This window comes from Pinus tabuliformis, chromosome 1_2 (genome assembly GCF_031772625.1).
Source record: "Pinus tabuliformis cultivar Carrire ecotype Pingquan chromosome 1_2, CPIR1, whole genome shotgun sequence".
In the NCBI taxonomy this organism is placed as follows: domain Eukaryota; kingdom Viridiplantae; phylum Streptophyta; class Pinopsida; order Pinales; family Pinaceae; genus Pinus; species Pinus tabuliformis.
This window is the reverse complement of record NC_142298.1, coordinates 531,717,886-531,780,126: the sequence shown is the minus strand read 5'-3', so window position 1 is coordinate 531,780,126 and position 62,241 is coordinate 531,717,886. Positions and strand designations below refer to the sequence as shown.

The 62,241-nt window shown below is 38.6% G+C and overlaps 1 protein-coding gene across 1 annotated transcript; it reads left to right on the top strand.

Moving 5' to 3' along the window:
• The first annotated feature begins 20,895 nt into the window (after positions 1 to 20,895).
• On the top strand, positions 20,896 to 22,097 carry LOC149206680 (dehydration-responsive element-binding protein 1D-like). The gene has a single exon (XM_089393771.1). It carries the CDS (start codon positions 20,941 to 20,943, stop codon positions 21,718 to 21,720), a length of 780 nt encoding a protein of 259 aa, XP_089249897.1. The 5' UTR covers positions 20,896 to 20,940; the 3' UTR covers positions 21,721 to 22,097.
• The last annotated feature ends 40,144 nt before the right edge of the window (positions 22,098 to 62,241 follow it).

Here is a 62,241-nt window from a genome sequence, read left to right as displayed (position 1 = left end):
GAATATAGCAACATATCCATGTAATGTGAGACAAAATCAAGGTTAAGAAGACTTCCTGTATTCATGTAAAGCACTCATTTGTTAGGCACTGTGGTTTCCAAACATTGTCAAAGGAATTCTCACCCAATTCATTTCTTTTACATTTTACCTTACTGTAATTGAGTCTTATTATATACTATCACATCACCTAGCTATTAGTTATATAAACAAATCAACTATCACCTTGTCCTGCTAATACCAAGCATATTGCTCTGGAATTGTTCACACATGTCAGTCACATGTTCCAAAGATCAAGACAACATATCTATTAATTTGAAATCAACATTTTGATGACTAATAGCCATGCCATAATCAACTAACAATCATAAGATATAATGCTACAACTATCAGCTACTTACACTCAAGTACATATTAGTTGTCTCAACACATAATGTGTTAGTACAACTGTCTTAAAACAAGATCATTCCTTCAAGAAATCTTATAGACACATACTCATATCATGCAATTAATTAAACATTCAAACAACAGATGGATGACATAATAGAGACCAAACACTCAAACACCCAATAGATGACATAATCAAGCATTCAAACACCAAATAGATGACATAAGAAAACTCATACCTTAATGTATCTCAGGGGAGGCTATCTTGTCTGCACAATCAATCTAGATTATCATGATATAACTTCACAACACATCAAATCAACATAATAAGGTCATGATATGAATATAGTAACTAGATAACATTTTCAGATCATAAACTCATAAACAATTTTCATTCATGCACAATAATCACATATACACAACCAGTCTATATTAGTACAACACAATATTACAGATATGTCGGCTCATACCTAAATATTGTAACCATAACCATCTGCATAGACCAATCCAAGTTCGCACATTACATATAACATCAACATCTTCACTGCAATGAACATAATCATCATGCATACTCCCATAATGCATATAATAACAAGTAATACCATTCATGACATTTTGACGCATGTGCATATTAACCACACTTATCAAATATTATCTATCATGCATGTAACCACAACAACAATAGAATGAAAAGAATGTACATGACCATAATGTATATAACCCTAATGCCTATAACAACCATTAATCAACATACTTGCATGCCTAGCATAATATCTTGTATGACGAGTTGTTCTTACCCCGAGGTCTAATGTTGCAACCTCACTTGATAATTTTATTCTCCTCCTTTATCTCAACTAACATATCAGCCTCATAACATACCAACAACATCATGATGACACAAACTACATACAATGACCTAACAACGCATGTTTGATCAATTATACATGCATAACTATAACTATGACAGTGCATGCATAACAACATATAGACACTGACATGCATAACAAATTCATATACAACTAACATGCATTCATGAAAAATGCATCCGAACAACAACACCATCAACTTCTACATGAAAACACAACTGCAACAATGACCATCACCAAGCATACACTTCAAACACATATAAAACCTACATGCATGCATGACAAACACATTCGTCATCTAGTCCAAGTGTTGAACCATCCTCTGATACCACTCTGTAATGCCCACCTCCCACACTTACCCAAGTTTATCAGTCCACCGGGGTAAATATGTGACAAATAGTTACTATGATATGATTCAACCTCCTAGATCACCTTAAGGAAGTGGAATCAAAAAAATAAAACCTTATTGACACTCTGCAGGTGCTACAGGACCCCCAAGGGCTAAACCACCCTTCTAGGTGGTCAAACCCTGAGTTAACTTTCCTTTTCACCGATATGGACTCCCATCCACATGTATAATCTTGAATCCATGTGACTGTAGGATTCCAGTGGCATACATAACCACTGCAAGGGTACGACTGCAGTCTTTTTCAGCCAGTTATGTGCCTGAGACCCCGAAATCGGTGCCACCTTTTTAGGGCTATACTCCTGGTCACTGCCAAAAATTAATGAAAATTTCCAAAACAATAAATGACACAAAGACAAAGCTTCTAACGCAAGACTTGATTAAGGACTTGGCCTAACAAATCATAGCCATGTAAGAAAATTCGTCAAACACGTCATGAACATGTAATGTATAGGTCATAAATCCACATCTAAACATAGGGGTCTCATACTTATTTGAGAATCATCAAGAAGTTTTGATGCCCTCTCATAATAGTTGCAATATCATCTATTAGGTCATACATTCATTATTTATTCATTTACTAATTGAAACATGATGAGATCCATAACTAAAGTATGTCATGAACCATGCTTATAACCAACGTATAACCAATAGAATAATAAGAGTAGAATGACCATAAAAAACACATATTAACAAATACATATACGCATGAAATACCAAAGGAAAAGGAATTCTTATTAATGTATGCATAAGCCAACCATGTCAGGGGCTTCCATGAACTACTCGACTATAGATTGGGCCGAACTAAATCTTTCTTTCATCTAATCACCTCCATGCCATATTCCAAGCATGAACGTGGAACTCACAACATAACCAAACAAGCTTTCCTCGGCCTTTACCATATATCCCATCAAGGGATTCCTAGGCCTGAAACCCTTATCTATACAACCAAGAAACATACACTACCAAGCTTTACTGGAACCCCACCGTCTAAGGATCACTAGGTCTATACAAGCATGGATTCCTTTGAATCTCTCCACCTAAACCGTGAGAAACTTGCTTGTATCCACCTCTAGGATTTACCGTATATCCCGCCATTCACCGGTCAAGGATTCCTAGGCCTAAAGAGGATCCACCCTCTAAGATTTATTGTATATCCTGCCATTCATTGGTCAAGCATTCCTAGGATGAATAAGGGCATAAAATATCAGGATTCACTGCAATCCCACCTTCACCGGTTCAGAGATTCCTAGGCCTTGTGTTTAGACCACCCCAGTCAGATTCAAAACCATTCGACAATCTAGCTCAACCAAGTAGAAAACCCCATCACACCATGGCTATCTATAAATGGCAAGGCAAGGCTAAAAAGCACTGTCAAACCTGAAAAAACCATGCCAATGACAACAATAAAACTAAAAACACAAATGCATGTACCATGCATACCAAAACTAGCAAGGAAATCATACATACAACTCGATACCTGCAAGTAATCCTGTTGTAGCCACTTGATCCTGCACTTCCTTGCTTGATCCTTTCTTCCCTTTTCTTTTTTGTCCTTCCTTTGAATTTCTTCCTCCAATGCTAGAGTTCTCTAAGAATGTTCTTAGTGTGTTAGAGTGGAGCTAAAAAACTGTGAAAAGTCCATGAACTGATCCTCAAAAGCCTTTTTATCAATGAGGCCTCTATTTTCTTCAATTTCCATTGTTTTCCTTCAGTTTCCTTCTCATGCAACCTGTGACCTTTTACCTTCCTTTTCTCCTAATTTCCATTATTTTCATAAATAAAATGTCAATTAATTCCTCTTTCCCTTTTCAATGTCTTTTCCATTGCCTTTGTCAATTTCCCTTAGCCATAATAAACCAAATGAACACCCACACTAGGATGTTTTACCCAACATTCAACTTTGAATATGTGTCCCATGACCTTGGTTATTATTTTTCCCTTATTAACTTTATTGCATGGAATTTTGACTACGATGGTTACAAAGATTAAGGTAAGACACCTGGAACGTGTATCGTAGGACAAAAATTAGGTGTTCTCCCTCTCTCTGGCCTCCCATGGTTAAATCATATTGTATGAGTCTGCCATTTTCTCCTGCTCCTATTGTTGCTCCCTCTACTAATGTCTTTGCTACATGATTGACACATAAAATACACCAGGCTCATACATAACATACAATTTTTTTTATTAAATGAAAAATGTATTTATTAATATGGAAACATAAATTCCATTTAAAAAAAAATCATTGGTGTGCCAAAAAGATAGTCATGCACAATCTCCGGTGTGCTATTAAACCTAACCGAACCGAAATCAGTGTGCACATATGTATGATGCACCATTGTTGGTTCAAAAATTTAAATTTCATAGTGGTGTGTCACATTTATGCACCGGTGTGCACGGATAACCTTTTTGCATCTTCTCATGTTATCAAGCACATCGAGCTATAACTATATTTTTAAATATTATTTTTGCGGTGTGTTTGGTAAATATGATCACTCTGGTGCGTGTAGAACATATCAAGAGCACCGCATTTTTGATAGTAATTAAGAGGCATTTGTTTGGCTTTCAAATAGACTTGGTGATGCAAATTTTTGTCCTATTTAGATTATGTAAAATAAATATCTATTTTCATGTATTTATAACTATATAAGTTAAAGTAGACATGTTGTTATCATTGTGAACATGATGTAATATTAGATAGGAGAAATGTGAAAACATGAATTTTAGTGACTATCTTGTAATAAGTATGTGGAAAAAGTAATATTTTTTGAGTTGTTCATTAAGAAATAATCAAATATAGTATTTTTCAAAAGCTTAAATAATATAGTATTATTTTTGTATTATTTAATTCATATTTATTATTAAAAAGAGTTAAATTTAAACCAGTGCAATAGCAAATAAAGAACCAAAATAGCACCAAAAATGTTATATATTTATTACTAGAAAAAAATTCACTTGCCTCTTTAAGGGATTATTTCCAATAGAGCAAATCCCCAACTACAAGTAACTTCTGAGCCTTATTTTACATTTCTTGATCCTCCTCTTTAGAGAGAGAAATTTCTAATTTAAATTGGTAAGAGTTGCTATAAATATTAAATTTAAATTGCTTGACAATCTCATAACTTTAGTAATAAATTAATTTTTATAAAAATAGAATTTTTTAAGTTATATTAAATCTAAATTGATTGCACCAAGAGAGGCTCTACAACTCAGCATGGGAGAGATGTTGTCACATAACGTTACATTTATAAATAGTAAAATAATAATTTAAATTAAAAAATTAAAAATAGTAATAACAAAAGAAATTAATGGCCGCCATAATTACAATACTTCAATTTACACTTTAATTTTATATAACTTTATATAGAGATATAAAGTAACGGAAAGTAAAAAAAAAAAAAACCTCTTATTATGATGAAAAATGTAATGAGTAAAAAAATATAGTAATTCATTCTACGTTCCTTTATATGTGATATTTAATATATATATATTATATATATATACATATAACAAAAAATGTTTTATTGTCAACCATAAGTAAAATATTCAATGTCCGTATTAAATAACATAATTTTATAGATACTTTATATAGAGAAAAATAAAGTAATTTAAATTGAAAAATTTCTTATATTTTCACTTTAGTGAGAAAGATTGAAATAATTCTTATTCTATTAATAGTTGCTTTCTATTCAATGTATGAGGGATATTTGTAATTTTTTAATGTTTGATATGGATTTGATATGTAATATTTTAGAAATATTAATAATAAAAATGATTAAATGTATACATACAGGGAAAATATGAGGGGGAATATTTTAACATTTTAATGTGGAGAATGAGAATTATAAATAAAATATTAGAATGTCAACTACATATATATATATATATAATATATATATATATATATATATAATACCAACCTAGATACATCTTAGCTCCGAATTTACCAAGCGCCTAGAGGGATCAAATTTCTTTTCACTCTAAAAGATTGTTGCATCTCAAGATAATCACTCTCTATGCTTGGCTATAAAAAAATCTAACTTTATTTTCCTAAGTTTAACAATAGATTGAATTTTATAAACCAATATTGAATTAGTTAAATTTTATTTTTGAATAATTTATTATTAATAATATTTTATATTACAAATTGAATGTGTTGCACATTTTCATCTTATTAAGAACTAACTAAATTATTTTACCTTTAATTATTTTTTTCTTTTGAGCATTGAAATGTTTTACTAATTAGTTAGATTGAATATGAATGAACTATTTAAGCAATAGAAAAATATTTATCATAATTTTTCAATCATAGTTTCAGCCATAATAAAATTTGTAATTCATAAAAATATCTTTGCATTTTTTTAAAAGTAAGTCGATTTACATGCAATTTCGTATATAAAAGTTTGATATAAGTTCACCAATACATAATCTATAATAAATATTATTTCATAAAAATAAACACCATGATGATAACCATCTAACAAACATAAACATCATCTAAGATACACATTGAATTCACTACCATCATCTAGTTATACACACCTCTAACAAATATAAACATCATTAGCTAGCACACAAATCTAATAATCTAACAGGTCATCATCATCGTGATCACATCTAACAAAACAAAAACATTGTAATGTAACATCATCACCACACACATCCTCAAATTAATATAAATCTCATGTCAAATAATTGTTATCACATACACATCTGTCTGCAAGCACATTAAATGAACATATCTAACATGACCTAACAATATACACATCAACACCAACACAATAAATTAAGTACATAAACATGAACTAAAAAATGCATTATACACACGCACACACACACACACACACACACAAGTCAAATAAATACAATCAAATATGTCGATACAATAGACACAGTAGTGCCAGCCTAGTTTGTAGTAGAAGACGATGGATGACCAACTACTCCCTCAATATTTGTCAAACTTAGCTGAGGTGGAGGAGGAGGTGGTTGGTCTGGAGTAGAAGACAATGGATGGTCAACTACTATCTCAACATGATCTATCGAACTCTTAGGTGGCAGAGGAGGTAGCTACTCTTCTCTGTCAAGAGAAACATAAGGAACATCCTTTAGCTCTAACATCTCATCATCAGGGGACTGGAAAGGAGGTGTACTACCAGAATGATCACTGACACCCTGACGACCATGATCCGATGGGGTGGTACTACCATAAGCATCATGATCACTAACCTCATCATCATGATCATTATCACCACCCTCATCATCATCATCACCACCCTCATCTGATGTATCCATTGTTGCATGCCATGCATCCCTCATCACTGCTAATACCCTACTAAATCTGATGATATGATGCATAAGACATCATCTCACGTAAGTAGTCCCTGTAGAGATCCATGAACCTAGGATATGTGTTGATATCTCGAGCCCTCATAGGAAGGACTCCCTCATCAATCAAAACTATGGCTAATTGGTCATAGTAGTCCATCTGAAATCGCAGACCAACCCTATGGCCCTGGATGCCCACGCACCCCTAAGGATGTGCCTCACCCTCTTGGGCCTTGCCCATCTCCTTATCTCCTCCATCCGGTGGGGGAGGAGGCATGTCCCCATCGACTGTGTGGATGTCTAAAAAATATATATTACATAATAATAATTAGAAATTTTCAATATTAAACTATTTAATAAAATAAGTTAAAGAACATGCTAGAATAAATTGTATTGTAATTTATTAAAATAATAAAGTGAAACTAGATTAATTCAAAGAAAACATTAGTATTACCTCTATCATCTAGAGTCTCACCATTATGAAGAGGATGTTGGGAAATTGTCTCCAATCAATCCCCATGTACGGAAATGTTAACACAACAAATGCATGGTTATCTTCACTGTCCAATAGTGTTAGTGCCTCAGAGAAAATCTTGGCCGGATACTCCAAAAAGCCCCTCTTGTGCATCATCTACCCCCACATGTGCATTCATACCTAAATGATCATCCTAGGAGGGTGATGGTCAAATGTAGGCATTGCCTCTGGAGACCTCTCAAAAAATAAACAAAATAACTCTGAAGCGCAAGGGAAGATCGCCCTCCCCTGCCTCAATGCATGACATCTATCTAAGGCCGTGCAAAAATTCCTAAAAAAAATGGCGAACCATCTGATACAACGTGGCACCTAAATCAAATAATCAACATAATACAAAATAGGGCAACTAATGCGCTTCCCATCACTACTAGAGTGTACAATGGTGGTGACTAATAAAGAGAATCACCTAACCTCCTATGTGGAAAAAGAAGAAATATGTAGTTTCCACCACATACCTAAAAATGTGTTGGATGAACCACATGAGGCTCGACATATCTCTGGGTGTAGGCAAGTTGACTCTCAGTTGCAACCCCATGGGGAAAATCAGAGAACTAGGGAAAATCCTCCCCTCTCCTTAATAGGTCAGTGATAAAGTATATGTCCTCCTTAGTAGTCCTATACCACACCCCAAGACCGACATGGAAAGCCTTCTCCTAGGCACTCCATTGATGGATCATATGTGTCAATAAGACAGATTGTGCCTTCAAATATGTAGCCTCCTCATAGTACTTGAGGAGGCCTACATTCCTTAAGAGCGCTTAGGTCGTTGCAATAATAGGGTGAGGGTATAAATCCATTTCCCTCTCTATTGGCTCCCATGTCCACACCATATTGTATGGGTCTGCTTGTTGCTCCTACTCCTGATATTTCTCCCTCTATTGACGTCTTTGCTACATTATTAACATATAAAATACATCAGCCTCATACATAAAATACAATTTTTATTATTAAATGAAACATGTATTTATAAATATGGAAACATAACTTTCAATTAAAAAAACCATCGATGTGCTCAAAACACAGTCATGCATCGGCTTTGGTGCACTGCCAAACATAACTGTACCGACATTGGTGCGCACATAAGTATGATGCACTATTGTTGGTTCACAAATTTATTTTTCATAGTGGTGTGTCACATTTGTGCACCCGTGTGCATGTATAACCTTTTCGCACTAGCACAGAACGTTCAGGTTTTCGAACGCACTGAGCTATAACTATGATTTTAAATATTATTTTTGCGGTGCATTTGGTAAATATAAACACACTCGGAGTAAGGCATCCACATACAATTTATGGTATTCCCAGTGCATTTTTATTTACGAAGCATACCGCAACAATCACGGTGCGTTATGTTCACACACCAAAATGCGGTGCACCCTGTAAATTTATAGGGAGCACTGCTATCGATGTGAGCCAAATATGTTGAATGCACTGTGTAAGGAGATTTTTTTTTGTCAAAAACAATGGAAAATTTAACCTAGTTTGTAATTCTAATCTGCTAAAAATTTAAATTATAGAGAAACATAGACATTACCTTGACATTTGGTCATCAGGGAGGCATTATGGACATGTAATGTAGAAAAAACAAATTTTAGCACGGTTTGAAAAAATTGGAATGTCAAGAAGTGAGCATAGTCCAGAAGGAAGGTGAACAAGAGAAGCACCCACGTTAGGGCACTTGTATGAGCCAAGAGTGGCACTGGTGCTCATCTCTCTAGCAATGTAGATGGTAAAAATGAAATTTATAGCTCAGAGGGTTTTTTTATTTAACCCTCCTTTGGTGCATTACTCTAATCACACCTGTGTCAAATAGATCCAAGAGCACCTCCTTTTTTTTAAATAAAAAAAAATTGTCGTGGTTCTTTTCTTAACACACCCCTGGGAATTCTAATATAGGTACCACACCAGTGCTTTGTCTAACTATAACACCGCTTGATTTTTAAAAATTAAAAATCGCCTCACGGTTCTCTTTCATAGATGCCCTGGGGCGTTTTAATACCTTGATCGCATCGGTGCATCGTTGGAAAATAACACTGCATTTTTCTTAAATTTAAAAATAATGGTGGTGCTACTTAGTGGTATGCACTAGGACGTTCTACTACATGAAGGGCACTAGTGCTATTGATTATTCAATCACCGATGTGTTGTGTTATTTAGCTCACCGTGTTTTTATTATAAAATAAATTTTCCATGGTGCACCATTTTATATACAACACTGGTACTTTTATGGAGAGTAAAGCACCAGTGTGTTTGTATATTGTAGACATACCATCTAAAAAGCATCTACTTGCCCACCTCCGCTACAAACATATTTCTGGGCTATTTTTATAAGGTCTTCAACAAAAACCTCCACTAGATGGTCTTTTCGTTGTAGTGCATCCATCTCAATACTTTCATAGTGGAAAAAGTGGAGGAATAAACTCATAAGACCATTTTTACCAGTGGGACCTAGTCTAGCAGATTGGGGTCTAAAACCTTTCAGGAAAATTTTTAGGCATCAAATGGCATCTTTTAGGGGATTTTTTATTTTTATTTTTTTCTTTGGCATAGCACCTTTGTTTCCTATTCTACACATAGATACCCTTCCAATGGTGTAAGAATCACCTCAATCAGATTGCATATGCAAAAGTTATGTCAATTAGAAGTTGACATTCCTGACCACCATAATTCGAGGGGATGCCATGTCAGCCCCTATTATTCATGGAAATGGGCTAGTCACATGATCACGATGAAAAAGACTCTAGAAGTGTTAATATTGTAACCTTATTTAAGAGTTGATGGAGTCAAAATTGAGCACTAGTAGGCTATCGTGCTATGTCATAACCAGAACAATAGGAGGAAAAAAGGTTCCATTCTTTTCGAATGCATTATATTACATAAATGAGTGTAATATCCAAGAGGAATATGGAGAGGGCACCCAGAGACAATTTGTGCACTGTAGTAGCCGATGGGCCATATGCCTTACATTTTTCTACTTTCATCCATTTTCTATTTAGGGAAAGAGCACTGAGTGGCCTCACCTTATTGTTGGGTTTTCTCCCAAAAGATTTTCACAGGAAATATTTTGTGTCAATTATGGTTTGTGAGTTTTTATTGTGTTGTTCTCTATTTTTTTCATATTTACCTTCATGTCACGCACTGATAAGCCACCTTTTAATTCCAAGGATATAAAGAACTTTCATCATATTATAAAAATATAAAAATAAGATTATAAATTTTGAAAAAATAGCCATGTGAAAATTGTATTCTCTGTCATTTTATAATTTTTAAAAAGAAATATAGCCATTTAGATGTTAAAACCTTACAACCACTAACTAGAATATATGCATTATATTTTACATGAAAATTAGCATATCATTATTAGAAAAACTTAAATTTCACATAGTCATTGTAGAAATTCTCGCTGTAGATTAAACTGATTATGCAATGTACTAAAGCAAAATACTTAATCTACTTCGACAATCAAACTTGAAAAAGCTTAATCGATTTTGAGCAAGATAAAAAAAAACACATCTAACAGAGAAGAAGATTCAATCAGACATGAAACAGAGAAGAATACTCTAGGGAAATCCTAAGCTAAAAACCCCGCTATTTGTATTATCATACAAGTGGAAATATCTCAGGATTACACAAAGCTTTAGCTCACAAGCTATCCAGCGCTCAGTACAATCCCTCACTGTTGCTCATAGACAGAATAGACAATACATATGCCTTCCTTTAGTCCTCCAAGCCTCCTATTTCCTTGCGCAGTTTCTCCTAGGTCCTCCAGCTGCCACCTGTGTGATTCTCACCTCACTCACTGCTCTGACCTTTGTAGTAACTGTACAATCCTCAAGGAATGAATTCCTTCTGCATGCAAGAGATATTCTCATAGGAATATTCTAGTAATTGATAGTACATTGTCCCTGCCTTTAATCTCAACTAGGCCTTTTTTTGAACTGACATGCAATGATTATTTATGAGAGAATATTCACTTATTTGGAGAAAACTAATTGCATGCATGCATGCATTAACTGACTGAACTCACAATTAGTTCCACAAAATATTTGGAACTAATTTAACTGGACTTAACTTAGTTAATTGAGCTAACTAATTACAACTCATCCTTATCTCCTTAATTAAGGGATAACTTCCTCAATCAAAGGGATAACTGTTGCATGTCTTCACAAAGATTTCATGTTTAATTTTCACCAACTAATTAACTCAAGATGAATTAATTAATTATTTTTCAAACAGTTGGTGAGACTAAATTCGAATTTTAATTCTCAATTTTAATTCAAGGACAAATTAAAATTGAAATATATCTTAAAATGTTATATCTATAGCAATGTTATTTATAACATTTCCATTTTTAGCATTTCTTGTTGCTATTTTCAATGCTCCCTCTCAACAAGAAAGGGATTATCTGCCACCCCGATCCTATCTCTGTGGAACTCAAATTTACACTTTGACAATGCTTTAGTCAAAATGTCAGCATCTTGCTCCTCAGTCGAAATATGCTGCAACAACATGATCCTCCTCACCAGACAGTCTCTGAGATTATGATACTGAATGTCGATATGCTTGGACCTATCATGAAATAGTGGATTCTCAAAGAGTTTGATACAACTCTGATTATCACAATAGATCACAGTTGGATCCATCCTCTGATCAAGCAAACCAACTAGAATTTTCCGCATCCAAATGGCCTCACATGGTGCCTGACTTGCAGCCATGTATTCAGCCTCTACTGAGCTAAGTGCAACTGACCTCTATTTCCCACTGTACCAAGAAGCTGCAGCTAAACTAAGGTTGAAAATTCCTCCTGATGTGCTCTTCTGATCTGATGGACTCCTTGCCCAATCTGCATCTATGAATCCCTGTAGCTTCACTCCATCTAACCGTCTGCACCATAATCCATACTGAGATGTGCCTCTGAGGTATCTCAAAACATGCTTAGCTGCCTTCCAAAACAGCTTGGTAGATTGAACCATAGCTTGACTCAGCTGGTTCACCGCAAAGCACAAACCTGGTCATGTGTTCACTAAATACATCAATGAACCCACAAGCTGCCGATATACAATAGCCTCTACTACCTCACCTGAAGTAGCATCCTCCTTCCTCCAGTTACCTGCTAGAGGAGTTTGCATGGGCTTGCACTTCTCCATGTGGAATCTCCTGAGTATCTCATTGGCATACTTGCCTTGAGACACAAACACTTCCCCATCCTTCTGCCACACTTCCATGCCTAGAAAGTAGTGCATGAGACCCATGTCTTTCATCTCAAACTCTCTTGCAAGGTCCTCCTTGCAAGACATGATCAACTAATCATCACCTGTCAATATCATATCATCAACATAAAGAACAATGATCAACTGCTTACCTTCCACCATGATGTGGTACAAGTTCGCATCCACTTCACTCTTTGTGAAGCCCAACCCAGTGAAGTAGTTTTCGATCCTCGTGTACCAAGCACGAGGTGCTTGCTTCAGGCCATACAAAGCTCTCTTGAGTGGGCACATAGCGACTCACGATCGAAGGTCTCAAAACCTTCCGGCTACTCTATGTACACCTCTTCCTTAATCTTGTCATTGAGGAATGCAGTCTTCACATCCATCTGATGGACCTTCCAACTCATTTGTGTTGATAGTGCCAACATCGATCTAATAGATGAGTACTTTGCTATAGGAGCAAAAGTCTCATCATAGTCGATCCCCTCAACCTGTGAGAAACCACGGGCAACAAACCTTGCCTTATGTTTCTCCACACTACCATCAATAGCATGCTTTACCTTGTAAAGCCAACGGGAACTCACAACTGACTTGTTCTTCGGTCTTGGAACCGCATCTCAAACTATGGAGTCATACTCCTCCACCATAGCATCAACCCAAACTGGCTGCTACACTACTTCCTCAAAGGAAGATGGTTCGGTCTCTACACATTCCCCAACAAGGGCCATGTAACCAGTGTATCGCTCAGGTGACCTCCTCTGTCTGCGTTGAGAATATGGCTCTCCCACATTCTCTCTCGCATCCATCAGCAATCTGTCAGCCTCCCTTGTGCGTTTCCGCCCCTCTCTCAAAGACTTTGCATGAGTAGATGTCTCCACTCCTGAAACCTTTGCATGCGGCTGCTCCGCATCAGTCTGAGGCTCCTCCTCTGCCTGCACCTTGAGCTCCCTCTCAAGGGAAACTCGCATGGCCTTCAGCTCATTGAACTTAAGATCTCTATGAACAACTGTCCTCTGACTGGTAGGCAAATACACCCGATAGTTGTGGGGAGTATCAGTGTACCCCACAAGTATCCCTAACTCTGTTGTTGGCTCTAGCTTCTTCTAGGCATCCTTGGTCACATGGTAATAAACCGATGAGCCAAAGATCCTGAAGTGACCCACATCTAGTCTCTTCGTGGAGAAAGCTTGCTCTAGTGTCTTCATCCCAAGTATGCGATGTGGGCTTCTATTCTGCAAGTAAACCGATGTGCTACATGCCTCAACCCACAAATGAAGTAGTAGGCCTTGGTCATGCAGCATCACCCGAGCTTCTCCCACAATCGTTTTGTTCTTCCTTTCGGCCACCCCATTCTGCTGTGGGTTATGGGGTGTCGTCAACTCCTGTTTAATTCCTTCTGCAACATAGAAGTCCTTAAACTCTTAAGAGACATGTTCTCCACCATTGTCGCTTCGCAAGGCCCTGATCTTCTTTCCTGATTCTTTCGCAACCAAGGATTTGAACTCACAAAACCTTGAGAAGGTTTGATCCTTCTTCTACATGAAATAGATCCAGCATCTATAAGAAAAATCATCAATGAAAATCACATAGTACCTTTGTTTAGCGATGGAGGCTGTCGAGAATGGTCCACACACATCTGTATGAACTCGCTCCAAGATTGCTTTAACTCGACTGTCTCTATCCTGAAGAAAGATTTTGCATACTTACCCAAGGTACAACCTTTGCATGTGTCCACTTGCTCAAGTTTACCTTTGGGAAGTACGTAGAAATCTGCTACATTATCTTCAAGGACCCATGATGTAAGTGGCCCAACCTTCTATGCCATAACTCGCCAATATCTTGGCTTTGCACCAATTCTGCTTTGGAACTCAATGCAGCACAGTCATATACCTCCAGCTTGTAGAGATTCTTCACTCGAATCCCAATCCTCTTGGTTTGACCCATGGCTATGTGTCTTAGGAACGCCTTTCCTTTATTGAAGACTACATCATAGCCTTTGTCTTCCAAAATCGGGACCGATACTAAGTTTTTCTTCAGTCCAGGCATGTACTTTACATCAATCAAGGTGAGAGGAGCTCCATGCTCCCTCCAAAAGACAATCGTACCTTCACTTGAAACACGGTACTTTCCATCATCGCCCATCTCGATGCACATCTAGAGGTCTTTCTCCTCTAAGGTACTAAATAAACTCTTGTCGCGAGTCATGTGGAATGAGGCTCCACTGTCCAAGTACCAAACACAAACCACCATTGATGACATGCATGCTATGAGGGTAAAATCCAATTCGAACTGTGAGGCCAATCCCTCATCATCTAATCCTTTCGAGGATCCCTTCTTGGATTTCTTCAATGGACAATTAGTTTCATAATGGCCCACCTCATGACAATTAAAGCATCTCACTTTAGATTTGTCAATCTTCTTCCCTCCATGGGAAGAACTCGATTTGGAATGAGAAGCCTTACCTTTCCCTTTCCTCTCCTTACTTGCTAAGGCTAGATTTTCTTCATCGTCATGCTTAGATGAAGAACCATCTCTGGTGCTTCTCCCGATCTCCTCCTGCAACAGATCCAACCACAGTGATTCCCAATTTGGCAGTTTCTCTCTTCCATTCACTGAGACTTGGTAGCTATGCCAGCTCTCAGGAAGACCGAGGAGAGAAAGACTCGGCATATCATCATCAACGGTCATGATTCCTACACGTCCAAGCTCATCTCTGCAAGTGGTGGGCTTTTTCAGATATGTAGAGATCCTGTCGCCCTTTTCACACTTGATTTTCTGAAGCTTGTCCTTCAGCACCAGCTTCCTTTGGTTGCTACTGTTCTAATATAGATCCTTCAATGTCTTCCACATTGATAATGGAGTCTCCTTCCCATGGAGACTCAAGACAATATGGTCTCAAACTCCCTCCAGAAGAATCCTCCTCACTCTTGCCACACATTTCTTCCATTCCGCCAATTCTTAGGCATTAGCTAGTGTTGGCTTGGGGACTTCTTGATCAATGAAGTCCTTCAAACCATTGTCTTCTAATACCGCTTCTATGCGATCCTTCCATGCTATGTAATTCGAGCTGCCATCCAGGGCATACTCGAGTCTCACGCCATTGAACACCATTGGTGAACTTTGAGATGTGATAATAAATTGATTTTGTACCTACAATCAAGAACTTCAAACTTCAAACTTCTCCCTTCTTTGTATATTGTTCTCCGCTTTGATCACCTTTGCTCTAATACCATGTAGAAATTCTCACTATAGATTAAACTGATTATGCAATGTATTAAAGCAAAATACTTAATCTGCTTCGACAATCAAACTTGCGGAAGCTTAATCGATTTCGAGCAAGATTAAAAAAACACATATAACAGAGAAGAAGATCCAATCACACATGAAACACAGAAGAATACTATGGGGAAAGCCTCAGCGAAAAACCTCACTATCTGTATTATCATACAAGTGGAAATATCTCAGGATTACACAAAGCTTTAGCTCACAAGCTATCCAGCTCTCAGTACAATCCATCGCTGCTGCTCATAGACAGAATAGACAACACATATGCCTTCCTTCAGTCCTCCAAGCCTCCTATTTCCTTGCGTAGTTTCTCCTGGGTCCTCCAGCTGCCACCAGTGTGATTCTCACCTCACTCACTACATTGACCTCTGTAGTAACTACACAATCCTCAAGGAATGAATTCCTTCTGTATGCAAGAGATATTCTCATAGGAATATTCTAGCAACTGATAATACACTGCCCCTGCCTTTAATCTCAACTAGGCCTTTGTCTTAACTGACATGCAATGGTTATTTATGAGAAAATATTCAGTTATCTGGAGAAAACTAGTTGCATGCATACATGCATTAACTGACTAAACTGACAATTAGTTCCACAAACTGTTTGGAACTAATTTAACTGGACTTAACTCAGTTAACTAATTACAACTCAAATACAACTCATCCTTATCTCCTTAATTAAGGGATAACTTCCTCAATCAAAGGGATAAGTGTTGCATGTCTTCACAAACACTTCATGTTTGATTTTCACCAACTAATTAACTCAAGATGATTTAATTAATTATTTTTCAAACAACTAGTGAAACTAAATTGGAATTTTAATTCAAGAACAAATTAAAATTGTAATATATCTTGAAATGCTATCTATAGCAATACTATTTTTAGCATTTCTTGTTGCTATTTTCAACAACTATACACAAATTTTATAAATAATTTAGTATATTAAAAAAAAAAATCAATTTCATATATTTTATTTCTTTTATATCTTATTCAAATTCATTGAAAAAATATCTTAGAACCATCTATTCAAATTAACAAATTGTTATTTTTAAATGTTTTCATTTTAATTAACATATTATAAAAAATCATTATTAATTTATACCATCCATAATCATTTATGTCAAGTAAAATGATGACTTAAATCTCAAAATTTCATAATAATAACATGAAACAAGGTAATTAATTAATTCGTCAAATTACTATGATTTACAATATCATATGATATTAATATTTGATTCTTGACGAGGATAACCCTTTAATGCATAGTTCCCATTTACATGAACGAGAAATAGCTTATATTCAAATGAATTTGACTCGTATATCCTATCTTGAAGAGAGAGATAATCCTTCTATCAATAATCACTATTTACAAACTCATGATATTAGTAACATTCAAATATCATCAGGTTTGGAATATTTATCAACTGATAGTCACTATTTACAGACAGCATGATATGGGGTAAATTCAAATATTGTACGAGAGCAGTGTTTTGGATCTTTATCCAACTAAATTTCAGTGATCTATGATTTTGATGTGCACAAGTTGAATTTTGGTTTTCAAATGCCACGTAAAGGATATTTACAGGGGTAGTTCAACCCTGGTTAAGTAGTATTTACACAGCTCAGCATCGGTAAGTGGTCAATTACATTACATCATAAATATGGGTTATAAATATAATTATTTATTAAATTAATTTTATATTTATATTGATAGATGTGTTTAATTTAGAATAAAGTTTTTGGAATTTTAATTTAATTTAATTATCAATAATTATTAGGTAGATGATATTGGCCCATGGTATTGTAACAAAGCTTATTTACATATAAAAAATCTCAAAAGTAAAAGTAAGTAAAGTTCTATAGTTAAGAATCTTATTCCATGTTTTTTAAAAGGTATATATATTTAAGGTATATATTAATTTTTTTTATTAATTATAATAATTTAAAATAAAGCTATAATTAATTAAGTTTTATGATTTTTTTTAAGTTTAGTCACGTGAGATGTCTAATACTTATTATGGATAGATGGTTATGGACCTTTTATCAACCATTTAATTTATATGGTTGCCATGTATATATGTGTGTGTGTGTTTTGTAAACTCTTCATTATGTCTAATATATCCCCAGATATAAGTAGTGGAGATTGAACCAATGACTTCAAATCAAGGAGTGACTTCACATCAAAAAATGCCCTAACTTATATATATTTTAAAATAAATTGACATGTTAATAAAAATGTACAAGACTAAAAATTCCTTGAAATTGTGTAACTTTTACAATTTTCTCTATATCCCATTTGAATATCAAATATAAAACTTGATAAATTACATAAGATCCGAAAATTTTACATTATATTATATTAAAAACAACATAATCTAAACATTATATATTTTTATTTTTATTTTCAACTTAAAAGGTAAGAAAAAGAAAATGTGAAATGATAAAATTAAGTTGTTAAATCCATCTAAGCCAATGGAGTGAATGTGATGATAAAACCGAATGGGTAGTTTGAACTTTATTTATTATAAAAATCAGTAATATCTATTGGGCGAAATTTAGAGGTCAATTAAGAACACTAATTGCGACATAAATGAATAGCATTCACAAAACTATAAGAGTTAATGTCACTGTAAAAGTGAGTTGGTATTTATCAAGGGGAAATTATTCTTCATTTAAGAACGACATTCTAATAATGTTTTTTCGCATCTAAGGGCAATGGCAAATTTAATCTTGCAGACCAACCCCATAAATTGCCATGAAACTCTATCCATAAATTTAGAGAGAATCCAAAGTCGATTATATCGTGATTTATTACTATGACAACCCATAAATTCCGAAGGATGCCCAAACCATAAATTTAAAGGGAATCCAAAGTCGACCGATTAAGAAAATTAAATTTATGTCTACAATAAAATAACATAAAAATAATTTTACCAATTTATGAAAATTAAATTTATGTCTACCATTAAAGAATATAAAAATTAACTTTACCAAATTTCAGAATATTTCTTCAATTTGACAGAGAGCCATTCAAAACTTTCAGAATATTTCTCGAATTTGACAGCGAGTTATGTTATAAAAATAATTGAGATTGATCAAGATTTCAAAAAATAATTGAACTGGCAATTTCAAAATGTGACATAATACTTTTTACAGCTTCCATTACGACTGGTTAAATATCAAATTCGCCTCCATACCCCACACCTAACTCCGTACGGATAACGGAACAGTCGGGATTGGACGGTGCTCGGCCGAGATTAGGCGTGGTGGGTGCTCAACAGAATTCTACCGTTTGAGTTTGACCAGTAATATAAAATTATCAGAGTAGATAAAGAGTAGATGGAGTATTAGAAGTTAGAACTGTCACGACAATTTCGTGGAAATGGAAATAGGCAGGCCAGGCTGTTTTAGCGCGTGGTGTGTCTGTAATTAGAGCACGAGGGTAAATTATTTACTGTACTTGTCCATGAATTTTAAAATAAAAATAGTACTTTATTTTAAAGAATTTACAAAGTAGTTTGGAAAATAATAAAAATTTTGGCAAAATTATGACAAAATAAGGCATAAATTTTTTAAAATCTAGGTTAAGGGTTAAACTTTATTATATTGGATACCCAAGGAGTTTTTGATGACGCTGAATGCGTTTTTACCATTAAAAAAATGATTCAAACACTTCATGATATTGGATACCCTCAGAGTTCTTGATGGTGCTGAATTCATTTATACCATAAAAAAACTGATTCAAACACTCGAGCACTCTGAATTTTTTGAAAAAAAATTACACGGCCCGTTTGTTTCACTACATGTGTTTCAAGACATGTGCCGTCTCTTGTTGATCCGACACCTGCGGATTTTGGTGTAATGGCAATCGTGATTCCAACAAGTAGTGTCAGAGCCAAAGGTCTCGAATTTGAATCATATTTGGCTCAGGCTGGGGGAGATTGTTGGACATTGGATAAACTAGTGCTACATGTGCTTAACAACTTCTCCATCAATTTACTAACACCTGTTGCGGCAATCGTGATTCCAACAAGTATTAGAAGTTAGAACTGTTAAGACAATTTGGTGGAAATGGAGAAGGTATGCAGGGGAGGGTGCTTAGTGTGTTTGTAATTAGGGCATGAGGGTAAAATATTTATTGTACTTGTCTATGAATACCTTTAAAATAAAATAGGGAGTAGTCTAAAGAATTGACAAATTACTAGGAAAATAATGGAAATTCTGGTAAGATTATGACAAAATCTGGTAGAATTTTTTGAAAATCTAGGTTATACCCGTCAAAATTCAATATATTGGGTGCCCCAAGGTTTTTGATGGCGCTGAATCCATTTCCAAGATAAAAAAAAATGATCCAAACACTAGAGCATTCTGATTTTTTGAAAAAAAAATTACCAACAAGAAATCTACTGTCCTAGTGAATTTGTGGTCTCATTACACAAGGTGTTAAAATAGGAGTAATCTTTAAAGACTTTTTGGAGTTTCCTGATTTAACCCTGGAATTGGGTGAAAAAAATTGTGGTCAAATCTTGATTTCTATTGTTTCAGCTCATTTTTTTACTATATTTATGAATTCAGCACCCCTCAAAAATCACTAAACACTTAGATTGTGAGAAAATCACTTATAAAATTTGTAATTTCAGTGTCAAATTCTACACAAATTAAATGGGAAAATAAACCCAAAAAAAACTTCAAAACTTCAAAACACTTTAATAACTCCTCCTTAATCGTCAGCATTTGATTTATCGAGTCAGGCGAGTTTGAGCGGAGGTTCCCAAGTAGCAATCACGACCTTTGTATTCCAGCTGTAATGGATGTCTCAAACCCGCGTTCAATTCCATTTTTAAACCCCCAATTGCTCGACACGACACTAACAGCGTATATTTGTGTGCAAAAATCTATAGATAAGGAAGCTTCTCTCCTGGCCGAGACGATGCTCACTTCATCACCGGAGACTGAAGCAACCAGCAAATCTGCATCAACATCTGACACCGGGATGAAGAGAATTCGAACTCAAGATGAGTTTGCCCCTTCGCTGCAACAGAAGAGCGCGTTGCAGCTGCAATATCCAGAGTACAGAGGCGTGCGCCGTCGTAGTTGGGGGAAATGGGTGTCTGAAATTCGGGAACCCAAAAAGAAAACCCGAATCTGGCTCGGCTCCTTCGGTACGCCGGAAATGGCTGCTCGAGCTTACGACGTCGCCGCATTCTGCTTGAAAGGCGGGAAGCATGCGGTGCTGAATTTCCCAGAGCTCATTGATTACCTTCCGCGACCCATTTCTTCGTCTCCGCGCCACATTCAGGAGGCCGCTGCTGCAGCAGCTGTTGCGTTTTCTTCTTCACCGGCAAGTGCGAGGAACTCTAGATTTTCGATGGAGAGCCACAAACGAGCAAGGAAAAGCCCAGGAAAATCTCCAGTAACTAATGAGCATGCAGCCACCGCCTCTTCAGATCAACTGTTTACCCCAGTTAGCTCAGACATTGAGTCAGAGTCCGGTAGTGAGTTATCGGAGCAAACGAATTCTACTAATTTGTCGCCATTTTTTGCCCCCACAAAAGGTCTGGGTGGGTGTGTAATAGAAGAGGACTTGTTCGAATATTTAAACTTATTTTCGGATTTGGCAGAAGCCCTTCTGCTTTCTCCCCCTCCTCTGTTCAATATTCATGAAGAGGAGCACAATTTGGAGGAAGGGTTTCTTTGGTCTGATTTTTAAAATAGCAGAGCCTCTATAAAATTAGAGACTCTGGTAATATTTTAATCCGCTTAGACATCTTGTAAATTTATAAAAAGTTACATCCCTACATCTTGTTAAAAAGTTACATCCCTACATCTTGTTTCTGAGAGTACATGACAATCATGTAACTGGTTGAATTGAGACTTCTGTGATTCATATCAAGTTTAAGAGAAATTCTTTGGCGTAAATCACAGGATAAATCATTTGTCGACGCGTTTCGAACCAGCTAGTGTGATTCATGGTCAAGACAAGATGATTTAGAAATCATGTAACTTTGCAAATCAACAGTCGACCACCGGATCGTTTGGAAAATTTCCGGATTGTTTGGAATTTTCGAAGTTTGGAAAATTTCCGGATTGTTTGGAATTTTCGAATTTTCATTTTTCTCAGAAGGATTTTTAATTATGTTGGAAAACTCTGAAATATGAATTTCATTGGCGAAACCTTAGTTTTCAATTTAATAAATACATATCTCAGCATAAATCACTATTACTATTTCAGATCTCTGCATAGGGCACTGTTGATGGTAATAAGTTTCAACTTTCAACAACGTTGTGAAATTTTTTAACAATGATGCCTGCGTAGGTCACTGTGATGATAATAAGTTTTCAACAACGTTGTGAAGTTTTTAACAATGAAGTCAAAAATATGAGATTTATGTCGATATTGGGAAAAGCAACTTACTCGGTAAATTTGGATTTTTTTTGGGAAAAAAAATATATTCCTATTTAAAATGGAATGTTACTTATTTTCCCCGGATTGGGTGGCAACTGTAGGAGATAGGACCTCTCCCATGTAGCTGCGAGAGGCCATGATCAATGGCACTCCCTAAGCTAAGTTATGGAGATCTTATGTGAAGGTACGGAAAGTATTTTGGTTCAGAAAGGAATTCTGGATGGTTATGGTTGGTCATAAAAGTTTTATAATAAAAATGTGGATGAGAGATAAGTAAATTAATTTGTAGTCGTTGCCGCTTTGATTTCTGAATTAGGAATTTGAAGTGTCTGACTATTTTTCGTTAGTAAATCTGGTCATGCTTCGCTGGTTTGGGCTTTGTTTTGTTTGCAGGTTTTCTATGCATTCACGTTGGTTTTTCTATCAATTTCAATTGATATGATGAGGTGAGATATGTTTTTTTTGTGAAAGGTAGCTGTGCTTCTTTTTCTTATCAGAGACATGTCTATTTACACTTCGTTGTATGGGAAATATTTTTTTGTCCAAATTGGTTTTGTCAGTTGTCTTTGGCACCATCTTATATGTTGGTTTTGTTGGTGGTCTTTAGCGCCATCCTATATGTTGGTTTAACTTGGGCACATTTTAAGTTGAGTGAACCTTCGGTTTAGATAATGGTGCTTCTTTGTTAAACTATACATTTTAGGTTAACCAAGTTATGATATGTGTATAGTAGAAGAAACTCATGCAAAATTATGCTTTTAACTATTAAACCCTCCTATCTTAGCAAGAATATATGTCTTTACGCTCTCTTAACAAGACACATTAAGGGTAGCCTTAAGCTTCTAGCACTCATTTTTTATGGACATAAAAATGGAGATGGATTATGTGAAGAAAAAAATTAAATGGAAAAGGAAACAATTTCCTAAGGAGAATATGGAGATATAATTCAAGAATGGGATTCATGATCCTAGTTATTCTTAACTTAGGACACCAAAACATGAAAAGGGAAATTGAGTATATGAGAAAAGATCAAATGGAAATGGAAGCAATTCCCTAAGGAGAAAATAGAGGTAGAATTCAAGAATGAGATTCATTGTCCCAATTATTCTTGAACCAAAGACACTAAAATTTCTTTTAGTGGTTACTCTAACGGAATTTCCCTATCTCTTCAATGGAGAATAGTGACCTCTCATCTTACCTTAGTTGGGGCGAGTGGGTGGTTAGAATTCAAGAATTTCCATGGCTCTTCAATGGAGAATAGTGACTTCCAATATTTTAGTTGGGCTGGAGAGGGGGAGGAGGGGTGTGAGGACCTTGAGCTGCAATGCATTTGGGTGAGGTCGCACGACGGAGAGCGCGGGCGAGCCGGGCAGGACAAACGCGACCGCAGATGGAAACACGAGGCTATTACATTAAAATGGCTAAGTGTTGGACTGGGCGACGGTATATATGGTGAGGCGGTCCCGGGTGGGGGCGCCCAACTGAAGGGCCGACATGCAGGAAAGTTAAAACGAAGGCCGAATGGGTGGGTCGACTGGGCGAGTTGACGTGCTAACCATGGCGGTGAAGGCATATATAAACATGGCGATGGTGGAGAGGAGATTCATCATTCGAACATCGAACAATTCGAGCAAGCAAACGAGCCAAGGGAAAAGTGCGAGTTTGGGTATGAAATCCAAGGCGGAGGTGCAAGCAAACATGGGGCCGAAGCACCCAAGTCGCAAGTCGAGATATGGGTGCCGCAGAGGTGCATGCAGGGCGCAGGGAAAATGGTGGATAGTTCGGCAGGCGTGGGTCGGGCAACACAAGGGCGGCTGCACACGGTGGGCATTCGGCTGAACGATTGAGCGGTTCAGCGAGTGCGACACATGGTGAAGGGCAAGTCAGGCGAGACGAGCTCATGTGCGAGTGCCCGATGGAAGGAACGTCGGGTGAGGCTGAACGGAGAGCCAACAAACGTTGGACGTGCGGAGGTGTGCTGACGGGCGAGTTGTGCGGGCGCGCCCGGCACAACGACACGGTCGACGATTAGGAGGTGAACGCAGTTGGAGGACGAGCTGGGTGAGCACGCCCAGGCGTGGTGAAACGAAACGAAGGAAACGTGCAACGGCGGGCAAGTTGGTGAACGAGATTAGGCATGAGAAAATGGTGAATGGTTTGGGCGGTCACGGTGGGCGCGCCCGAAAGAAAGTCGAGTTGTGCAATGGGTGAAGGCGTTGGTGAACGGGTGGACCGTGCACTAGTGAATGACGATGGGCGGCAAAACGAAATGACGAATGGGTGACTTTGCCCAGTGGTTGGGCAAGGCTACACGATGAGTGCAGGAAGGTGAATTTGTATAAGTGTGAAGGTGAAACTTGGGGTTTCCCTCCGTTGTAAGCTTATATATGAATTCTAAATATTATCATTATTAATACGGGCAGACTCATAATTACAGGGAGTTGCCCCTCCCATGATATTCCATTGTGCACTTGAATGTTAATGGTGATAATATGTTAATGATGAAAGTTTCCGCTGTGTATGTTTAATGAAAGATTATGCTTAGTTGTTGAAAAATATTCTAAGTATAGAAGTAAGGCATAGTCCACGATCGTTAGTATTGTTAAAAAGAAAAGGGTCGGTGGTGTTGCACCTCCTATAGTGCGGTTGGAAGATTACCGCCAGTGTAGGGGCGTGAAAGGTGGTATTAGAGCTCCGTATTCCACGGGCTTTGGTCGTTCAGAATTGAAGAAGCTGATACAACCTACACTAACGTGACATGTGGTATCAGAGGTTTGAAGAGTTCACAACGAGGAGTTGATCCCACTACACTTCGTGGAAGGTGGTTTCAAAATACCATGACTTGCGAGCTTTAGTGATTCAGAGAAGTTGATGATAGTTGGTGTCGAGGCATGATTCAGTTGAAGTTTTAGGTTTGAAGACCGATGACTGTTGAAGGTGAAGCAGGTAACGAATACTTTCCGAACAAGATGAGGGCGGTCAAAGGAGCACTTCAATGGCTGAAAAGCATGGGTGATTATTGGAAAGATGAATCACAAAAACGCTATGAACCTATAATTCAAGTGTGTGAACCCTTGATGCAGATAGGGAGTAGCATGGCAGATTTGCAGGAAGACTTGAATAATCTTCATGTGGAAGCTGATGAGCTCAAGGGACTTGATGAGGAAATCCAACGGAATGGTCTTAGTCTTCAAGAACTCTTGGATGAGAGAGTTTGACTAAGGGAGAAAAGTGCCATGGCAGAGATTGAAGTCAAGCAGCTTGAGGATGCGATGAAGAGGGACTTTCTTGATAGAAAGACCGTTGTGATAGAGCAGGATGAGCTCGACTACATTGACAGACTTGGGGACTACCACCGAGACAATCAGACAGATGTTCGGAGGCTTAGTTCACTGCGGATAAAAGGAGTCAATGGACACTTGGTTGGTGCACTTGAGCAGAATGCGATGGAGGGTGAGCTTGAAGGAAATCAAGTCGGACCAGGATCAAGTTGCTTAGAGGAGCTAAGCAAGGAAGTGAAGTACCTTAAGAAGGAAGTCAGGTCGAAGCACAAGACAATAGACTCTTCTAAGGTCGAATTGCTGAAAAAGGTTGCTGATGTAAGACACAAGATCAAGCCAAAGGAAGATGGTGATTCCTTGAAGTTGAGTTTTGTGTAGGTGACCGTATATGGCAAGAGATTTGCAGCTTTGGTGGACATGGGAGCTACTCATAGTTTCCTGAGTAGGAAAGCAGCAAAGTCTTTTGGGAAGAAAGCTAAAATGGGAAGAGAGTGGAGTGCTTTCAAAGCAGTCAACTCTACCATGAAGGCTGTTACTGGTGTGATGGAGAACACTCAGGTGAGAGTGGGCTCGTGGTTTGGAAAGTTGGACTTGAGGATCGTGGACTTGGATGATCATTCTATGGTGCTGGGGTAGGATTTTCTGAAGCTTGCACAAGCCATACCGATGGTGGACCAAGACATTCTCTTGATCACAGCTGAAGGAAGAACCATGATGGTTCCGATGAATAGAAGGAGTTGCTTGGGGTATAGACCAAGGATGGATTCTATGACTTTGTATCCCAAAGATCTGAATGTGAAGCATGAGGATGTGGAGCAAAGAGGACTTGGGAGTATGACTCAAACAACGAAGGAAGAGAAGTTAGTTGACTTTGTTGCAAGAGCGAAGAAGAAAGAAGGAAGTGGGAGATCAATCTCACGAATCTTGGAGCACTTGGCAGGAGCATCTTCTACCAAAGATCTTCACGATGGAGTTGCAGATGAAGGGAGTTTGAATACTTCTTCAGTTGCAGTGGTTGGGGAGGATTATGCAGGTAGGGATCCGACTGGCATAGTGGAGTTTTGCAGGTATGCCATGGGCATATATGACTTTCAGTTGACGAAAGACAAGCTTGAGAAGCTTGGGTGTACATGTGAGGAGGTTGAGGCTGTGCACAGATACTTGAGGACATAGCATCAATTTGATACATGGGTGGATGAGAGTCAGGGAGGAAACTTCCTGGCCCTCCTTTCTCGGTAGACAACCTTGGAGATAGGTTGGTGCAAGGACCTTATTTGGAAGAGGATGCACCACCTTGACAATGGGCCTTGGAGGAGGCTTCTTTATATTGACAGGTGAATGATGCAAGAATGAATGCGACTGTGTGGCAGCACATTGGCATTAGCATCATGGACAACATGTTGCAGATGGGATGGACATACCATGGACCTGAACATGGCTTTTGGACGGATTCTTGATTGAGTTTGAGATTGTGACAGGATGTTGAAGAAACAACCGACGGTGGCATGGAGAAGGTACATTCTCATGGGTTGAGCGTTATGGTTGGATTAGCTACCCAACTAGTTCGATGACATGGGGGCATGCAGTGCGTCGAGTTTGTGTCAGTTAGATGTCTTGGTTTCGACTAAGATGTTGTGTTGGCTGGAGTATTATGCAGAAGTTCACATGATGAAACGACACATGATGGAGACTGTCGTATTATATATGTTGCAGGGATGTTTGCAATATATAGACTAGTTGAAGTCATGGATCAAGGAGGTTGTTGTTCATGGAGGACACATACCGGTGGATTATGTGGCATTGGTATGGATATCTTGGTGATAGGTGGTCGCTGGGATGAAAGATTGTCGAGGGCGACAATGACTTCCAGTGGAGGAGGATGTGAGGACCTTGAGCTGCGATGCGTTTGGGTGAGGTCGCACGATGGAGAGCGCGGGTGAGCCGGGTAGGACAAACGCGACCGCAGATGGAAACGCGAGGCTATTACATTAAAATGGCTAAGTGTTGGATTGGGCGACGGTATATAGGGTGAGGCGGTCCCGGGTGGGGGCACCCAACCGAAGGGCCGACATGCAGGGAAGTTAAAACGAAGGCCGAATGGGTGGGTCGGCTGGGCGAGCCAACGTGCTAACCATGGTGGTGAAGGCATATAAACATGGCGATGGTGGAGAGGAGATTCATCATTTGAACAGCGAACAGTTCGAGCAAGCAAACGAGCCAAGGGAAAAGTGTGAGTTTGGGTCTGAAATCTAAGGCGGAGGTGCAGGCGGACACGGGGCCGAAGCACCCGAGCCGCAGGTCGAGCTGTGGGTGTCGCAGAGGTGCGTGCAGGCTGCAGGGCGAACAGTGGACGGTTCGGCGGGCGTGGGTCGGGTAGCACAAGGGCGGGCGCACACGGTGGGTGTTCCGCTGAACGATTGAGCAGTTTGGTGGGTGCGACGCACAGTGAAGGGTGAGTCAGGTGAGACGAGCTCGTGTGCGGGTGCTCGGTGGAAGGAACGCCGGGTGAGGCTGAATGGAGAGCCAGCAAACATTGGGCGTGCAGAGGTGTGCCGATGGGCGAATCATGTGGGCGTGCCCAGCACGACAACAGGGTCGATGGTTGGGTGGTGAACGCGGTTGGAGGGCGAGCTAGGTGAGCGCGCTCGAGCGCGGTGAAAAGAAACGAAGGAAACATGTGACGGCGGGTAAGTTGGTGAACGAGCTCAGGCACGGGTAAACGGTGAACGGTTTGGGCGGTCGCGGTGGGCGTGCCCGAACGAAAATCGAGTTGTGCAACGGGTGAAGGCATTGGTGAACGGGTGGACCGTGCATGGGTGAACAAAGATGGGTGGCACGACGAAACGACGAATGGGTGACTTTGCTCAGTGGTTGGGCAAGGTTGCACGACAAGTGCAGGAAGGTGAATTTGTATAAGTGCGAAGGTGAAACTTGGGGTTTCCCTCCGTTGTAAGCTTATATGTGAATTCTGAATATTATCATTATTAATACGGGTAGACTCATAATTACAGGGAGTTGCCCCTCCCATGATATTTCGCTGTGCACTTGAATGTTAATGGTGATAATATGTTAATGATGAAAGTTTCCGCTGTGTATGTTTAATGAAAGATTATGCTTAGCTGTTGAAAAATATTCTAAGTATAGAAGTAAGGCATAGTCCATGATCGTTAGTATTGTTAAAAAGAAAAGGGTTAGTGGTGCCGCACCTCCTATAGTGCGGTCGGAAGATTACCGCCACTGTAGGGGTGTGACAGGGGGGGTTGGGGGAGCTATGGAGTAGAATTGCAAAGGAGGAACATCCCTAGCTCTTCAATGGAGAATAGTGACTTCCAATATTTTAGTTGGGGGCGGGGAAGGGGGGGGGTGCATTTAGGTCTCTAGAGAGGGAGAATTCCTTACTCTTTCCATCACTTTCTCCATAAGTGTTGTTATATGTGTTTTTATGTTAATAGTAAAATAGGGAGGCAATTATTTTAATTTTCACCTAGTAAAAAAACATTACTATTGCTATTTGTGATGATAAACACAATAATATCCTATAGTCCTTATGGTCCTAATTTCCTAAATAGTAGGTTATAAGAAGGGTTGCTTATACTCCATTTTGTATCATATTAATACTAGAGTCAATTAATTTACTAATAATACAATGATAATTTTTAAAATAGAAATATATATAATTTGAAAAGCTTATTACAATCAAATAAATATAAAAATATCGATTTTAACACTTAATTTTATATAGCAATAAAATGTAGGTTTACAAACTCTCTTATACAAAACAAAAATTAAAATTTTGTATAAATCCAAACTTATATTATTTTGTATTTTAAAATTAAAACCAAAATAATAATAATAATAAGTTCCATAAATAATTAAATAAATAAACTCTATAATATATATATTTATTCAAATCTGAGTTTAAAATCTTAAAATAATAATGAAAATCATTAATAAAAAATATATTTATCAATTAAAAAGATCTTAGTTCCAATTGTTTGGTGAATCCAAAAATATGTTGTATTAGACACATTAGTAAAATTTACAAAAAAAAAAATGTATCTTTCACAATTATTGATTCTCCAAAAATATAAAATTAAAAATTTAAATCTTAAAATAACACTAAAATTATTAATAAATAATTTTAAAAAATTAAAATATTTTATTAATTTCATTACAAAATTTAAATTGATATATTTATTTTTTAAATAATTTATTCAATTTTAAAAAATCAAAATTTTAAAGAGAAAACCCATGATCTCTTGGAGCAAAAGAAAAATAGTATACAAAAATGGGATCTTTAACTTAACTGTTTTTTTAAATATTATAAATTTTAAATATAAAATAAATAATATTTTTATATTTTTATTATATAAAAGAAAATAAAAATTAACTCACTTCCTTTTAAATTACCTTACTTTAATAATATAAAATAAGTTTTTACATAATTTTATATTTTTTTTATTATTAAATTATAAAATTTAATTTTTAATTTTTATAATAAACTTATTACCCTATATATTTTAATTAAAAATATTGATGAAATGAATTCAGAAGATAAACACGTTTGCAAATATGAGATTTGCGTTGAAAATATTAATTTTAGTTTTTTTTTTTTACAATTGAATTATAACTCTATATATACAATTTAATTTAAAATAATAATTAACACATTATTTTTTTAAATTAACTTAAATTTTTGAATAATATTAATATTATAATTAAAATTGAATAAATTAAATTTAAATGATTTATTAAAAAATAAAACGTATCTTTTATTATGGATCTGCTTTCTCGTGTTGAGCTTCATCTTGCAAAGAAGGATTTATAACTTATGACGTAGTCACTTGTATTTTTGTTTTATTATGAGCTTTAAGAAGCATGACATTTAATAACTAATTGTTTTAATTTCCACTCTTTCTAACTGTACGAAGGTTGCCACCTAGTGTAGTGTAATGAGGCGGAGGAGTTGTCCAGAAAGTTATGGAAATTTCTAGAGAAAATTTAGAATCTAAATTATAGTTATTAAACTTTAAAATTTAGATGTGTTAGATGTTTTTGATGGTGTTGAATCTATTCTTAGCATCAAAAACACGATTCAAACACTGCTTTTACAAGATTTTTTTTTTTAAAAAATTAATCGGATTCAAGCCACTTTTGACCTTCCAGAAAATCCCTCCACCTCGTTAGAAGACTCTTTAACACGTTGCACGATCCTTTTCCACGAGATTTACCGAGACAACGAAGGATTATGTTTAACCCAATCCCTTTGCAACCCATGGACTACCAGCCTAGCGCTCTTGTCATATGATGTCATCAATAACAGAGAGGATCAACCACGTACATTTGCTTTGGTTACGTAAGATATTGGCCCACGTAGAACTTACACTTTCAATGATGATTTGAAAGACTAAATAGTAACCTTAAAAGTAGACACGATAACATGAAAAATACAACTTATGAGTTTGTAGAAATTAAATGAATTTACAAGGATATTATTTATAAATGTGGGAGTAGAGTAATCTTTCACTTTATGAATATGCTTGATATATATAAAATAAATGATTTAAAGTATATTGCAGTTGATTTTTATAATAACATATTAAAAATTAAGGTTTTGCAAAAAAATTAATTGAAAATTTTAAAATAAGTTAATCAATTTTTAATGAAATATTTCAAAGAAAAAATTTCTTGTAAAGTTCTAAATTTTAATGCCACTCCCAATTACTAACTATTATTTTAATTCATCACTGATGTACCTCACATTTAAATATTAAGAGGAAAAGAAATAAAACACAATATTTTAATTAAGGAAGAAGTATCCCACAATATTTTAGCTCCTCTGTCTGAGTATAGTATCGTGCAAGTGGGAGCGAATATTAGTTGGTTCACGAAATTACTGATATACAGTATGGCTGTGAACCCCGACAGCGGTGATGGAAGGCGAACGCGCAGCCAGGGGGCGAGTAGGGATATGAAAGGGAAGAATGTGGCTGCTGACGAACCACTGCATAGCATTTACCTGGACATACCGGAAGATTCGGAAGAATTTGATATTCGGGATTATCTCGCTGAGGAGGAACAGCGGCCGACCTCGGGCGGAAAAGTTGGGATTTGCAAGCGGAGTAAGGCTTCATTGGGCGCCAGGGGGGATACAGAAGAGGAGTCGGAAGAATCAGACGAGGATGAGGGTAACAGGCGTGGCAGGAGTCGCGGTCGAGGCCGAGGGAACGTCAGGAGCAGAGGGAGGCCTGCAGGTAGTGGCGGGAGCCGAACCAATAAAGCAGCGTATGAGGAAGGCCCAGCCAGTGGAGTCCGAGGTAGGAAGAGAGGCAAAAAAGACATGAGGAGGAAGCTGCAGGAGGCAGAGGAGGCCTATATTAATGAGACTAATCCTAACATTCGGAGAATTATAGATCATCTGGAAGAAGAGGCAATGCAGGAACAATCTGAACCTGAAATGGAAGATTGGGAGAGTCTTCTCCCTGATCCGGGACACACTAGAGGGAGAATGTCCCTTTATAAGCAATCCTTACATGTATACTGGGGTATGAAGAGACTACTCGCTAAGGCTATGGAACAAGTGGCAGTTGAAATGGTGGAGCTGGCTCAAGGAATGCCCACCCTTAAAAGAGAACTGAAGAATATACAAATGACTCTTCTCATGCAGGATAGGAAGATGGACAAGCTGGTCCAGCTGTTTAAAGCAAGTGGTATAGAGGTTAAAGCAGAAACTGAGGGCAAGCCTGATGCCATGAAGCAGTAGAAAATGCAGATGTCGATAGGAGGTTTTACTTGAATCTTTTTGTTTTTTGATATAGTAAATGGTCTGCTTTCAAGTTATGAATAGTATGTATTTAGGACGAATAGAAGGATTGCTGGCATGGTTAGATAGACTGAACATCTACTTTTTTTGGATGGCTGTTATATACTATCAAAGGCCACCCGGTTTCCCTTCAGGGCGGGTGGCGTCATGCTTATGTATGTACATTTTATTTCAGTAATAGAATCTTACCTTAGTTTACAAAAAAAAAAAAGGAAGAAGTATCCCACATCTAAATATTAAGGAAAAGAAATAAAACACAATATTTCAATTGAGGAGGGAAATTATAAGCATTTTAAATTAAATTAGGATTATTATTCATAATTATTTCAAGCAAAAATAATTATAAAATTATTATTGTGATTTTTAAAACATGAACTAAACTCCACACAAACCAAGTGGTCTACACCTGATGGGTTCTTAATTAATATAATTTGTTGTAACATATTTTTGGTTTTGATAAGTTAGAATAAATTAGTTCAAAAAATGGAAATATTTTTCAAAAAATGTTAAGCTAGGATATGAACAAAAAGAAAACTGAATAAAAATATTGGGAAATATTTTGATAAATATGTCCATACCCATGAAAATGTTAGAATAGATGCCCTAAAAAATGAAGGAAAAAATAAAATGTTAAGTTAGAGAGAAAAGAAAAAAGCAATAAACTATGAAAGTGTACAAGTCCAAGTGCCACTACTTTTTACTTTATTGTGCAAAATAATGGTTGTGTGCAGCTTGTTATAAATGCCACAACCCATGATAGTCAAATAGTTTAATCTTGACTAGTTCATGCTTTAAATTTCATGTTTATAGTTAGAGAATAAAGATCTAGCCAAACTGTTTAATCTTGGCAGATCAGTGGTTAGGTAGAGAATAATAAGGAGCTCATCAGTTTAATCTGAGCCCTTGGATGTTATAAGGTTAGAATTAGATAGTTTTCTTTTCAAAAGAAAAAGGAAATAAAGGGTCTGCTAGCTTAAATGCACCCAATTAAGTGAAGAAAAAATGTTAGGGTAAGTAAAGGGTAGGTAGAATAAAGGTTGCAGAAGTACAAAGTTGATTGAAGCATAAGCACATTTATCATGCTTAATCCAATGTTTCAGTGTGCAGGAGTAGTTATGAAAGTGAAAATATGTTCACAAGTTGATTTGGTTAACTTCCCCTCATTTCATTTCATCCCCCACTATATACTTACTAATTTCCTCATTATCCCATCATTTCTTGTTAAAATATCATTTTTCCCTTCATTTTCACCTTTGCCCCTTGGTTTCACACATTTTCCTAGCAATTTACCCTCCAAACTCATTCTCCTACCCAAAAATCCCTTTTCCCTTGTGTGAAACCCTTTCCCCTTGAAAAAGTCAATTTCCCCTAGTAATTTCCCTAAAAGCCCATAAAACCCTCCTTATCCTACCTTTTATTCCCCCCTCCGCTTTATTTAATTTTAACTTTCCCATACGCCTAAAAATCCCTTTTAACCTATAAATACCCCTATAGCCTAAGTTTTGTTTTACCCCCCATTACTTAACAAAACTCTGCAAATTCACGTTTTCCCGACAAAACCTTTTAACCCACCCTTGGTGTGGTTAACAAACCCCCATCATATAAAACCCTGGTCCCACTTTATTAAACCCATCACAATACTTTTAACCCGTGCTAGATTCATTAAATAATTACGATTATTTGTAATTAATCTCCTTGGGCCCCGCTAGTCTCCGCTAATTCACCTCCATGCAACTTCACCGCATGATAGTCATTAGATCTTTCACCCCCAGATCTAACGATGCACATCCATATCGCGCGCTCCCGATCTCCGACCTTTACCCACCTGAGAGCACACGAGATTCGTGGTTTTGCTCTTGCCCCTTGCGGTTACATGGCAACTCTACGTTAACTCGCATGCCCTTAAGAAAATACCACCTCATGGCCAAAAGCAGTGCGATGAGCAATGAAACCACCTCCCCGCGTACGCCGAAACCACTCACTATTCACAGTTATGAATTTTTGTGCCAAAGTTAAAGTTTCCCGTTTAAACGCCAAAGACCCTCATTTTCGTTCTTTCGCCCATTTACACAGTGAAACCTGTTTAACCCTACCTGCACCACCTTGAGCCTCTGCAACCAAATTGGGCCTCCGATTACTGTCCAAACACTGCTAGGACTTTGTCCACAAACCTCTCAGCTCGAATAAAACCATTATCACCTCCCTGTCCGCCTGTGTTTTTCTTAACAATTGTTGTATTTTGTAGGCGATCATATAAAACCTGTATGTTCCAGATTCAGAAGGAAATCCATTCAAAAACCTTTATTCAGAAGAAAAAGACATCTATTACAGAGTAGAAGGAAACAATTTACAAAGGCAATAAATAATAAAACAAAGAAGAAATCCTTCACACAGAGACAGTAAATGTTAAACAGAGGAGGCAGATAAAGACATACAGTTAAAAGACAAACAGATGAAATATATAAAAAGATGATCAATATCCAACTACCTGATACTGAGACATGTAAAAACTAAATGATTTACTGTTGAAATACATAGTAAAAACTTGAAATGTACAGTAAAAGTAAAAAGCACAGTAAAGGTTATTGACAAATCACCAAGGTCAAAGAGTATCATATGAAAGTCTATCAGATGAAAGGTCATAAGTTAAATGACATCCAACATGAAAATCAAACAACATTCAACTTTTGGAGGAACAGTAAGTCAGCTCCAACAATTTTCATTTTTTCAGTGATAGTCATCAACAACACAACATCAAAATAGTGCCAGATCAACTAGCAGTCTTTATTTTGATTTCATAATAATCTACTTTTGTAAAAATAATTTATGATATTTTTTTAGTTCTACTGTTGTATAAATAACTCTCCTTATGAGTTATTATGGGTTCACCATTGAACTAGGTTGGCCATTGAAGAAGGGTTGCACTCTTGAACAAAGGTTGCACTTTGATGAAGCATTTATAAACATCTGATGTACTTAGCTTTTCTGAACCCTTAATACAAAGAAAATTATTCTGAATTCAATTTTACACAGTTTGTGTTTCCTGTAAGTTTTTCTAGTAACACTCATTATGTTTTTCTTCATATTCTTATGTCTTATAGAGATAACTAGGTAGGAATAATTATATTTCAGTCTATTCCTATAAGCTTCTAAAGTGATAATCTATAAAGAGAATGGATTAATGGATTGTCTGTTTAATTAATTCCCTCTGAATCAATAAATCATCAGCATCTTGTTGTAAGCATAAGCATATTCTCTTAAACCTTCTAAACATTGGTCAGAGGTTTTCATACTTATGATTATTTAATTTTCAGTCTGAAAACTGTGATAATCATATTATTTTTTGTTTCTGCTCACCACTATTCAATTTTTATCACTGTGTGAAATTTTATAGCAGCCCTCTACTTTGGGATTAATATTATTCAAAAGGTTAGGCATTACAGTGTTATATCTGTTTCATTCATTGGTCCTCCAAATTAAAAAAAAAACCCCAAAACAATTATCTTAGATGCTCTGGCTTGATAGCTGACCATTATCAACTCAGAGGTACAACATCAATCTGGCGCTGTTGCGGGGTGTTCAAATTTCATTAAGTTTTCTTGGGGCAACGATATTCATTCTTTTCTTTTAAGGTGATTGAAGGTCTAGAAAGGTTAAAATCCTTCACCTGGCGACTCCACTAGCCCAAACTAGCACCTTTTAAGCACACCAGATCTCATTTAGAATCTGACTTAGTTAATCCTCTGTCAGATCTTGAAAAACTTCTGAGAAAAGCCAGTTCTAAAAGGAGACATCAACCATCTTCTTCTTCCTCTTCTGCCTTGTAGTCTGAAGATTTAGTATCATTTGATCTTTTTAGTAATATTCCATCTGATCATGATTTGACACAAATACCTCCTAGGGTTTCTGAACTATTAAATAGGGGAGTTGACTTTGATTCAACTTTCCTCATTCATTCTTTTGAAAAGCATCTAGAACCCCCACTACCACCAGGATCACCCAAAACTGAGTCTGACTTGGGTGTTAATTTGCCTTAATACAAACCCACAGATTTCATATCTCCTACCACGTATTCATTTCCTTCCACTTCCGAATGACCTGAAGCTTCTACTTCTCAACAACCCAAAGAGACCATTTCTGTATATTCAAATCCACTATTTGAAACAAAAGAGGGTATTCCTTCACTGGTCCCAAAGTTAGTTCTTAAGAATCCTTTAAAGTTATCTAGGAGATCCCCTCCTTCTTCACCTCCACATAGACACACATCCCCTCAATCACCTTCTTCTACCTCTTTTTCATCTTTTATAGAAAATATGATGGTAGGTTAACCCGATAATGCAATATAAATCAAAGCAGAATACTATAACCTACTTCTACTATCAATTTGCGGAAGCTTAAAGATCAAGCTCAACAATATAACCAGAAGAAGAAGAATCAATGCACAATACACATGAGAATACTTTGGGGAAAGCCTTAGCTAAAAACCCCACTATCTGTATTATCATACAAGGTGGAAATACATAGGGATTATACAAAGCCTTAGCTCTCATAGCTAGCCATTTCTAAGTACAATCCTCACAGATGCTCATACGCAATCTTGGCTTCTCTCCAGCCTTCCTCTCTACCCTCCAAGCTCTTATTTCCTTGCATTGTGCCTTGTGGATGATTCTCCTGTTACCAAGTGGATGATCTCTTCCAAAATTGCGTAATCCTTAAGGATTAAATCCTTCACTGCATGCATGAGTTTTCTCTTTGAGAAAACACATGCAACTGATAGTACACTGTCCTTGACTTTAATCTCAACTGGTTCTTTCTCAGAATAGACATGCATGAGTTTCTGATGAGGAAATCTTCAGTTAACTGGAGTAGCACTAGTTGAGTGCATGCATGCATCAACTGACTGTTAACTCTCTATTAGTTCCTCAAATAGTTTGGAACTAATTTAACTGGACTTAACTCAGTAAACTGAGTTAACTAATTACAACTCAAATATAACTCAATCTTATCTCCTTAATTTAAGGGATAACTCTTGCATGACTTCAGAAAGTCTTATAACTTGAATTTCTTCAACTAATTAATTTAAAATGAATTAATTAATTATTTCTAAGTAGTTGTTAAGATTAAATTCGATTCTAATTCAAAATTTAATTCAAGGACAAATTAAATTAGAATATTCTTGTTGCCATATTTCAACACTCCCTCTCAACAAGAAAGTGATTATCTGCCACCCTGATCCTGTCTCTATGGAACTCAAATTTACACTTTGACAATGCCTTTGTCAAAATGTCAGCATCTTACTCCTCTGTCGAAATATACTGCAGCAACATAATCCTCTCAACCTGTGAAAAGCCACGGGCAACAAATCTTGCCTTATGCTTCCCCACACTACCATTAGTAGCTTGCGTTACCTTGTAAAGCCAACGGGAACTCACCACTGACTTGTTCTCCGGTCTCAAAACCACGTCCCAAACACTGTTATGAACTATGGAGTCATACTCCTCCACCATAGCATCAACCCAAATCGACTGCTGCACTGCTTCCTCAAAGGAAGATGGCTCGGTCTCAACGCATTCCCCAACAAGGGCCATTATCCAGTATACCTCTCAGGTGACCTCCTCTATTTGCGCTGAGAATATGGTGCTCCCACATTCTCTCTCGCATCCTCCAACAATTTATTAGCTTCTTTTGTGCACTTTCGTCCATCTCTGGAAGAATCTGCTTGAGTGGATGTCTCCACTCTTGGAACCTCTGCATGCGACTGCTCCGCATCAGTCTGAGGCTCCTCCTCCTTAGGAACCAACAGTTCCTCCACAACCTGTAGTTGGAGCTCCCTCTCAAGGGAAACTCGCATGGCCTTCTTCTCACCAAACTTGAGATATCTGGGAACCATTGTCCTCTGACTGGTAGGCAAGTACACCCGATAGTAGTGAGGTGTATCAGTGTACCCCACAAATATCCCCAACTCTGCTATCGGCTCAATCTTTTTCCGTGCATCCTTTGTCACATGCCAATATATCGATGAGCAAAAGATCCTGAAGTGACCCACATTTGGTCTCTTACGGGAGAAAGCTTCCTCTAGTGTCTTCATCCCAAGTATGTGATGCAGGCTTCTATTCTGCAAATAGACTGTTGTGTTGCATGCTGGTGAGCTCGAGTATTGTAGCAATAATGCTGCAACTCATGGGCTTCCTATTTTACTTTTATCAACTCGGTAGTTCGTAACAAACTTGGAAGCGATGGTACTGTATGCACAAGTACTAGTTCTTACTGCAGGATGTCACTTGGTCAACTGGCACAAGATCACTAGGAGCTGAAGCCAAATTCTATGAATTCTAGAAGAAGCTTTATATGTGATGAAAGAAAGGAAAGCTTACTCTACAGAGGCTACTCTACTGGCAGAAAGAGAAAGAAGACTGAAATGTGAAGTAAACTTAGCAAACCCTACTTAACCAACTAATCCTACTTTTGTAGAAAGAGAGATGAAAAACCATGAAATGAATGCCATTACCTAATCAGGAAGTAAACAACATCTATTCAAGCTATTTCTAGAAGAAAATGAGCAAAAAACATCTTTTTGGATTTTTATGTATTTTTAGGCGAAATTGTCTTGCATGTAATTTATTTGTTTGTATATGTGGCAGCGATTAGGTGACGATGGAGGATGACTTTGGAATTTGTGGAGGTGTAGGAAGGTGTGGATGGCTCCTAGGAGGTCCCAGGTGGCCTTCTGGAGGCTTTTCCTGCAATCGGACTTCAAAAAGACACCTACAGGAAAATCTACAAGAGGTTGCAGAGGATCTACAAGAGGTCTACAGGAGGATGCTAAGAGCAGTTTTGGAGGTTTTGAAGGTGGGAAAGTGGGTGGAAAGGGTAGCTGAAGGCTAGGGTGATGTGTTAAGGTGTCTAGGGTTCATAAAAAAAGGATCAAGGAAGAGAAAGATGGTGGGACTTGTTCAAGGAAATAAAGGAAAGCTCATGAGAAAAGTGCAGAAAACTAAGGCAGATTTGTGGTGGACTTTGGGTGACTTGTGGAACATAGATAAAAGAGAGATGGTGATGGATGATTGGCTGAATTATTGTGAGAATAGATTTGTTACAAGAGAACTGAAAATCAAACAATGGAATTAAGCAAGCAAAGGAGCTAGATACATAAAAAAAAACAGAATTTTCATCAAGCTAATCTAAACTTTGATCTAGGAAAGTAAATGATGAAAAATGCTACATGGAAAGAAAGCATGGAAGAAAATTTATTGCAAAGACAGAAATGAGCATGGTGGAATAGATCTTACAACAAAGCATTAACCTTCTAACAAACTGCAACACTAGAAATCCTATGGAGAAGGAAAATCTATGTTTTTGTGGCAGCAAGAGGGTCTTGGCCTCAGTTCATGGTCCCAAGGGGATGAAAGGAAGCCAAGGCTCTATTGATGGCCTTTATGTATCTTCTTTCTATCACTGTTCAACCTGCTATAGAAAAATGAAATCGAAACAACCTTCTAAATGACCAAAAGCAACCTATTCTTAACCAAGAAAGAAATTTATCTAACTGCAACTAATTCATAAACTGAAACAAAGCATATAAATGCAAAAAAAGAGGAGCTTAGCTGCTTGGATTGGGCCCTAACCCAAGAGCTTCAGCCCTTTGAGGTAACTCAGTGCTAGCTTAACAAGGATCTCATCTTTATTATCAAAATAATAATAGGATTACATGAAACTGTCAACAAAAGTAAGCTCGAAGTTGAGCAGAGCAAAGTTGCAACAAAAATTCGAAAATTTAACTAAATTCCAACAACCTATTGAGGCCCTAGGCCTCTCTACTTATACAACTGAAGCTCTCAACGGATTCCTTAAAATCAGGGAGGCTTGGTGTAGAAATTTTGAATAATATGACAAATATTCACAGAGATTATCCTGATTATACACTTATAAGTGGAACATGCATAATACATAACCTCCTCTATGTTGATCATCAATTTACAGAAGCAGAAACATTCACAGGCACACATAGAAGCATCAATCAAACTCATAAACACAGTATGTATCCCGGGGAAAGCATCTCGCTAAAAAACACACACTATCTGTATATTATATTGATTGAATCATGTAACATTAAAAAGTACAATGCTTATCACAAGCAATCCAGTACCAGCTCCACCTGTTACACACAATACAACTCAGATCTGATCTCCAAATCTCCCTCGCTGCTTGCCTGCCTCCACAGCTCAATACCTACTCAAGAATTGATGAGAATGGTTTACCAAACTCATATTTGACCTGCAAATAGTCACTCACACTCTGTTGGACGTGAGCACAGGCTACAATTCATGGTATTGGCCAATTCATTGGCATACTCAATCCCTCTAATTGTGCAAATCATCATGCACAGCTATAGTCACAACTGATAGCAATCTGATCCTCTAACACGTGTCCCTACTGAACTGAACATGCACTGACATGCAACTGAGTTAACTGATGTATTCTATAGTTGCATTATGAGTTAATAACTTGTGAATTAATTAATAACTAATTCACCCAACTCATCTCTAGTCTATTGATCAGTTAGACTAAATACAACTAGTTTAACAAGGCTAAACTGAACACAAGTCCATCAACTGCACCTCCAGTCCACTAAAATCAACTCACTTGAGTTCTAACTAAAGTCCTGCATGCAAATATTAGTCATCCCATAGGTAACCACGTATTTCCCTCTGGGATCTGCATGTACCACATCCGTAGCTCATCGTGAAGTGCTCCAAGAGAATAAGATCAAGTTTATAGTCCAAATATTATTATGAGACAATAATATTTGACTTTTCTATTTTTGATAGCCAGTCTAAAAATAGACTTTGATCACTCACACTGTGATCACCCACACTGTGGTCACCCACACTGTGATCACCCACACTGTGATAAAAAATAGAACTTGCGCCATAATTTGCCTGTGGGCCCACTTAGTGAAGGCGACTCTTTTCACTAAGCTCCATCATCTTGTTGCATTCTCAACAAGAATTTCTTGTTGCACACTTTTCAACACTCCCTCTCAACAAGAAAGGCTTCTTCTCAAACCCAATCCTGAAACTCTGGAATGTTCTCCATGCAACACATCTGGCTGGTCCACTTGCTCTATCATCAAAGTCTTTGACTGCTATTGCCTCTCTCGACTGAAACTCTGCATCTCTGTGCTCTTCAGTATCTGACTGCTCTAGCCTCTGTCACTTTGATCTCTGACTGCATCCGTGTTGCTGCTGGTTCTATCTCCCAGCATTGCATCCACACTGCACCTCCCAACTGACCTCCCTGTTGGGCTAGAAACATCCTCTGATGCTGAAGCTCTACCTGCTGCTGACAAGTGCTCCCTCTCTGACATCTGTGCTACTGCAACATCTCCATACATCTCGCACCATTGCACACCTCTCTGTGCCACCTAGCACTGTGCAAAACACTTGTGCCTCTTGCATTGCTACAGCCTGCTAGCTATGCGCTGTCCTAGGATTCCCTGCATTTTCGCTCTCTCTGCCGCTCCATCCGCATCTCTCTCTACCCAATCAGTCAGTTCCTGCTACTACACATCTGGGGCTCCCGTAGCAAGGTCTCATCCAAGAGGTTGGGTACCTCAAGGATCTTTCCCCTCCTCCTTGGGACGATCAATCCACATCACCCCACCTCCTACCTGGAGGTATGGCTGCATGCGATCCCTCAGCCCACCTGGCTTGAAGTTTCCCCCTACTGGAGTCTCTGCATGAGTAGATGTCTCTACTCGATCTCCTCTCAACTTCCCTTGTTGTGGCTCCTCCACAACCTCTTGAAGCTGCTGCACCAATCGTGGCTCCTCCACAATTGTCTGAGACTTCTTCTGGCTCTGCATGTTGAGAGGTAATATACGCTCCCTCTCAACCACCAAGTCTCCATCAGTTGCCTCACTGCTCAAGGCTTCGCATGCATCTTGAAATTCAAGAGCATACAGGTTCCTGACCCGTGAACCAATCTCATGACAACGAAAGCATCTCACCTTCGACTTGTCAACCTTCTTCCCATCACTGGAAGAACAAGATTCGGAAAGAGAAACCTTCTTCTTTCCCTTCTTCACCTTACTCGCTAAGGCACAGTTCTCCTCATCCTTCATGGATGAAGAACTGTCTCTGGTGTGCCGTCTAATCTCCTCCTGCACAAGATCCGACCAAAGTCTCTCCCATCTTGGCAATTTCTCCCTTCCATTCATCGAGTCCTGGTAGCTATGCCAACTCTTAGGAAGGTCAAGGAGTCCTAGACTCACCATCCTCATCCGACAGTCACCCCCACACTTCCCAGCTCATCCCGGAATTGGGTGAACTTCGTGAGATACTGGGGCATACTGTATCCATTCTCACACTGAATGTTTCTGAGTTTTATCTCTTGCTTTGGAATTAAATTCGAATTCCACCAGCTCAAAACTCAACCGCTTCTGATCTAGAATTCGTGAGAACAAAGTATTTCTTGTACAGAGATTGACTGTCTGGGCATTCACCGGATATCTCACCTTCCAAAAGAAGGATGAATCCAGAGGCTACCTGGCCCGATTACAGACTCTGCCTGAAGAAATAAAATGTAAACACTTTCTGAATAATAGATCTGATGATCAATCCTCGCTTGATATCCTGTAAAAATCTCTTCTACAAATCAAGCAGCTCTGATACCATGTAGAAATTTTGAATAATATGACACATATTCACAGAGATTATCCTGATTATACACTTATAAGCGGAACATGCATAATACATAACCTCCTCTACGTTGATCATCAATTTACAGAAGCAGAAACATTCACAGGCACACATAGAAGCATCAATCAAACTCATAAACACAATATGTATCCCAGGGAAAGCATCTCGCTAAAAACCCCACACTATTTGTATATTATATTGATTGAATCATGTAACATTAAAAAGTACAATGCTTATCACAAGCAATCCAGTACCAGCTCCACCTGTTACACACAATACAGCTCAGATCTGATCTCCAAATCTCCCCCGCTGCTTGCCTGCCTCCATAGCTCAATACCTGCTCAAGAATTGATGAGAATGGTTTACCAAACTCGTATTTGACCTGCAAATAATCACTCACACTCTGTTGGACGTGAGCACAGGCTACAATTCATGGTATTGGCCAATTCATTGGCATACTCAATCCCTCTGATTGTGCAAATCATCATGCACAACTATAGTCACAACTGATAGCAATCTGATCCTCTAACACGTGTCCCTGCTGAACTGAACATGCACTGACATGCAACTGAGTTAACTGATGTATTCTATAGTTGCATTATGAGTTAATAACTTGTGAATTAATTAATAACTAATTCACCCAACTCATCTCTAGTCTATTGATCAGTTAGACTAAATACAACTAGTTTAACAAGGCTAAACTGAACACAACTCCATCAACTGCACCTCCAGTCCACTAAACTCAACTCACTTGAGTTCTAACTAAAGTCCTGCATGCAAATATTAGTCATCCCATAGGTAACCACGTATTTCCCTCTGGGATCTGCATGTACCACATCCGTATCTCATCCTGAAGTGCTCCAAGAGAATAAGATCAAGTTTATAGTCCAAATATTATTATGAGACAATAATATTTGACTTTTCTATTTTTGACAGCCAGTCTAAAAATAGACTTTGATCACTCACACTGTGATCACCCACACTGTGGTCACCCACACTGTGATCATCCACACTGTGATCAAAAATAGAAATTGCGCCATAATTTGCCTGCGGGCCCACTTAGTGAAGGCGACTCTTTTCACTAAGCTCCATCATCTTGTTGCATTCTCAACAAGAATTTCTTGTTGCACACTTTTCAACACTTGGCTCCAAAAACTTGAGATAAAGAGAAGTTATCCTCCACTTTCTCTGTTGCCTCTTTGGTGCATTGATGTGGCTGCTTGTGCTCCGAGCTACATGATAGAGAATTCGAAGTGGGGAGTCATAAATGAGGGGGATACCATCCTATAAATCCTCTCCCTTGTCTTCTTCGAATATTTGCTGCCATATGTCCATTAGATCTTTGACTTTGTCTCCAAAATTGACCAAAAATCTACATTAAATACACGTTAGACTCCATGGCATAATGAGCAACCCAACTCACTCTATTAGCATAAATATAATAAAAAAACATGCAATAAACTAATGAGAATGGTGGATTAAGCTAAGTTAGGAGACAAAATGAGCCCATATAATTACCCATTTATGGGGCTCATCATCACCCCCCTATTGAATGTGTTGCTCATCCTCTGAGCAACTAGTCCATTTGCTCATCTTTGATGGCCCTGATGGCCTCCCTGACATCCCATGCTTTTGATGTGAGGTCCTCTTCTTTATCATAGAATCTTGCCTTTCTGTCCACCTCTTCCCACTGCTGTTGTTATTCTTCCTCTTTTCTACCTTCCAGTAGACCTAGTAGCAGTGGGGGACTCAATTTGAGGCCAATCCAACTGGCCTTCAAACTCTACATAGAGTGCTTGTAAAATGACACTCTCCTTAATGCTTCTTTCATCCTTGTTGGGGAGTGATACTCCCTAATTTGCAGACTATGTGGGAGAGTGTTCCACCTCCTCATACAAGCATGAATACAGTCTTCCCCAAGTAATCTTTCCATGTCCTCAAAATGTGTAATGGCCTTAGCTTGATCATTGATATTACTTAGGGGCACTTTGAGGATTATTTGCAAGCAACTAGTGTGTGCTGATGAGAGCCATGGGGTCTGATGGCTCAGATCTGATCATTAAAGGTTTATTTTTCTCTTTTGCCATCAAGTTTTTGATTTCTGTTGCCCTTTTCTCCTCATGATTCATCTAGGATGCCATGGCCATCAGTTGCAAGTCCCCTAGCCTAACATTGGGGTCCCATAGGTTCATATCGGTGGGGGCCATGTTATGCAAATAGAACTCTTCTATCTTTGCCTTGTCTTCTGCTGAACTTTGGTCACATAGGTCTGCAAACTATCTATAATTTTGGAAAGGCATTATGCCTCTTTGTGCCAAAGTCTTGATTTGAAACTGCAACCATTGGTCTTTGAGGTATACTCCATATGATTTTGCTAGTGTTCTGCACTGTAGTGCCTCCATAGACCAGCTAGCCATGCATGCCAATTGTGTCTCCTTTTCTTGTAGCTGTCTTCTTAGCAACTCATTTTCTATTTCCAAGTGAGTTCTTGTGATTGCCTCTCTATGTCTTACAACACTTAACTCCCTACCCATTTCTCTAAGCTTGTTCTCCATGTGGCCAATATCCTCTACCCCCTTGGATTTGGCGATTTGCATCCATCTATGGCTCCTTATTCTTTCTTTTTCCAACTCAAAGAAAAGTGGGACTGCAAATTTTTGTGGAATGATTTCCCCCCCTCAAGAAGATTGTAGTAAGAGCCCAAACTAGGCTGGGGGTTAGGTTCTTGAGTCTCTGTTGTTTCCTCCTTCCCCTTTGGCTATTCTTCTACCCTTTTCTCAAGTTTTTCGGTCTCCTGTAGCTTAGTTAGGGTCTCCTGTAGAACAGTTTGTGCCTCCTGTAGAGTTGTTTTTGAGTCCTGTAGTTGCACTCTTTCCTTCCAGGTGGAAGATCTGGGACTTCCTCTTTCATATGTGATGGGGGTTTTAGAGGGAGATTCTTCCCCTTTGACAATGGGTGAATCTTCAATTACAATAGGCACTGTTGAAGATGGCTGTGGTTTTCCTGTTTTTATCCTTGTGCTTTTCCAAGCCCTAAAATACATTGATGTTTACCTCTTCCTCTTTTGTTTTGGTTTCATTGGGGTGCTGAGGGTAGTGAGGGCAACTGCTGCCTCTCTTTCTAGGGTCTCAGGAGACACTTTTGTCTTTTCTGCCCCTTTTTCCTCTCCTTTTGTCTTCTCTGTCTCTGCTGGTTTTGTTTCCTCTTGCTCTATTTTGGTTTCTTCCTCCTCTGGTTTAGTTTCCTCCTTCTCTGTTTGTTCCTCAGTTTCCTCCCCTTCTTCCCCTTGTTGCTCTTCCCCCTCACTATCAGAAGGACTGTGATCATATGTGAGGGCCTTTATATCATCTTCTTCTATCATGTTTCTGAAGATTTCCCATGCTATGGGGATTGTGAAGGTATGGAGGCCTTCTTCCACTAATAGTTTAATCAACCCATGGTGAGCCAACTGATCTAGACCTCCTGCCTTCAACTTAATGCTAGAGTCTATAAGGGACTGCAGGAGAAAATAGGAAATGCTGAGTTTCTGGGGTGTTGGAGTTTCCATGCCATATCTCAACTCATGGAGGAATCTGAAATGGTAGCCATAAACTATGCTATACCCTCCTTCACAGGAATATACTTGATAATTTGGTAATTGACCTCATCCCAAGGGTACGGTATGCTTGTTCTTCTAATTCCATTTTTTTCTTCTATAGGATGTTCATTTGCTTGGAAGAAGTTTTTCTTGGCAGATTGCCCAATTGGATTTTCATCTTTGCTCCAAGGAAATCCAAGGGGAAGGTTGGTAATCCTAATCACAAATTCTGGGGTGGTTTCCATTGGAGAGACCCCTCAAAGTAATAGTGGCATGGGTCTTTGAGTGAGGGACTAAAAAAAGGGCAAACTCCTAAGCCACTTCTTCATCAAACCCTCAAAATTTTTCAAAGAATGGCATCCAATTTGCTCTGGTAAAAATGGCTACTACTTTGGGATGCTCATGGATCCTAGCTAAATTTTTGGGCTCCTTCCTCATGAATCCACCTGTAATTTTGCTTATACCCCCTTTGAACACCCAAAATAGAGATGGAGACAAGAATTTTGAAGGAACAAAAAAACAGAGAAAAAATATGTTTTTTTAAGAAAACAGACATAAATTTTTTATGGAATTCCTCTTCTCCTACAAGCTCAATTCCTCCTTAAAACTGCATCATTCCTTGCACATATTAATAGCCAAGGTGGGTATGCACAAAAACTACCTCCTCAAGCCATAAATCAAGCAAAATTCCCTTGTTTTCTCCTTAAAAACTGCTTATTTCCCCTCCTGTAGAACTGGCTGTAGGTGCTCCTGTAGAACCTGTTACTGCTCCTGTAGAACACCGATAGCAGGAGGATGGCTGAAAGCGATAGAGAAAAATGGTTTCAAGGCTATGGAGGTGGTATAGAGCTTGCTGCAGCTAAGTGGATGAGGATGAAATGGAAGAAAAGGTGGTGAAGGAGTTTCGAGGAGGAGTACTTATGTCTTCTTTGAGATATTTCCAGTGATGGGGTGAGCTGGAAAAAAGGTACGTTGCCATATTTGGACCATTGGTCCCCACTTCCTTGTCATCATGACTCCTGATGAATCTTCCTGACAATCACTTCCCATCATTGCATTGGAGTTTGTATACCCTCCACTACCTATCCTTTGGATTTTTCTGTGAGTTGACTAGGTACACATGTGGTGGCATCTTCAGATGAGTGCAGTCAATTGGATGAGGGTGGCCAGTTAACTGGCCACCTTTTCTCATTCAACCCTAACCATCTCATTCGCTTATGCATATTTTTGAATTACATAGATGCAACAGAGGAGAGGGTTAGACACTTACCTGCAAGTCAAATGTGTGTGCTGTGGTGCATTTTGGTTCCTTTGTTGCTGCATGCTTGAATTTTAGTTGCTGCATGCACGTATCTCCTCTACTGTATGCTTTCTGCTCCCTGATGTGTGGCTTGTGTGCTTTGTGCAGGTATCCTCTAGCTAGATCTGGCTTCAAGTGTCCCCTTCAATCCTATGGCTGCACCTATTTTGTTGTTGTGGCTTGATTTTAATGGGATCAGCTGCTACAGGAATTCCTACAGGAGCTCCTGTAGCTGCTTCTCCCTTTAAAATTTTTAGCTGATTTTTGTGTTGGGAGTTGTGAGGATGATACTGGAGATGCTGATGAAGATAGAGAGGTACTTGGTAAGCTGCAGGTGAGATTTGGAGGTGTTGTTCCTTTTATTTTTTTGTTTTTTTTCTAAAAAACTGGTTTTTGTGTTTTTTGACAGGAAGGAAAGAAATCGATGATGATGAGGTGGTGCAGGTGTGGGATGGATGGCCAGGAGGGTGGATAGCTATAGGAAGGCCTACATGCTCTTCATGAAATCTCTCAGCCCCTCAAACTGCTTTTTGAGACCATTTCTGGCTCTCTGTGATTTCTACAGGAGCCTCCTGTAGAACACACAGGGCCTCCTGTAGGATACACAGTCTTCGGAAAAAAACACAGAGAGGTGGAATGAAGGTCAGAAACGATGGAGAAGAGTGTGGGGGATATGAAATAGGCTCAGTGGCATCTTCTCTTGCTCCTGTGGTCCACCTGTAACCTGTAATGTACATTAAAAGTCAATTTCCTTTTCCTTATTTTTGTTTTTTTCTTCTTTCATCTCTTTTTTTTTTGAAAGACAACTAGGGCACCTCAAGTAGGTTTTCACCCTAATTGCATGCCCCGGGCACCTCGAGGAGGTTTTCACCCTAATTTCTTGCCCTAGGCACCTCCAAGGGAGGTTTTCACCCAAGGATCTTATTCTTTCTCTTTTTTCTATTTTTGTCATCACTAGGCCACCTCAAAAGAGGTTTTTAACCCAATGATAGGACTCAAGCGCCTCATGGAGGTTTTCACTTGAGTCATTTTTTTTTATTTTTTTTTTCTGCTTCTTCAGTGAGTGGGTGGAGTGGAGGCTAAGACCTAGTCCACTACCAACACTGTCTTATTCAGATCTTCAATGAACTCTCGCTTGGAGAGGGGCTTCTTGTAAATTTTCAACTTATGTCCATTGACAAGCATAGGGATGGCTTCCTCATCGATGGTTCTGATCATAACTGAACCATTGTCATTACATTTTTCCATAGTGTAGGGTCCCATCCATCTTGTCTTCTGCTTGCCTTTGAAGTATTTATACTTTGAGTCATAGAGCAGTTCCCGATACCCCTCCTGGAATTGCTTCTCCTTGATATTTTTGTCATGCCATATTTTCCTTTGAAGCTGAACTACCTTTGTGTGGAGAAGGGCCTGCAATATTTGTTCATCGAATCCATTGAGCTGGAGTAGTATTTCCCTTTGTGCATGACTGAGGTCTAGATCCAGCTGAGCTGCCATCCTTAGTGTAATGTATTTAAATTCTATTGACAACAAAGCCTTCTTCCCATAAACCAGTTCATAGGGTGTGAACCCTGTGGTGGTCTTCCATGTTGTGTCGTAGGCCCAGGTGGCCTTAACTAGTCTATCCGCCCAATATTTTCTACTGCTGCTCACTACCTTGGTCAGAATTCCTTCCAAAGCTCTGTTACTGACTTCCACCTGCCAATTGGCTTGTGGATGGTAAGGGCTGGAAGTCCTGTGCTTGATTTTATGATGTGTGAGTAGGTCTTCAATCAAATTGGAAGTGAACTAACTACCTTGATCTGTGACCAGTTCTCTTGGATACTTGAACTTATAGAATATGTTTTCTCTTAAAAACTCAGCTACTTTTTCCTCTATTGCTACCTTGATTGCTTTTTTCTCTGCCCATTTTGTTAGGTAATCGGTGCACACAATGATGTATTGCCTCTGTTTTGAAGGAGGGTTGATAGGACCCACAAAGTCCATACCCCACTTCTCAAATGACTCAAAGGTCACTTGAGGTTGCATGGGCATCTCATCCTTTGGAGTAGGTTTCCAGATCCTTTGGCACCGATCACATTGGCTGGTATATCTCTTCAAATATTGATGAAGAGTGGGCCAATACTAGCTTGCCTGCAATATTTTGAAGGAAGTCTTTTTTATTGCAAAATGACCCCGACAAGGCTTGTCATGACAAGTCAGGAGAATGTCAAAAACTTCCTCCTCCCTGACACATCTTCTCAAGATCTGATCTGGGCCAAGTTTGAAGATATTACCCCCAATCCAGGTGAAAGGAGCGCTTTGTTAGAAAATTATATATTACGAAGCAATGGAACACATATAATATTGTAGGAATATAAACACAGAAAATGCATAAAACAAAAGAGACACAGATATACGTGGTTCACCCAGTTTGGGCTATGTCCACGGAGAAACAACCAATCCTTCATTTTATATTATCCAACAAACTGAAGAGATACAACCTACAGCAGATCCATTGTAACACCCTCTTCACTTTCAATCTCCTCTCTCTTTCTCACTCAGAATACAGATCTACATAGACACAATACAATTCCCTCATATATAGTGAGGGGTTGCCTTCTAGGGCAAAAAACCCTAAATTAAACATAACTTCTACCATCAGATCTCCACCTAATGAACGGCCCAGATTGACTAGAAATTACTATACTTTTACAAGGCAATTTTACATCTATTCTTAGCTTCGGGGGCACTGCCCTCGAAACCCCCCACCAAAGGGGGGCTCCCCAAAGGTCACAGCCAGCCCCCATGGACCCCCCCTACAACGAATATTTTACAGGCGGCATTGCTGCCCCATTTCGAACTGGGGTCCAATGTGGTAGTACCTTTGAATACAGAAGATAATCAGGCTCCACACCCAACAATCTCCCACTTGGAGACTGATTATAGCAACTCCACTGCTGCTTCATTTGCTGGACAATGACTCCTCTTTGGACCTAGCTGTTTCTCATCTTCTTCATCATACTTGAAGACCAATTGAAACTAGGAATATTCTTAGTTTCTCCCTAGTTACAACTTTTGTTAGCACATTTGCAAGATTCTGGCTAGTGTGTATCTTTTTCAGCTTCAACTCTCCATCTTCCAACACTAATCGTATGAAATGGTACTTGAGCTATATGTGTTTAGTCTTAGAATGAAATGTTGAGTTCTTTGCAAGATGAATGGCACTTTGGCTATCACTGTATAGAGTGCCCATATCATGTTACTTACCCAATTCACCCATAAACCTTTGTAACCAAATCATTTCTTTACTAGCCTCTGTAGCAGCAACATACTCTGCTTCTATTGTTGAAAGTGCAACAACACTTTGGATTTTTGAAACCCAACTAACAGCTGTTCCACCTACAGTAAATGCATATCTTGTAGTGCTCCTCCTGTTATCTCTGTCACCTGCCATATCTGCATCAACATATCCCTGTAGAGAAATGTTTGAACCACCAAAGCATAATGCTTGATTTGTGGTACCTTTAAAATATCTGAGAATCCAATTCACTGCCATCTAATGTTCCTTTCCTGGATTGTTCATGTACCTGCTTACAACTCCCACTACATGTGCAATATCAGGCCTTGTGCAAACCATTGCATACATTAAGCGTCCAACTGCTGATGCATATGGAACTTTAGACATATAATCCATGTCTTCTTGGGTCTTTGGGCACATTTCCTTACTAAGTTTTAAATGGTTAGCAAAAGGTGTACTAACTGGTTTTGCATTGTGCATATTAAATCTTTTCAACACCTTTTGCATGTACTCATTCTGAGACAATGTTAGTTTGCGTTTTTTTCTGTCTCTAGTTATTCTCATACCAAGGATTTGTTTTGCAGCTCCCAAATCCTTCATTGCAAATGAATTTTCCAATTTTCTTTTGAGCACATTTATTTCCTGCATGTTAGACCCTGCAACAAGCATGTCATCTACATATACTAATAATATAATATAGCTGCCATCATTTTTCTTTTTCAGATAAACACAATGATCAGTGACATCTAGTATAATCTTGTTCAGACATAAACTTGTCAAATTTTAGATACCACTGCCTTGGAGCCTGTTTTAAGCCATACAAGCTCTTCTTTAACCTACACACTAGTTTCTCCTTCCCTTTTACCTCATATCCTTGTGGCTACTGCATATATATCTATTCCTCCAAATCCCCATGGAGAAAGGTTGTCTTTACATCTAACTGCTCAAGATGCAAATCTTTAGCTACTACTTGACGTAGAATAGTTCTGATTGAAGTCATTTTAACATTAGGAAAAAATATTTCATCAAAATCAATACCTTTCTTCTGTGCAAACCCCTTCACCACCATTCTAACTTTGTACCTCTGTTTTCCTCCATCTTCTTCCTTCAGCCTGTAAACCCATTTATTCTGCAATGTAGTTTTACCTACAGGCAATCTAATTAAATCCCAAGTTTGGTTATGCATTAAGGAGTCCATCTCTTCTTCCATGGCTAGCTCCCACTTCTTCCTGCTTTCAATCTGCATTACTTCTTCATAACATTCGAGTTCACCAGAATTAGTCAACAATAAATAATATAATGAACGATAGTATCGTTCACGAGGTCTACTTATCCTGGTAGATCTTCTAACACCACTTTCAGGTGTTTGGGGTTCCTGTTGCTGTTGTGGTGGTTGTTGCTGTTGTGGTTGTTGATTATTATTATTTTCAGGCACCTTTACTTTTTTAGTGATCTCATCAAGAATTGTGTATTCCTTGTTTTCTTTTTCTTGTTTCTTTTCTTGCAACTGATTCTTATACAAGACCTTTTCATTGAATATTACATTATGCTCCTAATTATTTTGTGATTTTCATAATCATATAAGCAATAACCAAAATCATTAACACCATATCCAATAAAGGTACATTTCTTTGATTTTGCCTCAAACTTTGTTCTATTTTCTTTATTAATATGGACAAAGGCCTCACAACCAAAAGGTTTTAGAAAGGATTAGTTTACCTTTTTACCTGTCCATGCTTCTTCCGGAACACCACCATCCAAGGAACTTGAAGGCCCTCTGTTTATTAGATAAACAACAGTATCTACAACATCTGACCAAAATTTTAAAGGCAATCCTGCATGCAATCTCATGCACCTTGCATGCTCCATGATTGTTTTGTTCATCCTTTATGACACACCATTTTCTTGTGGTGTTCTTGGAACTGTCTTCTCTCTGTGAATTCCATGCTCTGAATAGTACCTATCAAACTCGTTGCTACAATATTCACCTCCATTTTCTGATCTGAGACACTTCAATTTCTTTCCTGTTTCAATCTCAACCAAAGCTTTCCATTTCTTGAAAGTATCAAATACGTCAGATTTATTCTTAATACAATAAATCCAAGTTTTTCTAGTTGCATCATCAATAAAAGTAACATAATAACAAGAGCCACTGAGAGATGATACCTAAGTAGGTCCCCATACATCTGTATGCACAAGCTCTAATTTTTCGCTCTTCTTTTCTTTCCCAACTCTGAGAAATCTAACTCTCTTATGTTTTCCATAGATGCAATTCTCACAGAAGTCCAAATCAACATTCTTCAAATCTGGCAACAAATTCCTTGAGTGAAGGATCTTCATCCCCTTCTCACTCATGTGTCCGAGCCTATGATGCCATAATGCTGCATCTACTCCTTTGGAAGTTAAATCATTAACAGAGTTAGAAATACCATTGCATAAATACAATGTACCAACCTTTTCACCTTTTGCTATTACCAGGGTTCCTTTGGTTACCTTCCAAGCTTTATTTGTGAATGTTGTCACACAACCTTCACCGCCTAATTGCCCTGTTGAAATCAGATTTTTCTTTAGATCTGGAACATGCCTTACCTCCTTTAGTAGCCATTGGTTTCCATTCTGCTGTTTTACAAGAACCTTACCCATTCCAACAATTTTACAGGGTTTATCATCACCCAAACGGACTTGTCCAAAATATCCTTGAACATAGTCATGAAAGTTTTTCTTATCATGTGTGGCATGGAATGAGGCCCCTGAATCTACGACCCAGGAATCAGTAATATTTTTGAAATAAAGAATCAAAGCATCTTGTAACACCTCACCTGTCACATTTGCTTCATGATTTTTTTCTTGTTGTGCATCTTCTTCTTTTCCCTTCCAAGATCTACAGTCTTTCTTTAGGTGTCCTTTCTTTCCACATTTCCAGCAGATTATCCCCGTTCTGGAGTTGGATCTACCTTTCCTTGATTTACTGCAATATCCTGAGCTCTTTCCTCTTTCCATTTTTCTTCCCCTAGACTCTGCACTCACAGCATTTGTTAGGCCCCTATACTACTAGTGTAACCCCTTATTGTTATTAGTATAACCCACTTATTATATTGATGTACCCATGTAGTGCCCATATTGTTACTATTATGCCACATAGAAGCCCACCATTGTTACTGTTGTGCCCTACAATATTATTGTTATGTAGGCTTTGATTGTATTGGGACCACTTAGACTCCTATATATAGAAAGGAGGTATTTTCATTTGTATCATCCAAGAATTGTTCATTTATGTAATGTAAAGGAGGTTGCCCCCTCGAAGAGGCTGAATTATAAGGCGTGGATCTCTCTTTTCTATCTTTTTGTGAGCTGGTTTCATAACATTTGGTATCAGAGCTTTGGATTCTAGGGTTTCGCTGCTCCAAACATGTCATCGTGGCATTTTCGCTATAACTTTTTTTCTGTGACGTTTCAGAAGTCGCAAAAAAAAACCATTTGAGAAGAGTTGGCGCTAAATCTTCGATCCAAATTTCAGATCTTTTCGCACGATATTTTCGGAGATATGATCTGCGGAACTTGGTCTTTTTGCAGACTCCTGAATTACACTCAAAACAGGTGACCTGGGGAAAATCGTCATAACTTTCTTTCTAAGTATCGGATTGAAATTTAGTAAGAAGGTACAGAAAGAGGACGGACTGCAGTTTCTGTTTATATATTTTTTAGAGTCAAAGGTTGAAACAGTGACACGTGGCACTTCATGCAAGTTCGCTCTACTGAACTAGTCTATAATCAGGTCACTGCGGGAGATTGTGCATAACTTTTTCTTGGAGAATCCAATTTGGATCAGACTTGTGGCATTGGAAAGAGGACACAGAGGGCTACTACAGATCACAAGTTTAGAACTTAAAGATCCGAAAGTACATAGTTACAGTCATTTCAAGGTAGAGCTCCTAAAATCAAGAAAAAGCAAGATGAGGAAGTTTGATGGCAAGGATCCGGTAAATTGGATACTTCAGATGGAGCAATATTTTGATATACATGGTGTACAACTGTTACAAAAGGTATGTATTGCATCTTCATATTTAGAACCAGATCAATTTTTATGGTACAAAGGGCTTTGTTCTCGTAAAAAACTTGTTACGTGGTCAATTTTCACGGAGGAAATGATAGCACATTATGAGGATATAAAGAGCAACACCTTCTTTAGAGCAACACCACAACAATTGGAAAGAGTAAAAGGGCTTTGTGACATAATGGAAAGCAAAATTATGGAAACCAGGAAGCATACCCCTCACAACTATAAAGATGGAAGTGTTGTTTCTCCCAGCCTTCCACAACCTACAAGGGTTACACCACAACAATTGGAAGAAAAAAGAGAAAAAGGGCTTTGTTACAATTGTGATAGCAAATGCACTAAAGGTCATAGGTGTGCTGAGAAGAAATTATTTTACATAGAATATGAAGAGGAGGAAGAAAAGGATCAAGAAACATCAAAAGAAGAGGATATACGTCAGGACACCACCCCAGAGAAAGAAGAAATGAATCAGACCATATCTTGTAAAGCATTGGCAAAAATTACCACTCCTCAAACTCTCAAGATAGAAGGACATATCAAGAAGAAAAAAGTGCAAGAAGTGAAAGATCACATCGAGAAAGAAGAAATGAATCCAACCATATCTTGTAATTCAATGGATGAAATTACCACTCCTCAAACTATCAAGATAGAAGGACACATCAAGAAGAAAAATGTTCAAGAAGTGAAAGATCAAATCGAGCATCAAGAAATGAATCCGACCATATCTTGTAAAGGACTGGAAGAAATTACCACTCCTCAAAAGATAGAAGGACATATCAAGAAGAAAAAGGTTCAAGTAGAGAAAGATCATATCGAGCATCAACAACAAGTTCTCCAACTTTTAAAGGATAACGCCACTTTGGTGCAAAATCAAATGAAACAACAGGTAGATCAACATCGTAGTGAAAAATGTTTTGATGTGAGTGATTGGGTATTTTTACTGCTACATCTCAAGCAAGCTATTTATGAGAAGGAAATGTTGGCAATACTACATGCACTTAAAAAATGGCGACCTTACCGAATGGGAAGACGCTTCAAGGATGAGGATGTGGAAGCATTGTTTTGTGCTATTTATATTATCCAACCAAATTGGATAAATGAAGCAACAGATGAATGGAAGAAGAACGAAGAAGTATGGCCACTTATTCAAAAGTTGCAAAAGATCCCAATTCAAGCAATATTGCCAGAAATTGAAGAGGAAGGAAAAATCATATTGGAACCTGGAGCAGTCACAGAAACAAGAACCCGACAGCTACGAAATCGATCAATTTCAGAGTATCTCATCAAGTGGAAGAACTTACCCGCTGAATATTCCACATGGGAGGACAAGAATTTTATATAGAAGCATCAAGAACTACTCAAGCGTTGAGGACAACGCTTTTTGAAGGAGAGGGGCATGTTAGGCCCCTATACTACTAGTGTAACCCCTTATTGTTATTAGTATAACCCACTTATTATATTGATGTACCCATGTAGTGCCCATATTGTTACTATTATGCCACATAGAAGCCCACCATTGTTACTGTTGTGCCCTACAGTATTATTGTTATGTAGGCTTTGATTGTATTGGGACCACTTAGACTCCTATATATAGAAAGGAGGTATTTTCATTTGTATCATCCAAGAATTGTTCATTTATGTAATGTAAAGGAGGTTGCCCCCTCGAAGAGGCTGAATTCTAAGGCGTGGATCTCTCTTTTCTATCTTTTTGTGAGCTGGTTTCATAACAGCATTACCCGATGTCTCACCAGAGCTTTTTCGTCGCATTTCCTCACTAAGGATAGCACAGAAAACATCATCAAACTTTAAAGTACTAGATCCAGAAACAGAGTTACTAATGGCCATTACTAAACCATTCCAACTTTCTGGCAATGAGCACTGATGAGCCCCAAATTTGGTAACATTTTGGGCTCATTTGGCCTAATTATCCTTGTTCAATCCTTCATTTTTCATAACTTATGCATTATTTTTTAGTATGTTTATGTCATTTGTACGAATAAGGGTAGTCACTCTTCCTAGGTGGCTAACACGTGCTCATTTTAGGATTTTTTGACACATGTTGGAGCAAAACCGAGCAGTCATGGGCTAGGAGACAGCCAAGCTTGGGTTGAGGATTCGTAGGGGGGTTGTCTATGGCATTCAATAGCCTCCCTCGGGATCTTCACCCCCAACTCCGAGCTCCGAAGGCCACCAAAACCGGATCTAGAAGGCAGCCAAACAAATTTTTTGGAAGGAGTTGTTCACTCACAGTTTGGGCAGCCAAGTCCCATAGATTTAGGAGGCCAGCTAGGGCCTCGTGGTGTATAAATGTTAAGGCCTCAGCCTTCATGAGGGACTTTTGGAAAACTCTTATATACTTTGCACTACAGTGCTGCTAGCTCTATTTTGTTCTCTTGTAGCCATTGTTGGCATAACTCTTGACTTATGATTATTTTTTGATAATGAGAAGCAGTCAGATTTGATATCAGCTCTGAGTTTTCTATAGGAGCCATAGCTCTTGGGGTTGGGCCCAACCTGAGAGCCTAGGGCCTCCTTCTTTGTATTGTTATCTTTTCTTTATGCATTGTGATTTTCCTTTTATGCATTTGAAACGTGGTTCTGTTGAGAAAGATTTAGTTGTGTTGGTTAAATAGGTCACTGTTGAGGAATAGAATTGCTTCAGATGTGTAGAATAGATTGATAGGATAATAATCGATAAAGCTCTAGGAAAAGGGGTTGTCTACACTCTCAGTTTCACCTCTCCCTTATTGGATCAGGGGCTGGAATTGTAGAAACAGTGCTGCCCAACAAAAACACTAGTTTGCTTGACCATGCAATCTTTGGTGTAATGTCTTCATTTGTAGAAGTTAGTCATGCGTTCAGACCTTTTGAGATGTTTCTTTGCTTAAGTGTTGTACATGGTTCTCTTTATAAATAAAGCTGTTGTTCATTTGTTTCGTTGACAGTTAGGATAGATTAGCTAAGATTTTGATTGTGTGCAGGACTTGGTTGATTCGGTTAAGTGTACACTGTGCAGGGCATCTCCATCACTCTCTCATCCACCTAAGCTTCGTCCAGGCCAGCTACTCCATCTCCTAGTTAGGTTCCTCATCTCACAACTATTCTTCTGCCCACGTAACCCTACCTTCTTGCTCTTCCATTGCCTTAGCCTTCTTTAAGTCAAGTCAGCTTTCCACACCCTCTCATCACTTCATCCATCAGTCACTGGGTCATTTTAGGCCCCTACCCTACCTCCCTATCCATTCATGCATCTTCTCTCACTCACCCATCCTCCAAAATCCAATTTCAGAACATCCTGTAGAAATTTCTGAACATCCTGTAGAAATCCTTGAAACATCCTGTAGAACCCCTGCAGACTTCCTGTAGAAGCTCACAAATGAGGTTGCTGGATAGCCAAACTTTGTGAAACTCTCCAGAAGGGTGTTAGGGACTCCTTAGAACCTCCCTGAACCTTCCCAACTTTTTCCAAGCATTTCTCTTCCTTGATCCACCCCTGCACAAGTAAAAATCCAGTTAAAACACATGCATGATAATTCTGATAACTTATTTGAAAATACAAAAAAGATGTTTCCTTCAGATAGAGGTAGCCTAGACATGTGCATTTTACCTTCATAGAAGTAATGGCATCTCTCTTAATGGTTTGCATTCTCTCCTCTGCATCAGTAGGACTAGCTGGTAGAATTAGGGTTTGCTAGGGTTTATGTTACTTTTTGGCTTTCAGTTTCTTTCTGCAAGTAGATCAGTTTCCTTTGAATTAGCTTCCAGCCATCAGTTAAAAAGCTTCTTCTAAGAGCTCATAGAAGTTGGCTTAAGCCCCTAGCGGACTTGTGCCAGCTGACCAAGTGACAGTTGCGGCAAGAGCTAGTACTTGTGCATACAGCACTGTCGCTTCCATGTTTGTTACGAACTACCTGGTTGATAAAAGTAAAGAAGGGAGTCCCAGGAATTGCAGCATTATTGCTGCAATACTAGAGCCCACCATATTTTTGGTGCCGTTGCCGGGGAAGCGTCAGAGTATTGGTGATTGTTTCTTTTCTTCTATTTTCCTACACTCGCCTTCTGCTAAATAATTTATTTCATTTCCATTTTGCAATTTCATTTCCGCAAAAGTAAAATAGTTATTTCCTGCTTTCATAGATTAGAATTTCAATTCTGTAAGCGTAGATTAGCATTTCAATTCTGCAAGCATAGACTAGCATTTCATTCTTGCAATTTCATTTGAGCAAAATAGCTTAGTCCTTTCCTGCTTTCATTTCAATTCCGCGTTTTCATTTCAGCAAGATAGCTAGTTGCAGTTCAATCTATTTTCAGTTTTGCAGGTGCCAGAAACAAAGCAAAAAGCAATCAAAAGCCTTTCCATTTCATGCCTCATAGGAACAGAGATAAAACTGGCAAATTCTTACCTAACACCACCACCACTTCATTGAGTCACCCTTCTCTCTTCTTTGGTGACAGTGATCCAAAAGAACCTATAGGTGAGCCTCCTGAGATATACGAAGATCCTATAATAGAAGAAGAGTTAGAGAACACTCCACCTGAAGCTATGGCTGAAAACCGAAACGGTAGAAGAGAAGATGAGAGAATAGAAGATGCCTTTCCCATCCGAGAGACCAATGGAGACATGAAAATGAAAAACATAAGCCCCTTCGCTTTACCTCACTTCCATGGATTGACCACTGAAGACCCTGATACCTTCCTGTTTGAGTTTTTTGTCCTTTGTCAAACCTATGACTATACAGAAGATGAGAAAAAATTGAAACTCTTTCCCTCTACCCTCAAGGATGAAGCATTACGCTGGTTCATGGGCTTACCTGGAAACAGTATCACCACTTGGGCTCATATGCAGCAAGCTTTCAATACCAAATACCGGGACTACTATAGGTCCAAGGAAGCCAAGGGAGAAATCTTTCGGATGACCATGGGAAATGATGAGTCTTTAGAATATTATGAGGAAAGGTTCCAACTTAGCTATAAACGGGCCAGGTGCACACTTGACCCTGAATCTCTCAAGTTGGTCCTGCTCCGAGGAGTCCCTGAAGACCTTCTAGATACCCTTCACATGCTAGCTGGAGGAGATATTTACCAACTACCTTATGAGGATATAAAGACTGTGTTCAGAAACCACTCTAGGGCAGCCCGGAAAAGAGGCAAGGGAAACCCCCTTTTAGCTAGTACTACTTTCTCCAAGCATGAGTTTGTTAATCAGCTGGAGGATCTCAAAAGTGAGGTGAGACAGACCATTGCCATGCAACTTGATACATTCTGTATCCAGCAAAAGAAAGAGGAAGCTGAGAGGGCTTTGGCCATCTTCTGTCCTAGGTGTACAAGAAAGCACCCTAAGAACGAGTGTCCATTACACTCAGTAGAGGTATGTTTCGTTTGTGAGGAGGACCACCCCACAAACCAATGCCAAACCTTACCTGGGTTTAAGTCCACGTACCAAGGAACTGTGGCACCCACTGAACCTCTCTACTTCCTCAACCAAAGGAGGCCGCATGGACCTAGATCTTACCAGTAGGGGATGCAAGGGACATCCCAAGCTTATTATAGCCCCAAAAAATCTGCTCCTATGCCTTCTTGGGGTCCCCCTACTCATCCTTCCTGGTCTGTGCCTCCTCCATGGTCTTACCCACCTCAATACCATACTCAACCCACTACTCATTCGTTTCACTCACATGTCCAGCCACAGCCTCAGTGGAATGCACCTCAACCGGGGTGGAGGCCCCAGTACAACACTCCTCCCACCATTTTGCCTCCACCACCAGCTCAACCACAACCATTACCTCCTGCTCCTCCAAGACAACCCCAAATGCCTGCTCACCGAACCCGAATCCTAACAACCGATAGGCCTAGCAGGTATATACTGGGGAAACAACATTCCCTACCTATGCTGTGGAGATCTAAGAGATCAACCTACGATTCGGGAAGACTCTTCCGGATCGCCAACCTCCTCCCCTAGAGGACGAGGAAGATAAAAAGGAAAGTGAACCCAAGGCCACTCCACCCTTTCTTGAGAGACTAACAGTAACCACACAACCTGACCCAGAGGAGAATGAGCTTCTGGGAGAACTCAAACAGTTGTGTGTGAGAATACCACTTCTCCAAGCCATCAAAGATGTACCGATATACAACAAATTGGTTAAGGAAAAGTGTTTTAGGCACCCAGGCAGGCGAAAAAGAGATGCCTCAACCATCAATGTCATAGGACAACTGTCTGATCTTATGTTGGGGCAAGTAATCTGTCCAAAGTATTTGGATCCTGGGAGTCCTGTAGTTGATGTCCACACCAATGGCACCATCATACCCCACACTTTGATTGATTTAGGGGCTGCCATTAATGTGATGACCAGGGATACCATGCTCAAACTCAACCTTCAGGGTTCCTTAAGGAAGACCTTGACGGTCCTGCAGTTGGCAGATCGCTCCACCATGACTCCCGAAGGGATTGTGGAGGATGTCCTGGTCTCGGTTGACTCTTGGGAGTATCCTGCGGACTTCTTGGTTCTTCAACCAAAGGAAAAGCTTACTGGATACCCCCTTATTTTGGGAAGACCTTGGTTAGCCACTGCGGATGCTTACATAAGCTGCCGAGTAGGAAACATGACCATCAAAAATGGTCCTATGTCCAAACAGCTAGTCCTATACCCTCCTGCCCAACCTCTATTAGAGCATGACTTACCACTTTGGTTGGAAGAGGGAGAAGAGGATGAGGTGTACTCTGCACCCTTGTGCACCTTAGAAACCACCAGGGGAGGTCCTCAAACCGAGGATGATTTGATTGAGACCTTGATTCAGAATCCGCCTCCC

Bases quoted from the DNA above. Each gene is read 5' to 3' on its own strand.
- LOC149206680 (XM_089393771.1), top strand. From the start codon at position 20,941: ATGCTCACTTCATCACCGGAGACTGAAGCAACCAGCAAATCTGCATCA.